Source organism: Pagrus pagrus (assembly GCF_965226575.1).
Source record: "Pagrus pagrus genome assembly, contig: HAP1_SCAFFOLD_52, whole genome shotgun sequence".
NCBI lineage: Eukaryota > Metazoa > Chordata > Actinopteri > Spariformes > Sparidae > Pagrus > Pagrus pagrus.
Window position 1 is genome coordinate 242,501 of NW_028175411.1, and position 56,569 is coordinate 299,069.

At 42.3% G+C, this 56,569-nt stretch overlaps 1 protein-coding gene and 1 long non-coding RNA gene across 2 annotated transcripts; one reads left to right on the forward strand and one right to left on the reverse strand.

The window, feature by feature from the left end:
• Positions 1-8,580: 8,580 nt before the first annotated feature.
• Positions 8,581-52,435, reverse strand: LOC311253844. Its single transcript, XR_014621965.1, has 6 exons — positions 52,349-52,435; positions 50,262-50,424; positions 47,618-47,725; positions 14,125-14,780; positions 13,480-13,608; positions 8,581-10,853 (listed from the first exon to the last, which is right to left on the reverse strand). It is a non-coding gene; the product is annotated as an uncharacterized lncRNA (long non-coding RNA).
• On the forward strand, positions 15,168-24,706 carry LOC311253839 (uncharacterized protein). The gene is made up of 4 exons (XM_084384317.1): positions 15,168-17,604; positions 18,947-19,642; positions 20,016-20,184; positions 21,845-24,706. Exons 2-4 carry the CDS (start codon positions 19,219-19,221, stop codon positions 21,972-21,974), a joined length of 723 nt encoding a protein of 240 aa, XP_084240443.1. The 5' UTR covers positions 15,168-17,604; positions 18,947-19,218; the 3' UTR covers positions 21,975-24,706.
• Positions 52,436-56,569: the final 4,134 nt, after the last annotated feature.

Consider the following 56,569-nt stretch of genomic DNA (forward strand, 5'->3'; position numbering starts at 1 on the left):
ACCGTCATGTGTCGGCGGAATATCAGCGGCATAACAGCGGCACACCACTCCGAGGAACGGTATAAGAGTCTGGGGATCGGTAAAAGCCGCTGAGCAGCAATCGACATAACTTTGGCCACCTCTCCGAGGAACGGCATAAGGCTAGGCATCGGTATAAGCCGCTGAGCAGCAATCTACATAACTTTGGCCACCTCTCCGAGGAACGGCATAGGACTCTAGGCATCGGTATAAGCCGCTTAGCAGCAATCGACATAAATTTGGCCACCTCTCCGAGGAACGGCATAAAGCTAGGCATAGGTATAAGCCGCTGAGCAGCAATAGACATAACTTTGGCCACCTCTCCGTGGAACGGCATAAGACTCTAGGCATCGGTATAAGCCGCTGAGCGGCAATCAACATACCTTTGGCCACTTTTCGATCTCGGCGTCACTCACATGTGATGTGCAAATTTTGTCAAACACAGCTGTCATTTCATGGCAGCACTACAGCCATGCATGAGCACCTGAAACGTAAGCACCCTGGAGCTGTGGTGGCATGTACGCCAGAAGGGTAAATTCACGAGTTGAACCGATAAAAGTTATTTGTCTTCGTTATCAGTGACTTACAGCCGTAGCCTATCTGTTTTGTAGTGGTTTGTAGCATATCGTCGCTGTCAAGCAGAAGCCTCCTATCTTCAATATATGGTATTAAATTTACGTGTCACTGTACAGTGGGTACTAGTTTCATTTGGAGGATTTCACGCATGAGTCACGGGAGAGTCACACAGATTTTTTTTTTGGAGGAGTAATTGTGTTTTCACCAGAAGCTGCAATGTGCCCAAACAACCGCCAGGTGGCATCTGTGAGCAGCAGGACGCCTCCATAAGACAGCAGCACGGGGCAGTGAGCACAAATGGGGAATGCAATATAATAATAATACAGCATGGGCGAGCGGTCTTAATAAGCTATAAATGCAGTGCATGCCCAAGCCCTTCAATAAAAATAATTGAAAATATTAATCTGGCAGTGTGTTCAATTATACAATACCTTAGTTCTACTGTTTTGGTCTTAAATCCGTGCCTAATCTGTCCCGTTTTGCTTGCGAAAAGCTGGAAAGCTGACAGCTTGTTTCGCGCGTGCGCACTGTGACACAGAGTAGTACAGTTACTGCTAGAGGCTGTGTTTACTGTAGATGAGCATTTTGAATGGCAAAAAAGCTGTCAGTGAAGCAGCTTATCTGCCAACGCGCATGCGCAAAACTGACTTGTTTGAATTGTTCAGCGGGAAACTGTCAGTGGTTCATTTCATCGTGTAGCCCGGTCAAAATGAGTGAAAATATTAATTCTATTCAGTCTTTGCGTTCAGTGCCGTTTTCGCGGAGAACTTTTGAGGAAAAGAAAACTATAATTTCAAGTGGACGGCCTACTCCTGAAGTAAATATCACAAAAACTGGCCGACCCCCCCTCCCGTCAAACGATCCGGTCTGACAGTGACATATTGCCTGTTCATTCATGAAAACCATCTCGAAACACTCTGTCAAACAAGTGTCAGATCTGTCAATCTGCGGCGCTACTAGCCTAGTTCGCTCATTTTAAAAACACACCGGCAGCAGCGCCTACTGATCTGAGACGTGTCACGTGAGTTACTGTAAATGCTGTGTGGAAAACCAGCTGTGGTCTGTGATTGAGGTGCAGAAGGGTGAGTTTGGAGCTGACGAGAGGATCGCGCTGACGACCGTTTCATTACATTTTTCTCATTGAAAAACTATACAACTGGCATTTAGATTATGTTCTGCACAAAAAAATAAGTGAAATAATAACAATTCGGTTTTAGCAATCAACCGCTTATAGTGATCAAATGTACTCTGGACCAACGTGATCACTATAAGCGGTTTCCACTGTAGTAGTTAAAAACCATATTATATTTTTTATTAATAAATAAATACCCCCCTTACGGGCGCGCATGGTATTGACACTTCAGCATGACCACAGTAAAAGGTCACCGCTCGCCACTGTAATACAGTATAGTTTTTCAATGAGACAAATGTAACGACGGCAGCTACAGTATACGTCTCACTCTCTTTTTTCGGTCCTCAGTCTCGTCAGCTCGAAACACACCCGTCTGTATTTTTAAAATGAGCGAACTACTGTACAGTAGTGCCGCAGATTTCTCATTCCCCACCTTGTTTGATTGAGTGTGTTGCTGGATGATTTCTCATGAAGGAACGGGCAATAGCCTGTGTCACTTTTTTTAATTTCAAGTCAAGCGGGGAGGGGGGGATCCTTGTACCTGGGTTACTGTTACCAAGTATACGGAAATAAAAGTAGCGAAGCTCCGGACAGAGTTGCGGTGATTGTATCCACTTTATGATAGGCTACTGTAGATTATGAAAACACATGAGTCTATCACAACAAGGGATTTTCCAGATCAAATCCGTTGGATTATCCATACGAGAGGTAGACTGCCGGTTCTCACGGCCCGGACTTCTGCCAATAGTTTTTTTTTTTTTTGGAGGGTGTGTGTGTGCCGAGCGGACCCCTTTAGAGAGACACGCGTCTGTATGGGACAGGCTTTTATTTAATTTAGAACAAACCTTATGCTCAGCAAAAATTTCTTAGGTCGCCGGATCTGAACCCGATCGAGTTAGTCTGGGCTTCAATGAAACGCTACATTCGCTGTGAGGCCAAACCCAAAAACAGAGATGAACTGATCTCCGCAATAGAGTCATTTTGGAAATATAAGCTCACCAAAGAGGCCTGCAACAAATACATAGATCACTTGGACAAAGTCATTGAACAGGTCATAGCATTAAAGGGAGGACCGACTGGCATGTGACTGCATGGCAGACGGCGAAAAATGCCCAGGGCCGAAGGATCTCCTGCTGAAAGACTGATGCGCACACTACGCAGATCTGAGGACACACTCTGCTTTAAATTACCTACTGTATATCATACTGCACTGTTCTGTATACCTGTCGGTTTTTTAAACAAAAATGTTTTATTTGAAGCACGTAGGCTACCATGTATATATCTTATATTTTTGGGAAGTCTGAATTCCAGTCACTACACATCTTATGAACGTGATGTAAAGTAATAACTTTATTTTTTTATATATATTTTTTTTAAATGCAGCCTCTAAAACTAGAATGAAAAATATTTTCCTATGTTCCATCTTCTCGGCTCTATTGAAAGTAATGAGCTTAATAGACATATTAGCGCCTCCATTTATCTCTGACCAATAGGTGTGCTTGTAATAATTGCTGTGACGACAGCTGGACACAATGTAACACATTAGCATCCTCCATTTATCTCTGACTGTAGGAGCCATTTTGTATATTACACATAAGGTGATAAATAATTTAGATTTGTTGGATTTATTCTGATTTTGTATATTTGAGGTTATAAGAGTGCCTATTAGTTAATAACAACTGCGCTCTTCTTATTGGCTGAGATGTGCGTAACGTGATGCGTGCGTACTTTGGTTCAGTGATGATTATGGAGGCGAGGAGAGCACACTAGTTTTTGACCGTGCTAATGATTATTGCCTGATTTTGGATTGCTACAGTTTTATTTTTTGTTGTAACTTGAATAAAGGTTTCAATAAACCCACGTGAGAAAGAACTGTGGAGTTTTTGTGGCCTAAGACACGCGTCAACTACATGCTCACGCTCCATAATTTTAGTGTGTGTTTAAAAAGTAAAAAGAGATGGAGTCACACTTACACTGACCAATGGGTGTGTTTGTGGATACTTCACTCAAGTACATTGTCAGACAAAAGTCCTGCCCCCCACAGTACTTCACACAGCTGTTTGCTTTGAACAGAAAAACCGGTTCCTACAGTAGCTCTCCTCACACTTTTCAGTTCATAAGTGAAGAAATTTCGTCGTGTTTCATGTAATAAATTTCACATGTAAGGGGAGCTGAACATACAGCCTCCATTCAGAACTCCAAGACACATGTGCCAGATGCACAGAGGCATGCGTAAAACACAGATTGAGACCACTTCATGATGTTTAGTTATTTTTTTTAGTTCATTTTCGTTTCTTTTGGATTTTTGTGCGTATTACTGAGCTGTTTTGGTCCATGTTTGTAAGCCTTTTTTCCCCTGGATTATATTTTCTAAAGTTGCAACAATATAGTAATATAATATATATTGTTTTCGTTTCATTTCGTTAAGTATAAATCAATCAATCCATTTTCTTTGAAACTATGAGATTGTAGAGCACCTAAAAACCAAAGCACCAGTTCACTGTAGCGATTTTCATACACACACCCAGTCTCGCTTTCAATAAAACACACTCGCATTCTATTACAATCGGTGAAATATATGAAAACACAATTTAAAAAATGACAGTTGTTGCTCTAGTTTTTTGTTTGGGTAAGCTTCATATTTAAAAGCGCAATGTTCAGCTGTCAGAAATTAAAAGCAGCCTCCTCTTGTTATATTTGCAGCAACACTGTTGCTTCAGGCTGTGATCAGCTTTTTTGTATCGCTCATAGCCTACTTTCCATTAAAACAACCTGCTGCTCTTGGCTGAAATCAGCCCGTTGTGGCTCCATTCTACGATTAAAGTAGTATCAACAAAGTCACTGTTAACAAAATTAACATCTAATCTGTCCCTTCAAATTGTGTGTTTGGAGCAGCTGCAGACAGATGTGCATTAATGCTCCGCTCGTGAGTCCAGCTGCATCGGGTCCAGGCTGCTGGCACGACCGAAGCAGCTTAGAGACTGTTTAAACGAGCGATCGTGGGCTATAAGTGGATTGTTACATTCACGAGAACTTGCAGAAAATAGATATGAGACAATTTGCTAAAACTTGGAGCCAGACCCGGCCAGGCTACAGGAGAGATCAAAAATATGGAGGGGGACAGGACCCCCATGAGAACCACTGATCCTGTTGAACGTAACCACTGTGAAACAATAAAAAACAACATTGATCTGATTTACCGGCGTAGCGCTCCCTCTCTCCATTCACTCTCTAGCTCTCTCGACCACAGCTGCAAATTAAGTAGCCTATGGCCTATGAACAGCGCCACTCTCCATTGCAGCTATGTTGTGGTCAAATGTGGAATTATCCCCAAATCTTTTGAGCTGCATTTCAGTATGATGCTTCCACCTAGTGGCTACAATGTGACCTACAATTTCACGCAACGCGTGAATCACGCTTTCCGTGAGGGAAACCTCTATTTGAAACTAGTACCAACTGTAGGTAGTAAGCTACAAACCTACGAGCAAATAGAACGGAAATGGACATATTCATCCAATAGTGTGCAACCAAAAAGTGATTTATTAAAATTCAAAGTTATTAAAAATGCAACAGATCTCGAATGACAACAACAACTGCGGTTGTTGTGAACCCAAGCTCTGCCGTGCATCATAACATGACAAGAGGCCGGCTGGAGATAAGCTCTTTGAATACATTCATTGGTTAATAATGTATACAGACGTGAAGGGTGGCCAGTAAAATCGATTATAAAAAAATAGTCGAAAAAAGTCAAATTTGCAAATAAGAGGTTTTTGTCTGACAGCAACAATATCAGTAATAATTCATGTGTAGGATATTAAATCAGTACAAAACAGTAATAATATAAATTGGATAAGACACTGAATAGTAAACCTCCACTTAATGCAATGATTTATAACAATAATAATTCATTTGTAAGATATGTAATCAATTAAAAACTGTAATAATTACTATCAGGCATGACAACGTGATGATGCATAGATTTCAGCTTCTTAAATGATACACAATTCTGTTTTGTTCTCTCTTTTAGTAGTTCCAGTGCCAAGAAAAGGCGTGTAGATGACTTTGTTGTCAGAAGAGGCACATGAACCCCTCCAATGGCTCAAGTCTTGACAGAAAGCATCGTCAACATGATAGTCAATGACATCAAATCAAATCAAATTTTATTTGTATAGCCCAAATTCACAAATCACAGTTGCCTCAGAGGGCTTTACAATCTGTACAGAGACGACACCCTCTGTCCTTCGACCCTCGATTCGAGTGAGGAAAAACTTGCCCCAAAAAAAAGGCCCTTTTAACAGGGAAAAAAAAAATGCGGAAGAAACCTCAGGGAGAGCCACAGAGGAGGGATCCCTCTCCCAGGACGGACAGACGTGCAATAGATGTCGCATGTACAGAGCAGATCAACGAGATCACAATGTATTCAATTATAAGCGATGGTTGACAGGAGTGAAAGTACATTAAGATGTATTACAGCAATAATAATGAAATGCACATGGAAATGTGATTACTAGTGATAACAGTAGTAGTGATTAATGGTAAGGATGGTATGTAGTAATGCATTACAATAATAGTAGTGGAACGTATGTAACAGAGATGTGACTAATATTAGAGACAGTAGTGGTGGGTGTCAGGCAGGGTCATGGCAGTAGGCGCATCCACGATCAGGCAGGGCCATAGCAGTGGGCGCATCCACGATCCACGACCCGGGCGCGGCCAGGATCCATGGGAGCCTGTAGGACTAGAAAGCACAAGGACTCCGGGGAAGAAGTAAGTCAGTGACATGCAGAGATGGGGCATGTATACAGGCATAATGTATACAGATGGAGAGGAGAGGAGAGGGGAGGAGAGAGAAGCTCAGTGTGTCATTGTCCCCCAGACTAGGCCTATAGCAGCATAACTAAGAGCTGGTCCAAGACAGGCCTGGGCCTGTCCTGGCCCAGCCCTAACTATAAGCTCTTATCGAAGAGGAAGGTCTTAAGTCTATTCTTAAAGGTAGAGAGGGTGTCCGCCTCCCGGACCAAAACAGGAAGATGGTTCCACAGAAGAGGAGCTTGATAACTGAAGGCTCTGGCTCCCATTCTACTTTTGGAGACTTTAAGAACTACAAGTAATCCTGCGTTCTGGGAGCGTAATGCTCTAGTTGGGTGATAGGGTAGTATGAGCTCCTGGAGATATGATGGTGCCTGACCATTAACAGCTTTGTAAGTGAGGAGAAGGATTTTAAACTCTATTCTTGATTTTACAGGGAGCCAGTGCAGAGAGGCCAATACAGGAGTAATATGATCTCTTTTCTTAGTTCCTGTCAGTACACGTGCTGCAGCATTCTGGACCAGCTGGAGACTCTTTAGAGACTTGTTAGGGCAGCCTGATAATAGAGAATTACAATAGTCCAGCCTGGACGTAACAAATGCATGGACTAGCTTTTCTGCGTCTTTTTGAGACAGGATGGGCCTGATTTTTGCAATGTTACATAGATGAAAAAATGCAGACCTTGAAATTTGTTTTATGTGGGAGTTGAAGGACATATCTTGATCAAAGATAACTCCCAGATTCCTGACGGTGGTGCTGGAGGCCAAGTTAATGCCATCCAAACTCGCTATATCATTAGATAATGCATCTCTAAGGTGTTTAGGACCAAGTACTATAACTTCGGTTTTATCTGAGTAAGCTGATTAGTTTCATTTGGCTTTATTGATAGGTATAACTGTGTATCATCTGCATAACAATGAAAGTTTATGGAGTGTTTCCGAATTATATTTCCTAGAGGGAGCGTATATAAGGTGAATAGTATGGGTCCAAGCACGGAGCCTTGAGGAACACCATGACTAACCTTGGTATACAGGGATGACTCATCATTAACATGTACAAACTGAAATCGATCCGATAAATGGGACATAAACCAGTTTAATGCGGGTCCTTTAATGCCAATTAAGTGTTCCAGTCTCTGTAGTAGAATGTGATGATCAATGGTATCAAATGCAGCACTAAGATCTAGTAAGACCAGGACAGAGACAAGTCATTCGTCAGAAGCGATGAGGAGGTCATTTGTAACTTTCACCAGTGCCGTCTCTGTGCTATGATGTGCTCTAAAACCTGATTGAAAATCCTCATATAAACTATTTTTATGAAGAAAGTCACATAGCTGGTTGGCGACCGCTTTCTCAAGGATCTTGGAGAGGAAAGGGAGGTTGGATATAGGTCTATAGTTGGCTAAAGCTTCTGGGTCAAGATTAGGCTTTTTAAGGAGCGGTCTAATTACAGCTAGTTTAAAGGATTGTGGTACGTATCCTGTTAATAGAGACAGGTTGATCATTTCTAGTAGAGATGTGCTAATTAAAGGTAAAGTTTCTTTCAGCAACCTAGTTGGGATGGGGTCTAGGAGACAAGTTGTTGGTCTAGATGAAGAAACCATCGAAGTTAGTTGGTGGAGGTCGATGGGAGAGAAGCAGTCTAAATATAAGTCAGAATTTACAACTGTTTTTGAGGTTCCTGTGTTTAAAGATACAATAGTGCCAGTTGAGGGCAAGCGATGATGGATTTTGTCTCTAATAGTTAAAATTTTATCATTAAAGAAGCTCATGAAGTCATTACTACTGAGCGTTGTAGGAATACATGGTTCAGTAGAGCTGTGACTTTCTGTCAGCCTGGCTACAGTGCTGAAAAGAAACCTGGTGTTGTTTTTGTTTTCCTCTATTAATGACGAGTAATAGCTTGCTCTGGCATTGCGGAGGGCCTTCCTATATATTTTAAGGCTATCTTTCCAGGCTAAGCGGGATTCTTCCAAGTTGGTGGAACGCCATTTCCTTTAAAATTTCCGTGATGTTTGCTTCAATTTGCGGGTATCCGAGTTATACCAGGGTGCTAACCTCCTGTGCTTTATAGGTTTCCTTTTCAGGGGGGCAATAGAGTCCAGTGTTGTTCGCAATGAGCCTGCAGTGCTATCAACAAGATGATCGATTTGTGAGGAACTGAGGTTAGCGGAGGAGTCCTCTATTATATTAAGACATGGCATTGAATTTAGTGCCAGCAGTATAATTTCCTTAAATTTAGCTACAGCACTATCAGATAGACATCTAGTGAAGGAGTTTTTGCCTAATGGTGTGTAGTCCAGTAATAGAACTTCAAAAGTTATTAAGTGATGGTCTGATAAAAGAGGATTCTGTGGAGAAACTGTTAGATTTTCAATCTCGATACCATAAGCTAGAACAAGGTCAAGGGTGTGGTCAAAACAGTGAGTTGGTTTATGTACACACTGAGAGAAGCCAATGGAGTCTAATAATGAGATAAATGCAGTACTAAGGCTATCATTAACGGCATCCACATGAATATTAAAATCACCTACAATAATTACTTTATCTGATTTGAGGACTATACTTGATAAAAACTCAGAGAATTCAGATAAAAACTCTGAGTAAGGACCAGGTGCTCGATACACTACAACAAATAGAACTGGCTGTAAAGTTTTCCACGTTGGATGTGAAAGACTCAGAACAAGGCTTTCAAATGAGTTATAATTTAATTTAGGTTTAGGAATGATTGACAGACTTAAGTCATAAATAGCTGCAACACCACCTCCTCGGCCGGAGCCTCGAGGAATGTGAGTATTAATATGACTGGGTGGAGTGGATTCATTCAGGCTGACATATTCTTCAGGATGCAGCCAAGTTTCAGTAAGACAGAATAAATCAATATTACAGTCTGAAATTAAGTCATTTACTAGTACAGCTTTCGATGACAGGGATCTGATATTTAGGAGTCCGCATTTAATTCTCTTGTCTTGTTTTGAGATTGCAGAGTTGCTGTTAATTTTTATTAGATTTTCATGCACAACTCCTCTTCTGTGGACTTTTGATTTGATTAATTTAATTAATTTAGGTGGTCGGGGGGCAGACACAGTCTCAATGGAGCAACTGATCTAATGGAAGCTCAGAGAAGCGTGTAAGACTGCAGCTCTGCCTCCTGGTCTCAACTCTGGGTTGTCAGGCTGGTTGTTGGCTAATGAAATGGGTTAAATTTCTAGAGATGAGAGCCGCTCCGTCCAAAGTGGGATGGATGCCGTCTCTCCTAATGAGACCAGGTTTTCCCCAGAAAGTCCGCCAATTATCAACAAAGCCCACATCGTTTGCTGGACACCACCTTGACAGCCAGCGGTTGAATGATGACATGCGGCTGAACATGTCATCACTGGTTAGGTTTGGCAGGGGCCCGGAGAAAACTACGGAGTCCGACATTGTTTTGGCATAGCTACACACCGACTCAACATTAATCTATCTTATAGACGTCCTTAAATCAACTAAGAGCAAGATTGCCCTGACAGCTGATGCCTGGACCAGTATTGCCACAGAGGCATATTTTGGCATCACTTGTCACTTTAAGTGATGACTGGGAACTCACTAGCTTCTGCCTCACCACCATGCCACTGGAAGAACGACACACTGGAGTTAACATTGCTGCATGGATTGAGTATGCCATGGCAAGGTTTGAGGTCCCTGCTAGCAAGATTGTGGCTGTTGTCCATGACAATGGCTCCAATGTTGACACAGTGCTGGCTGCAAACATTTTGAAAGAAAAGCATGGGTGGAATTCAGTCCGCTGTGCAGGCCACACTTGGCCACAATAGGTGATCGGTCATGCTCTGAAACATCCTCAGATCACTAAAACACTAGGAGCAGCGAGGTGTCTTGTAGAGCACTTCAAAAGAAGTGAACTAGCCTCAAGCAAGCTGAAGACCAAATAGAAACAAATGGGAATCCCAGAGAAGAAATTTATCCAAGATGTCTCTACTAGGTGGAATAGCACCTTTTACATGGTGACTCGTCTGCTAGAACAGAGATGGCCGCTGACTGCAACATTGTCTAACCCAAACAGTAACACAGAAAGGGAAACAGCATCTCGACCTGAAACCAGACCAGTCGGCCTTGCTTGAGGAACTGGCAAAAGCTCTTCAGGCCTTTGAAAGTGCCACTGTCTACCTGAGTGGTGAAACCTATGCTACCGCCTCTGCCCTGCCTCCTCTGGTCAGAGGGCTTCAGAAGTCCACTCAGACCACCTATGATACAGCTTCTGTTTCTGGCATTCCAGGCAGCTGCTTCACAGGAGACAACTGCACGCTGGTCCAGAGAAGTCACTGTCAAAGATGACAACACAAACACACAGATCATTGCAGCTGCACTGGACCCGCGTTTTCAGAAACTGAACACTGAACCTGGTGTCAGAAATTTCAAAGTAAAGTCCAATCTCTTGCCTTACAGTCCATGCAAGAAGAAACTGCAAAGAGGCAGTGTGCCAGTGAGAATGAGGAAGCCATTACATGTGCTAAGAGAACTTCAAATGGGTCTCTTGATTCACTGTTTGGATGTGACTCCTCAACAGATACTGACAGTGAGACTGCTGAACAGGATGCTCACAACCAAGCTATCACCAACGAGGCAAGATTTATGTGTTTAAATAAGAACAGTTCTTATTAATTAACATTTAACATCAACTGTAACATGCCATACTTTTTCACAAGCCTAATTTTCATCTGTTGTCCCATTGCAGGTACTGATGTACTTTAATCCCCTATCTTGGTGGAAGTCAAATGAAGCAAAATATCCAAGTCTTGCATCATTAGCCTGGTCATTCTTGTGCATTCCTGCCACTTCTACTCCTTCTGAGCGACTGTTCTCAGCTGCTGGGAACATAACCTCCAAGAAGAGAGCCAGCCTCACACCTGAGTATGTTGATATGCTCACATTCCTGCATTGCAATTTGAAGAATTTGTGAATTATACAGTCATTTGTACTGGATTTTTTTTAATTTTATTTACATTTACTAGTTTTATTTGAAATTTTGGACTTGGCAGCACTATTTCAAAAAGGTATAGTTATAGTATAGTAAAGTTATTTGTACATTATGTTTTTGTAATCACAACTTGCACTTTAATGTATTATTTTGTCAATTTATGTTTCATTAAAATAACAATTTAAAAATGCAGTTGTTTCAAAATATTATGTTTTCAAATACATGTTTCATGGGTTTTTAATTTGCTCTGAGAATATGAGGTAAAGTCGAAAATAATTGTGACTAATCGAAAAAATAATCGTTAGATTAGTCGACAACCAAAATAATCGTTAGTTGCAGCCCTAGTGTTGGCCTTGTATGGCTATTTCCTGGGTTAAAATCCCAGGTGGCGTTGTTGACGACACACACTACACATACACACGCTCACACAAACACACACTCAGACCCGCTCTCGCCACAGTGGCATTAGCATTAGCATCTAGCTGCTCAGGTGATGGCTGGGGCCTGTCGCAGCCTGTTTTAGAAGCATCATTTCTCCCTCGGCCTGCCATCATAGAGTGTCCGCAAGTAAAAAAATAAGTTTACCTATAGTAAAAGGCTGCAGTATTAAGGCTTAAAGCTGGCAGAAAAAATACAAAAGTGTAATATAAAAGTGTAAAAAAAAAAAAATATCATTCCAGCGGAGCCTCTGTGAAACGTGTCTTACATCTTCCTCGTTCCACCAGGGGTCCCCCCCACTGTTGAAATTTAACCGCCGCTGCTAAGGAGAGGAGAGGAGGAGAGGGGAGAGTGCATAGAGGGCTGTGTTTTACCTCAGACATTTATTCTATTAATTATTTTGCATTATGGACGTTTCTGAAGGGGCTATGCCCATAATGAGTCTTAGTGTGATCAGCACTCTACAGAAAATATCAGTTGAACAGGCGGTGCTTCAATCTGGTCCAGGACACATGTGCTTACACAGTGCTAAAAGAATGTGGTCACGTGTGGCCAAGACCACCACTGACTGCGGTCTGAGTCATAAAATCCTAAGGCATTCACACCTGTACTTGGAGCTGTCCACTTATGAACAGGCGCTCACAACAAATAATACCAGGCCTGACCAGCTTGTTTGTTTTAGTGCTGCATCACTAGACTAACAAGAAGCTTCTTTCCACAGGCTGTGAGACTCGATTCATCCTCAGCACTCCACCATGAAAAATAGTTTCCATTTTATGACTAATCTAACCAGATAACAGAAATTCTGACCCGATGACCGGCATTAAGAATGATTACAATAACGTAAAGGTAGGATTTTGTAATATTTTGTTTAGGACAGCAACCGATGGTTATTTTCATGCTGGTTGTTTTCTCCATTAATCCTTTGATCGGTAAAAATATTGAGAACTGTGGTCACAGTAAGCCAGAGGCCCAAGTGACACCTTCACAATGTCCAGTCCAAACCTGAACATTATAAATACAATGAAATGATTTAAAGGAAACGCAGCAAATGTCATACCAGCTGTAAAGCGGCAACCACATGATTTTACTGGAAAAATAACTGAAACCACTATCAAAATTGTTATCAATTAATTTTCTGTCAATCAACTGATTAATCAAATATAAGCAATATATGTAAAAACTGATGAATACTTGAATTTATAACAAACCATATTGTATAAGCCCTTCATTTTTGTGCAAAAAAATAATAATTTCCAGTGTAACTGGTAATAACTATAGCTGTCAGATAAATGTAGTGGAGTAAAAAGTGCAATATTTGCTTCTAAGATGTAGTAAAGTGGAACTTTAAAAGTAATATGAAAAGAAAAGGCTAAATTTAAGTACAAGTATCTCAAATTTGTAATTAAATACATTACTTGACTAAATGTACTAGGGTGCCACCAGACTGAGGCGTGCGTTTTTTAAATTTATTTTACACACCCAGATCTACTTATGTTACTCCAAATAAATGAAAATGTTTCAAAATTCACTTTTGGAAGAAGGTTTCCTGGCACCGACTCCAGATGCTCCATCCTCTGCTGATGGTTGTTTGCGTCTCTTGTGTGTTGGTGGGATGTTATCCCCCTCATCAGCTGCAATAGTTTACTCTGCTGATGGTTCTATGAAATACAAAATATTCAGTCAGACATGTGAGAATGACCACAATTACGGCTGGATGGTACAGCAAAAAATTATCCACAGGCAGGTTTAAGGTGGGTCACAGAGGTGGTTCTTTATTCCTCCACCTCAGCAAACAGCATAACACATCAGTACCACCTCCCCCAGGTTGTTAAAATGGCCCCCATTTATAGGGTGTCACAGCTAATGACCCTGGAAGATTCCATCCACAGGGATCCACTGCCTATCAACATGTTTAACCCACCATTTTTATTCCTATATTTACACCACCTTATCAGTAACAAATACACACCCTCATTTGCCTCCCCTAACAACAAAAATACACATCCCACTTTGTCTTTTTTCCTGGGGGAAGCCTTTTGCCTGCACACCCTGAAGACAAACACTGGTGAGTAAACAATACACTTGACTTCTTCACTGCATGCACTTATTGAGCAACACAATACACATTCTTAGCTTAGCTCCTTGTTGAAGGAATTAACACATTTAATATGCACCTTTAACCCTCTGTCCCGCTGCTCTAGGTGGAGCTGCGTGGCCCACACATCACCCACCTGTAAAACCAAGACCCGACCAAGGACAATAAACGTTCAATAAATACGATAAACATATCCATACAAATGTGCAAAAAACAGTGTTAAAATGTATTGTGCAAATCTCCAATAAAGTGCTGTTGCTCCTCTGCATATGTAGTCACACTCAGTCCATAGTGCGTGGTGCCATGTGTGCAAAGCCTGGTGACGATGTGCTCTTCGTCAGATTTCCTCCTCCCTCTCCCCAAAGAGAACAGTACCTCATTCCTCTGACATTCTGGACAGACAGTCCGCCACCACATTTGACTTCCCTGACCTGTAGTGCACCGTGAAGTCATAGGGCTGCAGGGCCAGGTACCACCTAGCGATGTGCATGTTGGCATCCCTCATGCGATAAAGCCACTGCAAAGACCGATGATCAGTTTCCAGGAAGAAGTGCCGCCCCAGCAGATAATATCTGAGGGTGTCGATGGCCCACTTCATCGCCAAGCACTCCTTTTCCACTGTAGAGTACCTTTGTCTCTCTGTCCAGCAGCTTCCGACTCTCCTTCCACCACCACCTCCTCTCCTTCCACCTCCTGCAGAAACACTGCTCCCAGGCCCACTCCAAAAGTGTCCGTCTGAATGAATGAATGAATGAATGAATGAATGAATGAAATCTTTTATTGTCATTATACTGGGTGTACAATGAAACTTTGTTAGACTATTCTCGGTAAAAGACAATTAGTTAGACAATATAAAACATATATTAAAAAAAATTAAAAAACATAAAAGGCACACATGGAGATCAACAGAACAAGACAAGAGCAGCAGTATATATAAAATACAATGTCTGTGCAGCAGAAAGGTATCAGTGCAGCTTCAAATAATGATAATAATAATAATAATAATAATAATAATAAGTGATAGCAGCAGCATGTATAACATGCGTGTGTACACTGTTAAAAAAGTCGGTGAAAATGACAGTGAAAAACTGTGAAATGGCAACAGAAATAAACTGTAAAACTAGAAAAAGTTTATTGTTGTAGAATAAACACAGAATTACCATAAAGGAAAAAAATGTCAAAGATGTTGTTTTTAATTGTTTTAACATGTGAAATATATGGTGAAAAGCTGAAATGGTGACAGCATTGGACAGTCATATTAAAAATAGCACATTACTGTATTATTCACAGTGTAAATACCTTAACTAAAAAACATGCTGTCAATGATATTTTTTACTATTATAATACGTGAAATACAGGGTGAAAACTGAAACGGAAATGGTAATAGATTGTAATATTAAAGGGGCACAATGTAGGATTAAGTAGTTTGCGTGGTGCCCCTGGCATGCCTGTCTCAAAATCTACACCTTCATGAAAAAATGCTGCTCGCTGTGAGAATGTTTTTCATCACAGAAGGCCAGCAGTTGATACTGCAGCAGTTGAATACGCTATGTAGGCCTAAAGCGATTTTTTTGTATGAAAAGTGTTTCCCACGACACTCGTAGCAGACCGCTCTGTCCAAAGTTAGGCCCTACATGTGGGGTTCTCAGCGGACGGACTGTCAAAGTGGTCGCGAAGATCATCGTTCACTTACTAATCACTCAAATAAGCATCGGCTGACTCGGGACAGATTTATTAAACTTTTAATCATACATAGAGCCCCTTTAAAAACAGCACATTACTATAATTAATTTAGGCACCAGCCTTTCCACAGATAAAAAAATCACCAACAAACAATATACATTCAACCAACAATGTGCATAAGCTTAGTCTGTGTGGATTCTACTGACCAAAATAGTGTCCCATGGTACACAGTGCAAGTGCTGAGAATCAAAAGCTCACACTTCCACCTATAGCCTATGTCAGTCTGGAAAATATGACTTACTGCATTAGGCCTAGTGCAGTCATTACAAATTCATTGACCTTAGATTTAGCTTTGCTTCCTGAGAAATACTAGCCTAATTCATATAATTTGTTTTCCTTATATCTTTAATAATTTCCCTTATTATTGTATCTATTTTCTGCATTATTACCATAGTCAGGCCTAAGGTAGGCTATTTAATCACAGTCTGGACCAGGCCCGTGCAGAGACCTTTGGAGGGGCAGGTGTCATTTCAAAGTAATTAGTTACATTATAATATTACTGTCTTTGAATTGTAAGGCATTACACTACTATTGCATTACTTTTAAGTTACTTTCACCAAAATAACTGGAAATATGGATTTGGCGTTCTAAATATATCTTATTGCGTTCAATAGAGTTGCGTTCAAATAGAGGTCATTCCTCAAAACCAAGTATTCATATCAATGAAAGTGTGTGTGTCATAATAAAAAAAAAAGTCCTGACACCATCATATGAACAAGATAGTCAAATGGCTTTATCATGTTTTCATTAGGACACTTTACTGGTGTTTTCCAATGCAAAAAAGCCAGATTTTTGTGACCTGAAAATGCTCAAGACAACACTTTACACAGCCATTAGAAAACTACAGTAAAAGTAACACACTTACACACAAAGTAAAGTTACACACAAATTATACCTATTAGATAGTTATCCCCTCAGTAAACAATAAATGAATGGAAAGATTACAATAAATTCAATGGTAAATACTGCATATTAAACTTATTATCTCCTATAGGTTTACTTGTATTTTGTGCTAAAATTCAAAGTATCTCAGCCTGATTCATCTCTATTTACAGCTCATCAGGCCACGTGAATGTTTACTGTTGCTATGGCAACAAGAGACCGCTGACGTTAGCATCTGTTAGCTAGCTTAGCTAAATCGTCTGAACAATAATAGCCCATAATATCACAATTCGGCGTATTTGAACAAAATCAACCACAACTACCAACAGTCACAGCCCTTCAGCTCTGAGCTAATATGCTGTCACATGTTAGATTGTCAAAGTTAGAACAATAACGGCTTCAATCCCTGAGAAGCTACGTTAGCATTAGCCGCAGCTGCGTTCATCAGTATGTTACTTAGGTCACATGACATTCAGTGAGACGGTCCTGCAGTCGGCTCAGCACTAACAGGAAGTAAACATCTGCGCGGACTTTTTTTCTCCTCTGCAAATCTCGCACTGTTGGCGAATTTGTATAAAAACAACTAACAACTTAATTTCGGGTTTAAAATGCATTGTAACGCGCGTTACTGACATTTGTACCGAGTAAAATATTACCTTTTTTTCCTTTGTAATGCCTTACATTACCGCGTTACAGCAAAACGTAATGCATTACAGTAATTACATTACTTTTGTAACGCGTTACTCCCAACACTGCTAATAACTGACTAATACTTCCGAGACATACTCCTGGCCAGAAGGTGGCGACCTACCCTCAACTTCCCACCCCTCCCTATATAAAAAAGAAGACGACAGCGAAGAATCCCTTTGCAATCCAACTGAATCAGAAGTCACGTACATTGGAGAGAAGTTCCTCATCGTTGCAGTTTACCAAGGTGAGATTCAGCATGTCCATGTGCCTTTCTTTTGTTTTGTTAATGATGTCGATCTTGTTGATTGTGAAATGCAACACGGGCGCTAAGTAAGATGCATTGGCGTGTACATTGTACAGACTTCGTTTTTTTGTCATTAGAGCGGGCATTTGCCCGGGCATGCCCATGCATACTAGCCTGGGAAACCCCATGCTACTTTTAGTTTGAACGACCTTCATCAGGTGTTAATCAGGCATGCAAACGGTAAGACTGCAAGAAAAAGTGTAATACTCAGCGAGTTTCTTAATGCATTATTAAAATCGATAGCAGGTCTATATCTGCAGTGCACCATTTTTTCTGTTAGTTAGGTAATTTCTTTTATATTCGGCTTCAGCAGTGTGGTGTCCCTGGCTGTGTGTGACCGTGGCTTTGCTCGAGATGTGTTTGCTCACTGCTGGTGTGGTGTTAACCAAGCAAGACACGTGTAATTTTTAGTTTCGAAGCAGCTAGTCGGGTATATTTTGTACAGACTTGATTCCACTTAATTTGTTTTATGTTGGGCTGCAGTAACGTGACATAGTTGTTGCAAGGCAGCCCACGTGGGTGAGTGGCTTTGCTTCAATAGTGTTTGCGCACTGGTGCAGCGTCAATCAACCAAGGCGCACGTGTTATTTTCATTTTCGAAGCATATTTTGTACAGACTCGATTCATTGTTGAAATTGCAGATAATTCCTTTGTACCGCTCTTTCTGTGTTAGGTTAAGGTTATGCAGTATTGGGTTTTATGTTGGGCTGCAGCAGTGTGAAGTTGTTTTTTTGTTGCAAAGTAGTTTGAAAACCATGTATCCTGGGCTACCTGTGAGATTTCGCTGACGTGTATGCACAGGGTCTCACCAAGTCCACATGCATGCATTAAGTGTTGTAAGGATTTGAATGTTGTTTAAGCTGCTGTATGTTGCTGTAAGTGTTCAGTAAGGCCAGGCATTTACTTTGCACAGGCTTAGTTTGTGATGAGAAATAAGTTCATTATACATTGTACTAGTGTGTGTATCCCGTAGTGAATGTTGTGTATGCATAGTGAATGTTTAAGCCCAATGGGTACTAAAGAAAAAATGTAACAGTTTTATATGGTACAACAACTACCTAGAAATGTGGCAGTGTAACTTCTGTGGGAAATCGTTAAAAACACTAAGGGGTTATGTTCTCCATTGCAAACTTCATAGAAATGAGCCACATTGTTTGTTTAAATGTTATGGCTCTGGTTGCTCCAAGACATTTTTCAGATATGGTGCATTTAAAGCACACTTCTACCGCAAACACAATGTGCCTGAATCTGATCATGTTGGTGCTGTCGTTGGTGCTTACAGGTGTCCAGTTGCATTGTGCAGCCACAAATGCCAAACGATCAAGGACCTTTTAGGCCATCTGAAGAAACACCTGGAGGAAGGGCATGAAGTATGCTGTCCGGTGAGTGGATGTCAAAGTGTTTTTAAAATCAAATCTACACTTACATCTCACATTTCACGAAAACATGGAGACATTACAGACAGCAGAATTAATGACATGTACAGGGACTTACCAAGGCGGCCATCAGAGTCAGCGGTAGGCGTAGCTACAACTGAAGTTACCGAGACTGGTAATGTCTACATACTATTCGCAGCGTAAGGCAATTAACGGTGGAACAGCGCTTCAAACGTTGAGAGAAGAGTGGCCTTTTTTGTTTCACGAAATTGGGATTTCTTCCCACTACCGGGAGCTGACTGGACAGCCACTAACAGAGACATTCCTGAGAAGTGTGGGGAAAAAAGGGAAACGACTCCTAAACTTCATGGCAACTGTTTGTGCAAACAAGACCAGACGAGTCTTTGAGACATTGACCAAGCTGAAGTTCCAGAGAGGGCAGTTGGAGGGCTGCTCGGAGGACGTGAAGGATATGCTGCTTTTGCTGCTCTCCTACTTCAATGAAGATGAGGCAACCCTGTTCCACTACACTGAAGAAACCAACCAGGCAGATGACGTTCAGGTGGACTGCTTGCCGGCGACGCCATGCATCATTGTGTGTGGTAAGTGAGGTTTTTTGCTTTCTGTTTTGTTTTTCCCCAGCTGCAGCCTTTAACATTGAGTCCTATGAGACCAGCTGGTGGCTAGCTGGTCTCATAGGACTCAATGTTAACTGCTAGCTTAGAGGTAAAAAATTGCACTGCCATACTCAGAACGGCAGGAAGTACAGGAGAAAGAAAGGTAAAGCTCAACCATGTAACTCAAGGAAAGGTGTACAGTAAGCTTATTTCCAAAAATGGAACAGTATCACTTTAAAGGTGTAGATTCTCTCCTTATACTGTATGTAGAAGTCTCGGGTAAATCCTTCACATTCTCAACAGATGAGTGGTGACCCTACTAACAAACCTGTAATGCCTGATATTTAAATCTTTACAGGAGCCTCCTGCTACAGTGCCAAAAGATTCATGCTGAGCATCGATGGCAAGATCGTCAATGACAACATCACCCAATTCATCGCCGCCATCAACGTAATGTTCGGCAGCTACTACTGCCTGAACATACACTATCCAGTGCAGTTGAGGTCAACGCTGGAGTTCCTTCAGAGGTGTGTGTGCGTGTGTGTGGGGGGAGGGGGGGGGGGGGGTTAACGGTTAACAACCCAGCAGCGGGATCGCCATCCCCTCCTGCTAGATGGCACAGGAAGAGCACTACAAAATGAAATGTTCAGTCCACTAATTTGCATGTTGATGGTCAAGTCATCAGAAACTGACTTCATAAGGAGAGTATGAGAGCCTGGTATCCACATTTAAGGTCTGTTTACAAGGCACCCTCATAACCCTCCTCACAAAGTCCCTTTCTGATCAGGGGACGTTTTACAACCCTGATCAGAAATGAAAATTCAATTTTAACAGTCATAATGAATACTTAAAATTTGATGGTGGTAAGTATTTGTTAAAAAGGTAAAATTCATTAATGGAATGATGAACCACTTCTGGAAATGAACTACTAAAAATATTACACAGTGCACCTTTAAGGAAAGAGATGGTGATCCCACTACTGGGTTGTAAAACGTCCCCTGATGTACTGGCATATCTCCTCGCATGTCCTCCATGCTCTGGACACAGTACGTCACAGAAGTATGCCATTGTTTTAGTGTTCTTTACTTAATGGCCTGTTCTGTGTCATTTCTGCACAATGCAATTCCCCCTTTAAACTGCACTAATTTCAATATTAAGCCCCTTTTTTGATTTGTCTAGAATATAGTGGTCTTCACTTTTTTGATGTTTGCAGCTGTCTGTTATTTAGCCTAACCAAAGCAACCATGCAAGGAACATTAATAAAGTAGTGGTATTAATTTTTTGTTAAGGGCAATTCAGAAAAGGGACTAGATGTTCAAAATAGTGAACTAGCACAGTTCTGTTGCTTCACTCTTTGTTGTTTGGTCAAAGTAGCAGACTGTGCTCAAGGATGGAAACGATTCACATCCCTAAATGTGGTCATTACAGCATTGTCATCTAGTGCTTTGCCCAAATCTTGGAAAAGCATGGTTATAGTTACACCATCTTGAATGGTGTGCTTTAGAAAATAGTTGCTGTACCTCAAGATGTTGGACATCCCGCTTTTCTGTTGCATGCATTGTCCCCGAGTACAGCATGTACTTGTTTTGTTCTTAAGCCACTGTGAGCTTGAAATGCTGGGCACATAACACAGCTTCTGCCCCACTAAGTGATACAGGTGGAGTGGATTCTCAGGGTTCCCCATGCTATAGAGCCAGATGTTTTACCTCTTTCTTGTAGTGGGTTTCATCAGCCTTGATGAAACCCACCAGTTTTGTGTTGTCCGCAAAGTTCACCTGGGGCCTACACTACAAAGCTGGTTCAGCAGTAAAGAGGTAAATAATCTAATAGAAGAGCACGGAGTCCTCAAGAAAATGAGGACTCTGCTCTTCTATTAGATTATTTACCTCAACTAAACCTGGGGTGTGTTTTTCGACAACATCTTTGCTAACTGGTTAGCAACAATGCTTTTGACAAACTGGGTCCTGTTTTTTCTCCTGAACCAGCTTTGTAGTATAGCCCCCAGCTGGTGGAAGCAGACAGTGCCTCTCGAAATACAGTGATTCGATATCAGAATTTAATCAAAAATGGGGCTGAAATTGTAAAATACTGACCTTTTTTCTTTGTTGTCAAAGTTGTCTGAACATGGCACACCATGTGTATTTGGGTGTTTCAACAACTGTGTTTTTGTGTTCTTACTTTACATAGGTGCTTTTTCAACATCAATCCAGAGAAGGGCACAAAGGTCGAGACGAAAAAAAACAAGAAGCAACTGCCGGTAAACCCTAGGGTCCTTACCCTCATCGCTGATCTAGCAGATCATGAGTGGAGAGACTAATTAACACTCTGGATACCCACTCCAGCAATGTGATGGCTTCATAGGTACGCACACTCATGCGCACTCGTGCTCCCAATCTAGTTGTGCCACTCCTTTAGCGGTGCCACATAGGCCCACATACTGCCCTGCACCTGCCTTCAGGTGTATCAATCTCGTGCGTGCGTGCGTGCGCGCGCGCACGCACACACACACACACACCTCTGAAAGAACTCCAGTGTACATACGCACACACATACTCAGCCACAACGCCCCGCAGTCGTACCGAGACTGCTCCTTGGGACTTTTCCCCAAAACAACTTCATTCTTGATGGACATTTGTGATATGCATCAAGTGATATGTGATATGCAAGTGTGGGGGCTGTTAATAACTGAGAATACTTGCCAACTAACTTTTTGGCTGTTATCGCTGGGAAAGTCGTAGGGACCGGATACCAGTCTTAAAGAGCTTCAAGCCCATATAGATAAGGGTTAACATTTTTTGTTTTCTTGGGGTTGCATGTCACTTTTTGTTTGACAAACTCAGGATTTTAAAATCTGTTGCAACAATTCTGGTCATTTCTCTTAACTGACAGAAATGATGATGGCGTGTCCGTCTCCTACGCAGCAGTCTTGTTAAAAAGCTTCAAGCCTGTATAGACGACAAAGGACACAGATTTAATGATCTATTATCAACCTTACTTTGCTATTGTAAACTAAACAGATGTTGTAAACTTACTATATGCACATTTTGGAAAGAATTTGTGCTAATTGAAATATTATACAAAATGTTATTTTTCAAAAGGAGTGTGGTGTGCTCAGGAATGTATATAATGTAGCAGGTCTGCTCCACTTCAGCAATGTGATGGCTTCATAGAAGTGCACACTCACCCATCCAACCTGGCATAACACGCGTAGGCCCACATACTGTCCTGCACCTGCCTTCAGGTACATCCATCTCTCTCGTGCTCATTCACACGCACACACATAATCAGCCACAACGACCCACGCCCTGCACTCGTGCCGAGACAGCTCCTTGGGACTGGTCCAAAAGACAACTTCAGTCTTGATGTACATTTGTGATATGCATAAGTGTGGGGGCTGTTATTGGAATTTATTGTTCTTTTTTTGTTTGTTGTTTCAAAGTCCCTCTTGAATATAAGTCTGTGTTTTACAGGTAATGTTCAAAATATCACCTCACAAGGGGTATAGTCATTATTTCAAGAAGTACATGTGCTATTTGTGCAAAATGTGCATAGAGTAAGGTTAATACATCTGCTGAGTTACAAAAGAAAAGTAAGGTTAATATTAAAATATAACTGACATAGTGTTCCAGACACCTGCTTAATGCTGATTAGGTTGACCACTTTGCATCAGAGCCTCCTGAAAAATTTTCAGTAGTAATTTCGAGGCAGGAGACCCGTCCCGAGTTTAAGAGAAGAGAAATGATCAGAATTGTTGCAACAGAGATGATGGCGTGTCTCTGTAGAAGCTTGCTTCATAGCAGACAAAGAAAAGGCTTGGAGCTGTTGAACAAGACTGTTGTATCTGGACCACCAACTTCCCTTACGATGACATCCTTTAATGACTGACGATACTTGCCAACTTGCTAACTTTTTGGTTACGTTTTAATTGTTTTTGTATTTTGGGGGTTGTACCCTGTGACATAGGAGTTGATTATTTAAAATACCTTTTTAAAATAAGTACACATGGTATCTCCAAAACGTACGTTTAATACGTTTAATAATCTGTTGAGTTACAAAAGAAAAGTAAGGTTAATAGTAAAATATAACTGACAGTGTTCCAGAAACCTGCTTAATAGCGATTGCATCAGAGCCTCCGTAAAGTTCAGTAGGAATTTCAAAGCGGTCGACCCAATGTCTCGAGGCAGGAGACTTATCCCGAGTTTAAGAGAAGTGATCAGAATCGTTGCAACAGAGATGATGGTGTGTCCGTCTCCTATGAAGCAAGCTTCTACAGAAATTGCCAAAAAGGTTGTTGGCAAGGATCCTCATTAAAGGATGTTATCGAAGGGCTAGTTGTGGGGAACAGATGCCACAGTCTTGTCAATAAAGGCTTGAAGCTGTTAGACGAGGGTCTACGTTTTGTTGTCTGACAACTGACACAGATTAAGTTGTATTATTTACCTTACTTTTTTGTAAACTCAGCAGTGTTGCTTTGCTTCTGGATTTTGGTTGGCTATCCACAGTAACTTTTTTTTTACCCCGAGACGTTGGTGGTTCTACTATTCATCCTCAAAGTTTGATTGAGTGTCGAGATGGTTTTAATGCTGTTTTAAGTTCTGCTTGAAGAGCGCCCTACTATGTTATACAATGAACATTTTTGAACAATGTTCCAATAAGTACCTATGTCGTCCACAAAATGTGCATAGTGCAAGTCTAATGCATCTTTTGAGCTTACAAAAGAAAAGTAAGGTTAATAGTATAACATGTGACAGTGTTCCATTTTTGTGCAGTTATAGAGGTGCAAAAGTGAGTGCACTTTTGATTTAACAAAAATCATGGAAAAGGGTCACTTAAGTTATATTATTGACCTTGCTTTTTCTGTTGTACTCAGCAGATGTATTGAACTTAAGCACAAGTTATTTCCAAAATGTACATGGATTATCGAAATGGGTATGATGTGCTCTTCAATGCATGAGGGCTTTGTATTTTGTCTGTTTGGTCCTGGATTTTCGTCATATCCGCCAAAACTGATTATTCAAGGTTTGGATATAATAAAAAAACCTGCTTGAATACCTGGCTACTGTGTTTAATATTGGTAATGAGTGTAATAAATGATTGAATGAATCTTAATTGTCCAGTGGTGCTGCCATCCACAGGTACTGGTATTTCTCAGATTAATCTTATTTCAGATTTTAACAGGACTTTTTGACTCTTAAATGAGGTAATTATGTGAAATTTATGGGAATTCCACTTAAATGCAACATGTATAAACTGTGAATCCTACGCCTGAGCAACACAATTGTGCTGCTGGTTTAGCAGGATTGAACCATAAAATAAGGTTATAAATTCTGTGGAATGAATAGAGATTCACCTTAAAAACAAATGCTTTATACTGTAAATTGAACAGTCATACCGTCAAGGCATAAATAATTTCTGTTGTTTTAACAGAAATTGACTGTAAAATAGGCCAATGAATGCTGTGGAATGGTTAGTATTTCACTTAAAAAACAACAGGGTTGCATTGTGAATTATACAGCTATATACCATGAGCCTACATGAGTGTCACTGTTATTTAAACAGTAACTCCCCTTTATTGTAACATCTTGAAAATGTTGATTCTACAAGTCTTAATATACCTTACCGTAAATCCATATACAAGATCTCTGTGTTTTATACGGTGAAGAAATGGCAACCACAGCTGCCAGTTTTTCACCGTAATTTTGACAAGAATTTTTTTTACAGTGTATAACAGTGACTGTTATGATAGAAGTGGGATGATGTAGGCAACAGCTCTGGGGTAGAAGCTGTTTCTTAGTCTGTTTGTTTTGGTTCTGATTGTCCTGAACCTTCTGCCAGATGGTAACAGCTCAAACATGGAGTGACCGGGTGTGGGGTGTCTCTAAGGATGCTGAGGGCTTTCTTGTTGAGCCTTTTTGTGTAAATGGTGTCCAGTTCGGGGAGCTTCAACCTGATGACGCGCTGAGCCACCTTCACCACACGATAGAGACTGTAGCGTTCCGCGGCTGTACAGCTGGCGTACCACACTGTGGCGCTGGTGGTCAGGATGGACTCGATGGTGCTTCTGTAGAAGTTGAGGAGTAGTTTGGCCCGCTTCAGTTTCCTCAGGAAAAAGTCTCTGTTGAGCTTTATTGACCAGCTGCATGGTGTTGTTCGTCCATGCCAGCTGGTTCGACAGTGTGACTCCCAGAAACTTCAGCTTTTCTACATCCTTCACCGTCTCCCCATTTATGTGGAGGGGTGCGTACGGTTCCACCTTAGTCCTACAGAAGTCAGCGATCATCTCCTTGGTTTTAGAGGTGTTGAGGATGAGGTCGTTTGCTCCGCACCACTGTATGAGATGATCCACCTCATGCCTGTAAGCTGTCTCATCCTCCTCTGAGATCAAGCCAACTACAGTCGTGTCATCGGCAAACTTAATGACAGTGTCTGAGGGGTAGATGGGGGTGCCTCTATTTTCTGCAGCACCTGTTGCAGGTGCACCATATGCTCCTCCCATGATTGGCTGAAAATAACTACATCATCCAAATATGCAGCCACACAGTCAGATAAATCCCTCAAAACATGGTCCATTAGTCTTTAAAACGTGGCTGGCGCCCCCTGGAGACCAAATGGCATGACCTTAAACAGATACATACCAAATGGTGTTCTGAAAGCTGTCATCTCCTTGGCATCTGGTGCTAAGGCAACCTGCCAGTAGCCCTTGCTGAGGTCCAGTGTGGTGATGTACCGAAAGCTGCACACTGTATTCAGGTATCTGAAATCAATACAAAATCTGAGAGTACCATCTTTCTTTGGGATCAATACAATGGGCCTGCCACTCACTGTTATTCCCAGCTCCAACATCAGCCTAATTTCCTTTTGCAGCAGAGGAATCAACCGCTCAGGAATCCTGTAGCTTTTCTACTGCACTGGGGCATCTCCCTTCAGCCGAATCCTGTGCTGCACCAGTCAGGTGAAAGCTGGTGTCTCCCTGAAGAGTTCTGGGTCAAGCAGGGGCTTCGCCTCTGCCTGCTGGGTGAGAGACAGATGTGACAGGTCCACTTCTGGGCCCTCTGCTGTTGTGGTGGTAGCTGGGAAGAACTTGTCAACAGTATCCTCCTCCTGCACCTCACGGACCAAAAGCTGCTGGTGCACAGGCTCTGAACGCACCTGGACCTCCTCAAGCAGGTTAACATGAAAAGTCTGGTATCTTTTAAACCTGTCCGGCATAAAAAGTTCATGTGTGACCTTACCCGCACGTTTGCTGATTTCATATGGTCCATGCCACTTAGTCAGCAACTTGCTTTCACTGGTTGGCAACAACAACAACAGTACTTTTTGGCCTGGATGAAAGACCCGCTCTCTGGCCTTTTGATCATACCACACCTTCTGGTTTTGTTGAGCCGACTCCATGTGTTCATGTACAAGCGCCATCATCTTCTCCAGTCTCTCCCTCATTTTTACCACATATGCTACCACATTTTCTCCTTCTGGCTTCGAACTCTCCCAGTAATCTTTCAGCAGGTCCAGCGGTCCTCTCACCTGGTGCCCATACAACAGTTCAAACGGAGAGAAGCCCGTAGATGCTTATGGGACCTCTCTGTACGCAAACAGCAGGTATGGCAGCCAGCAGTCCCAATCCGAACCTGTGTGAGACACAAACTTGCGCAGCATGTTTTTCAGTGTCTGGTTATAGCGCTCCATCAGCCCATCCGTCCCACAGTCTGTTAAAATCTCCTTGGGTATGCCTACTCTAGAAAAAAGTTGTAAAAGGCAATCTGCTACTTGTCTAGCTTTGAAAGACCTGAGAGGGAAGGCTTCAGGGTGCCGTGTGGCATAGTCGCACATGACCAAAATGTAAAGGTGGCCTGAGGAACTTTTCTCAAATGGGCCTACAATGTCCATGCCTATCCTCTCAAAAGGTGTATCAATGATGGGCAAAGACTGTAATTGGGTACGTGTAACTCCTCTAGCAGAGGTTAGTTGGCAGGTTTCACAGGAAGCACAGCACTGAGAGACTTGAGTGTACATCCCTGGCCAAACAAAGCAGCTTCCAATCCTGTTCAGAGTTTTCTGGAAAGCCAGGTGACCTGCCCATAGAATTGAATGCCCCATCTCCATAACTCTCTGTCTGAACTGTTGTGGCAGTGCTAAAGTCTCATTTTTTTCCCCTTTTCTGATAGAGAAGACCCTCCTTCACCATGTAGGTGTCATCATCTAAACAGCTTGGGTTATTTTGTTGAACACCCTCCACATCTGTCACCTTTTCAAACTACTGCTTCAGTGTCACATCTTGTTTTTGCAGTGAGCTCAAATCTGGGGGAAACTCAAAATCAAGCAGTTCTGGTGGTTAAGGAGAGCTTTGTGCTCCTTGTCTAAGTGAACCCTTTAGCTTCTCCCGTCTTCACTGTGCTTGTGACTTGTGAGGTTTAACTGGCCCTGCTTCCCAGTCTACCTCAAAGAAAGGCAGCTCTCTGAGGACTCCCTCTGCACTCTGGTGGTGACACAGGCAATGTGACTGAATCACTCAATGGCTCACTGAAATCGGCTACTGAACTCTGATCCTCCTCACTGCTCCCGTCAGGTTTGCATATTGGCGGGGTCATAAGGTCATAGAGTGTGGGTACATCATCGCCTAGAGCAGCCATTCCTGACCCCAATTGGGGTCGCGAGATGATTTCTGGGGGTCGCCAAATCATTTTGGAAAAATATAAATGCGCAAAATAATGAGCGTCCAACCGGATGTTACAAGGACGACGAGCGGTTGGTCTCAAACAGGCATTTTATTACTCAAAACCAGTTGCATGTCTGCCCTTCTCATTCACACATACAGACACGGCTCTCTCTCTACCCCGCCTCTCACCGTGGGGGGAAATAAAAAAAGAAAAAGAGAGAGAAAAAAGGCGCGTTGTTGTTTTAGCCACAGCTGCAGCAAGTTTGCTAGCTGGAAAAATGGAGCGATGGCTTAAAAGAAAAAGTGTTCCAGCACAAGACAGTCAGCAGCAGCAGCAGGGGTCCCAAGATCAGCCACCAGAACCACCACCTGAGAAACATATGGCACTGAGAGCTTGAAGCCAGCAAAACTAAAAAGACATTTAGAGACAAAACACAGCAGCTTAACTTATAAGCCAATTGATTTTTTTCAGCGCAGGGAGCAAGAACTAAAAAGGCAAAAAACAGTGGTGAGTGAATATTCTACAGTCCCTGCTAAGGCCCTGGCAGCTTCATATGAGGTCGCATATCTGGTGGCTCAATCGAAAAAGGCTCACACGATTGCGGAGAGTCTCATCCGTCCCGCAGCTGTAGCAATCACAAGAGCAATGCATGGGGAGAAAATATCTAACACTCTTTAACCATTCCCCTGTCAAATGACACCGTGGGGCGCCGCATTCAGGACATAGCAAATGACATTAAAGAGCAACTCATTGACAGAGTGAGGAAGAGCAAATTGATGAATGCACAGATGTGTCAGGAGATGCGCAGCTGCTGGCCTTTGTGAGGTACAGCTACGAGGACATGTTGTTTTGCTCATCAATGGAGGGAACATGCACTGGACGGGACATTTTCAACAAGCTCAACAGTAACATACAAAAAGAGAGACTGAGATGGGAGAGCTGTGTCTCTGTGTGCACAGATGGAGCTGGAGCTATGCAGGGGGCAAGAAAAGGTTTGAGGGCCTGCGTGTTAGAGGTAGCCCCCATGTGAAATTTCTGCACTGTATGATCCACAGGGAAGCACTTGCTGGCAGGTGTCCTCCAAACATCAGTTAAGATTGTCAATTTCATTAAATCACGGCCACTGCAAAGCAGACTCTTTGCCACACTCTGTCATGAAATGGGATCAGACCACGAAGGACTTCTCTTTCACACAGAGGTCAGGTGGCTTTCTCACAGCAAAGTTTTAACGAGGCTCTTTGAACTGCGTGAGGAGGTCCGCATATTTTTATCAGACTGTAGTTCTCCCCTTGCTGACTATCTGACTGACCCAAAGTGGGTCACGAGCCTCGCATATTTAGCCAGCATTTTTGACAAACTAAACAGCTTAAACTTGTCCCTACAAGGCCCAAACACAAATGTCCTTATTCTCTCTGATAAGGTCATGGCATTTAAGAGAAAGCTGAAGTGGTGGGCTGTGCGAGTGCAAGGGGGAAGTGTTGAAATGTTCCCTGAGCTTGATGACTTTATGGAGAGTTACGACATAACCATTCAAACTATGAAAGGAATTATTGCCTCTCACCTCAGAAGCCTGCTTGAAAGTTTCAATAAGTACTTCCCAAATGATGACACGCCGGAAAAGTACGACTGGATATGCCAGCCTTTCACCACCTCCACCGCACATCACCTGCCATCAGAGCTGCAGGACGCCCTGCTAGATCTCTCCTCTGACCGCACGTTACAGACTGCTATCTCGGCATGCGCACTGGAAGAGTCCTGGTTGTCAGTAGCAACAAAGTACGCAGCACTGTCAAAAGCTGCAACCGATGTACTATTTCCATTTGCATCCACATATCTGTGTGAAAAGACCTTTTCTGCACTGACAACAAAATACAGATGAATGACAACAAAATACAGATGAATACTGAAAAACAAATACAGATCACGACTCCTCAGAGTTGAGAGTGATCTTCGCGTGGCCGTGTCTAACATAAAGCCAAGAATGCAGCTGCTCTGTTCAAACAAGAGGCAAACAAAAGGCCCAGCCATCACATTACATAGTGGTTGCAGCTATTTGGCTTTGTGAAGAAAAAAAAAAGAAGACAACGTTTATAGAGTTAGGAGTTTGTTTTAACAAAACTTGTTAAGTTGTTGTTATGACACAATGTTATGACGTTCTTTTTCATGTTTAAGCTCTCAGCAACATAGATGTTTAAAATGAAACATGGGCAGTTTTTCTCCCCAGTGTGTTTTGTTAAGGCTTCCTAATTAGCATGTGCTGGTTATCATTTTATTTCATTAAAAAGAAAAAAAGTTTGCGTTAATTGTTTACATTTTAACCGGCTCAACTACCAGCAATATGATGGGATGTAGCGACCATCGTCGGTCTGTAACTCACGTGAAAAGTCAGACTCTTGTTTGAAAATATTCAAAAGTGTTTCAAAATAAAATGATAAAGAAACTAATAGCTGAAGTGTGATCATAAGTGCTTGTCTGATTTGTAAATTCGACGTAGCCTACGGTGTATTGATTGTGTGTGGGTGGGGTGGGGGGGGGTCAAATCAATTCAAATTTTATTTGTATAGCCCAAATTCACAAATCAGTTTGCCTCAGAGGGCTTTACAATCTGTACAGAGACGACACCCTCTGTCCTTCGACCCTCGATTCGAGTGGGGAAAAACTTGCCCCCAAAAAAAGGCCCTTTTAACAGGGAAAAAAAAATGCGGAAGAAACCTCAGGGAGAGCCACAGAGGAGGGATCCCTCTCCCAGGACGGACAGACGTGCAATAGATGTCGCATGTACAGAGCAGATCAACGAGATCACAATGTATTCAACTGCGGACAGCAGTGCATATTGAATTGGGGGTCGCGACTTAAAAAGGTTGAGAACCACTGGCCTGGAGTGTATGGCAATGTTGGAGCTAATGCCACAGGCAACATTAAAGTCTGCCCCCCCCCACAGTCAGATAAACTTCAGCTGTAGGATAAACATGCTCATCTCCATGAATACAGCTTATCCGTGATCTGTCTTTACTCCATTTATCTCTGGGGACCAAACCGGACAAAACTACAGTCTGAAAACCTGCAGAGTCAAGTAATGCTATTTCACGCTTTCAATTGATCAGAACTGGGGCTGCATGGCCTGCGTCCCTCACTGTACCCACTGTAGCTGGCCTTGGAGCAGAATAAAGGAAAGATGGTTTAGTGTGGCTCAAAGCTGGGCAAAATGGTTTTCTATGCCCTAAACCATTACAGTGGTAACACCTGACATCGACTTTTAGCATAGCTTGTGGCCTGGGGAGTAAACTGCCCATCACTTGAAAACCATCTACCTCGTGACTTGACCAAGCCCCTGTTTACCCCCAGAGGACTTACTTGAATGGACCTGGTGGTTCTCCCAGCCAAAGGTGGCAGCTCAGCTTCCTTTTCTGGCTGATGTGACGATGCCGGCCAGGCGTGCAGCTTCCTCTGCTGTCTTGGGGTCATGCTCTCTGATCCAGATCTCCAGCTCTGCATGGACCATCCTCAGGAACTGTTCAAGAATAATAGTGTCAACTAGTTCTTTAACTGTTGATTTCTCTGGCTTAACCCATTTGCAAAAAAGGTCTTTTAGATGCACATACAGCTCTCTTGGAGTTTCACCAGGCTCAAACTTGAGGGACCGGAATCTTCTGCAGTAAGTATCAGGTGTAATTTAATATTTTGCCAGAATTGCTGCTTTAACTTTGAATAGAATAGAATAGTCTTTATTGTCATTGTCGAGGCAATGACATTTTGTTGGAGTAGCCTTCCAGCTGCCTTGTACATATAAATAAATATAAAAATATAAAGAAAACAATCAACAATATAACAATAATTAAAATGTGTGCAAAGAAGTCCAAGCCTTAAAGGGACCAGTAGTGCAATGTGTGTGTGTAAGTGTGTGTTGATGGGGGGGGGTTTCAGTGTGGGAGGGGGGTGGAGTTCAGTAGTGTAACAGCTCTGTGGTAAAGGCGTTTTTTAGTCTTGTTGTGGGGGCGCTCAGTGTTCTGTAGCGCCTTCCTGAGGGTAGCGGGGCAAAGAAGCAGTGACCAGGGTGTGTGCTGTCTCTGGTAATTCTCTTAGCCTTCCGGATGCAGCGGGTCTGGAAGATGTCCTCTTGTCTGGGGAGCTTTTTCATATCTTTCAGATTCTTTCATGTCCATCAGAACACAAGCATGCGGGCTTTGCCGGTGAGCAGAGGGACCAGACGCACAGCCCATCCATCTTTAGGCCAGTGACAAACCTGGGCCATTCTCTCAAATGTTGTTAAGAAATGCTCAATGTCATCATCTGGACATAATGGCAGTAGCTTGAGTTCCCTCTGTCTGACAACCCAACTTGCCTGGCTCATCATTTCATCTGGGTCATCAAAATCACCATAATTTTCATCATTTATTTGTGGGCGCTGACTCTCATCCATAGTGTCCGGCTCTGTTCTTTGTTCTTCTCTCCTCATGTTAACTTGTTGCTGCATTTGGGAGACTTGATACTGCATGCGTCTCCATCGCTGTTCTTGAAGTGAGGACTCTTTCTCTCTTTGCTGGTCTCTCTCCGTTTGTGCTCGCATGAGTGATTTCACCATACCTGCTAATTCATCCAGCTTGTCTTCTGTTTTAGCATCCGTCATGGTGTCTGGAGCACCTGCTCCGCAGGGCCCCTCATCTGGTTCTTCTTGGACATTTTTCTTCCCCTGCCTTGGCATCCTTTGCTGTAACGTGGGCCCCAGCTTCTGACACCACTTGTGAGAATGACCACAATTACGGCTGGATGGTGCAGCAAAAAATGATCTACAGGCAGGTTTAAGGTGGGTCACAGAGGTGGTTCTTTATTCCTCCATCTCAGCAAACAGCATAAACACATCAGTACGACAGCTGGTGTCACAGCTAATGACCCTGGAAGATTCCATCCACAGGGATCCACTGCCTATCAACATGTTTAATCCACCATTTTTATTCCTATATTTACACTACCTAATCAGTAACCTATATACACACCCTCATTTGCCTCCCCTAACAAAAAAAATACACATCCCACTTCATATTACATTTACTAAAATACAATACACACATCCACCACCCCCACACCAATTTACGCTTGGATACCTTTTTACTGGGGGAAGCCTTTTGACTGCACACCCTGAAGACAAGACTGGTGAGTACACAACACACTTGACTTCTTCACTGCATGCACTTATTGAGCAACACAATACAAATTCTTAGCTTAGCTCCTTGTTGAAGCAATTAACAATTATTATGCACTGTTAACCCTCTGTCCCTCTGCTCTAGGTGGAGCTGCGTGGCACACACAGCACCCACCTGCAATACCAAGACCCGACCAAGGACAATAAACGTTCAATAAATACGATAAACATATCCATACAAATGTGCAAAAAATAGTGTTAAAATGTATTGTGCAAATCTCCAATAAAGTGCTGGTGCTCCTCTTAAAGTGTCTGTGCAATTATTAAACTGTAGTCACACTCAGTCCAAAGTGCGTGGTGCCATGTGTGCAAAGCAAGGTGACGATGTCCTCTTCGTCACAAGACAATACTTCAATTGTGCTGTAACAATGCGGACCATAAAAAAAAAAACTGTGTCAAAACATTTCAGTGCTATGAAAGATTCAAGTTTTAAAATTCTGTATTTGCATTCATCATTTGCAAATGCATTTGAATGTTGTAGAACTGATTTACAATCAACTTCTTCACTGTCACTGAATTACATCCAGTATTTACCTGAAAAAAGGCTCAATTAACCAATCTTTTAAACACTGTTTAATCTATTGAAGCTCACAGGGACTCAAGCTCTTATTTAGTCTGACGTGTTAATGTTGCTTACAAAAGGCATGTACATGTACATGCTGCACTGACTTTGGTTTATTACCGCAATACATCAATTTCGCCACCATATCAGACTGGGCAAGACTGGCCTGTAAATGTATATAAGTAAAGCTTACAGAGCTTTTTATGATTAAAAAGCACTATAACATTTGAATTTCTCAACTAATTTCAATGAGCCATTTTTATATTCAATGGTTTATTACTATTTTTTTACTACTCTCAAAACCAGTTGAGAAATTACAATGCTATAGCACTTTTCACCCAGAAAAACCACAGTTCCCTTGTTTATTTGTATTCGTGCACAGGCGAGTCTTTGCCAGGTCAAATATGGCGGCGACGTTGAGGTACAATCCAGCAGCCAATGCAGTGTCTATATTTCTATATTTTTGGTTGAAGTGGTGGGCGTAGTATTCTGATCTTTTACTTTACCTATACTTAAAGTAAAATAAATAATATCACACTTACAAGGAAATATCTTTCACTGCAAATGTTACTGAAGAATTTAAGCAGAATTGGGATAATGTAATTCAAATATTTTCAGTAAAAGTAATGGTTGCAGTAAACTATACCAGGTTGTGACTGTTTTATTCTACCTGATCAGCAACAATGCCTCTGCACCCCCAAACTCAGGGTTGAAAAGATGGAAGGAATCTTTTGTTTATTTTCAAACGCTTTTCATCTACTGATCTTGTGTAAAAATTCACCTTTGCAAGAAGGTCTTACAGCACCATCTCCAGAATATGCGCCATCCTCTGCTGATGGTTGTTTGCGTCTCTTGCGTGTTAGTGGGATGTTATCCCCCTCATTACCTGCAACATTATTTTCTGCTGAAATACATAATTTAGTCAGATATGTTCTTCAGTTGTGCTGTAACAATGCTGACCATAAAGTGTCAAAACACTTCAGTGCCATAAAAGATTAAAGTTTTAAAATTCTATATTTGTGTTAATTTGCAAATGTATTTGAACGTTGTGAGGAAATGTACCATAAAAGACGTCATCTTGAATATGAGACAAAAATAAATGGTACAACAACCTACTTAAAAACTAAATAAAAAATACCATCAATAGAAGGTGAATGGTTTCCTTCCTCTCTGCACCCATCTTTATCAACACTACCCAGAACTTTGTCTGCAGGAGACATACCAAGCTTATAAATCTGGTCAAACAAAAAGAATGGTAGACAAAGGAGAATGGAAATCAAACATACTATTTGGATCAATTGTGATTTCATTCAAATTCTTGTCATGGAACTCGACCAATCTTTCCTGCTCAAGTGCCATAAAAACTTTGCTGATCTTCGCGAGTTGCAGCGTCTTCTCAGCGAGTCGATAGAACTCACGATGTAGTCTGATGTCGTGGAAAGTTGGCCAGTTGGTCCATCTCCGTGTCTGTCTTGTTCAGGACTGTTGAAAGGGTCGCAGAATGCTTTCACAGTTTGGTTGATGTCAATGCCTTGGGACACTTTGCACCACACGCATTTGCAAAGCCACGAATGCAGTCTGAACCATGGAAGTGTGACATAACTGCAGGTCTCGCAAACATGTAACAATTGTCTTTAAGAACCCCTCAAGCCTCTCAAGGATGTCTAATGCACAGAGCATTTTTTAAGTCAGAAGAATTGGAACTGGTCTGCCTCGCTTTCCTCTGATGATAATCGTTGAGAAATGTCTGAGGTGGAAAAAAGCTCTGCAGACAGTGCCCAGTTCAAATCCTCATGGGGCTCAGATGTGTCCCTTGACAAAAATGCATCCTTCCCTGCATCTGTTGAATAGCAGGGTTTGTTTTAAACAGACCTTTGCCAGATCTATCCAGGCCTTTGTAGAAGGACGTTCGGACAGCGCACCACTGCATTCACCTTGGAAGTCATTTAGAAACCGATGCGTTTTTTGAATTTCTTCAGTAAAGGGAATTACAGTTGGTGCATTCCACTTGGCTTCAACAATGTTCCTCAGTGCTGTTGCAGAAACCATTGCATTCCACTTTTCACTGTGCACTTGCTGGAATTCTGTGGCATGCTTCACAAGTTCCTGATCATTGGATATTAGCGCCTGAGCTTTGATGAGCTTACTGACTTTTACCAGAGAGTTTCCAAGTTTAGTTGCAAGTAACGGAATGGCAAAAGTGTTTGTGCTGCTCTCATAGCCGCATGTCACTTTGACAGCTCTGACCAACTCTAGGTATAATTAATAAAATCCTCCATCTTTGTTATTGTAAATTGTGTAATGTAAATATGTAAATTTCCTGGCATTAGCCAGCAGTCGTCCCAGTTCACACATTTTTTCTCAAGTGCACTGTTGATTTTTTGCTGTCATCCCACCTTTATTGAGCATGTGCTCTCCAAACTCACGCGGCCATTTTTTTGTAATTTCTTTGAAAGGACTGGGATTCATAGCACTGAAAACTTCCCACAAGTGCCTGTTCATATGCAAAAGCACAAGACCTGTGTATGTACACAGAGCCTGAACACGGTTCTTTCCGGGCTTTGGTTTGATTGACCCAGGCTTGAGTTTACAAATTTGCACGTCGCCACAGAACCTCTCTTGTAAAGAGTCCTTGGCAGTACGCACAGCTCATGATATCAGTTGCCTGCACTTCTTTTGGTGGCTGTTTCAATGGGACAAGTTGCCCCTTCCCTGACTCCATGACAGCAGCATTATGAACATAGTTGCCTCTGTGACGAATATATTCTAGCTGTTGTTTTCTCTCTTTGGATCCCTTTGGAAAGCTAAGAGCTCTTGACACATCCATTTTATCTTGGTGTGCACTTTCAAGATGCCTTGCAATTTTGGCATATGGCTTACTGCAATAGACACAGAAGTGTCTCTTATTGTAGACTCTTTTGCCATTTTTTTTTGGAAAGCACCAACAACTACGCTGCCATTGGGGTCCTGACTTGAGCAGGGTTCTTCTTCAATAGTGGTGACAGATGCGATGTAGTTGATGTCCAAGTCAGGTGTTGTGCCGTCACATATGGTGGGACTCTCCATACCGCAGTCATCCAGTAAAACATAAAGAAAGTATTTTCTTTGTTTGGGATCATGGCTTTCATCACTGTCTTAAGGGGGGGGGTGGATACGGTACGGCACAGTGTCGCTGCACACAGTCTGTCAATCCGTGAGAGCGCGCGCACACACACAGCCTTATGGTACATGTATGTATAATGTGTGATGTGGTTAACACGGTTAAGTCCACTTCTGTGTGGCCCTATGAGCCTATCATGCCACTACAGCTGCAGAATGGTTTAAGCTACAGATTCTGTAGAGAACAACATCAGACCTTATAGAGCAGAAGTGTATTTTCTGTTAAGATTGGTTTCATTTCTTATCAGCAGCAATACACATGAGTTAGTTGGCTGACAGGAGGAGCAGGCATAGTGCTGCAGTTATGCAAAAAGATGAAGTCAAATACAGAGATGATCTGTTAATGTGTCATACTGGATTGGATTTAGGTTTCATAATGCAAAGACCTGATGTTTAGACTTGTGAGAAATTAAATAGTTTTCCATTGAGTAAGAAATATACTGTAAACACCATATCAGGATGTGAGAGCAAAAGGGGAGAAACCCCTTTTGCCGTAAGTGTCAGAGTCAGACGAGAGACAATTGCCTCTCGTCTGGGGTGTTACAGGAAGATAGATGGTAGATGAAATTTACATTCTAATGAAGTATCAAAAGGGTCACTGTCCTGGGAAAGAGACGATCCACCAAACATCAAGGGGTCATTGTTCTGGGAAGAAATGTTGTAACCCCCCACTCTGTTTTGTGTTTAAGTCAGAAACATTTGGAAGACGGGAGAGAACACTTCAGGTCTTCGCTCCATGCTGCATGTATTAAAGAGATCCGATTCATCACGCTGAGTCTACAATTCTTCTGAGATTTAGCAACTCTCAACCTCACAAAGGAGAATTTCCCTTACAGACTGTACACTTAATTTTCATATCACTTGCAAGACAGTTGGTTGTGGTTGAATATGAACAGATGTCTTACAGATGTCTCTTTCCCTATTTTGCAGGTACTTGGAGTACAAAGCAGGACCTGCATCACTGGCAATGGCAGACACCACACAGCAGACAATACCTTCCTTTGCACAAAGAATCCACTTATATGCCCATTCATCCAGGCAACAGGCCATTACACAAGCCATCCTCCAGGACCATGTCATTGGATGCTCTCTGCCCCTGTCTCTAGTAGAAAATCCAAATTTTAGACACTTTCTTTCTGTCATAGACTGCAAATACCCTCCTGTGTCTAGGACCAGCTTGACAGAGAAGCAGATACCTTATCTAGTCAGTAAGGTTAAGGATGACATCATCAAAGCGGTGGAAGCTCAGGCAAGTGTTGCGCTTACAACCGACCTCTGGTCTGACAGGAGGCTTCGCTCCTTCCTTGGGGTTACTGCGCATATTGCCTGCGAAGACAAAGACTCCTACAGTTAAAAATCCTTTCTGCTGGATTGTCGGCATTTCACAGGGAAGCACTGTGGTGAACGAATTGTAGTGAGCAGGTTTGGATATGTAATGAGCGCGCATGCGCGAGTGTTCAGATAGGAAGTGATGCTTCAGTAAAGAGTCAACTACACGTCTTGGTCTCTGGTCCGTTTGTTGTATTACGAGGTACAAATAAGTACAAGACATGGTGTCAGAAGTGACCGTCCTCGCCTCTGATAAGAAAGCAACTACCCGACGCAAGTAAACGGAAGGTTCGTTGCAGTTTACCGACGGGAAGAGAACTTTTCGCCAACTCCAGTGAAGTGAGTGAACTAGCAGAGCTAACGTGAAGCTACGTTGACACAACATCGGTCAATGATACAGAGGGGAGCCTTCGGAAAGTAAAACAGAATGGATTCTCTATTTTCGATTAGTCCACCAGAAGCATTTGACTTCGGAGACTTTGGTAGTTGGCCACATTGGAGCCGACGCTTTGAAAGATTCCGCATAGCAGCAGGACTTAATCAAAAAAGTCAAGAGTATCAAGGGAACTCCCTAGTGTACACTATGGGAGATATGGCGGATGATGTTCTGAACACGTTAGCACTGTCGGATGGGGACAAGAAAAACTATGACAAAGTAAAAGAAGCGTTTGACAAGCATTTCATTTGCAAGCATAACGTTATCTACGAGAGAGCTAAATTCAACAAACGTCGCCAGGAGCCCGGAGAAACGGCAGAAGCGTTTATTACAGCTGTGCATAAAATGGCTGAGCATTGCCAGTATGGAGTTCTCAAAGATGAGATGATCAGAGACCGCCTTGTCGTAGGTATCAAAGACCACGCACTTTCAGAGAAATTACAGCTAGATTCTGAGCTAACTCTTGTGAAAGCTACGACGAAAATCCGACAAAGTGAGGAAATTAAAAAGCAACAGCCTGTATTAAGAAGTAGCACTGATGCCACTGAGGCAAACATGGATGCAGTTGGATTCAAGTTCAAACAGAAATTCTCCCCACATGGGAAGAGTGGCTTTAAGCCGAAGGAAAGAACAGTGCAAAATTATGCAAATGATAAATGTGGCAGATGTGGAAGGATACATGAAAACTCATTCAATGCATGTTCCGCCCGCACTGCTGAGTGCAAGAAATGTAAGAAAAAGGGACATTTCGCCGCTGTCTGTAAAACTAAAATGAGAATGGAGGAAATTAAAGAAAGTGACTTGGATGAGAGAGTTGAGTCATTGTTCCTGGGCACAGTGAATTGTACAAAATCCGACACATGTTGGCAGAAGTCAGTTGCAGTGAATGGCCAGCAGATGGTGTTCAAGTTGGACACGGGCGCCGCAGTGACAGCTATCCCAGCACGCTTGTACTCAAAAAAGCTACACGGGGGGCTGTTACCGACAACCAAAAGACTGTGTGGACCAAGCAACGCTCCCATAGAGGTAAACGGACATTTTACTGCAGAGATTAGCCATAATGGAACTGTAGCAAAGCAGCAGGTGTACGTTGTGCCAGGTTTAGTGACTCCTTTGCTGGGATTACCTGCTATACAAGACCTTGACCTGCTCAATCCAGTACAGGCTATCACAACAGCGGAAACAAGCTACAAAGAACAATATCCCAGAGTTTTCACTGGCTTAGGTAAGCTACAGGGAGAATACAAAATTAAACTAAAAGACAATGCCTCTCCCTTTGCCCTCGCTGTGCCACGTCGCGTGCCATTGCCATTAAGGGGAAAAGTCCAAGAAGAGTTAAAAAGGATGGAGGAAATGGGTGTTATTTCTCCCATAGAGGAAGCTACAGAGTGGTGCTCAGGTATGGTTGTAGTACCAAAACCAAATGGAAAAATTAGAATATGCGTTGACCTAACCCGCCTGAATGAAAATGTGTGCAGGGAGCGACATATTCTTCCAGCAGTTGATGAAACACTAGCTAAACTAGCCGGAGCTAGAATTTTTTCCAAACTGGACGCCACTGCTGGTTTTTGGCAGGTGCCTTTGCACAGAGCTTCAGCCCCACTCACCACCTTCATCACGCCCTTTGGTCGTTATTGCTTTAATCGTCTCCCTTTTGGTATATCGTCGGCCCCTGAGCACTTCCAGAAGAGATTGACGCAACTGCTGGACGGCCTGGAGGGAACCTTATGTCATGCAGATGACATCCTGATTTTCGGTGCCACCCCCACAGAACATGATGAGAGAGTGCATAAAGTGTTGCAAAGACTGCAGCAGCATGGCCTCACTCTAAATGACAAATGTCAGTTTGCCGTGAAGCAGGTCAAATTTCTTGGACATGTTGTGAGTGCAGAAGGCACACATGCAGATCCAGAGAAGATCAGAGCGATTAGGGAGATGCCACCACCGACAGACGTGTCCGATGTGAAGCGCTTCATGGGAATGGTCAACTATGTGGGAAAGTTCTCACCTAACATTGCAGAGCTCACAGGACCTATTAGAGAACTCCTGAAAGCAGAAAACATGTGGATGTGGGGAGCAGCGCAGCAGAGTGCATTTGATAGAGTGAAAGACGAGCTCAGTTCATCTGCTGTCCTTGCCCAGTACAGCCCAGACAAACCGACAAGAGTGTCAGCAGACGCCTCTTCGTATGGGTTAGGAGGGGTGCTGTCTCAGCTTCAAGACTCAGGAGATTGGAGGTCAGTGGCTTTCATATCCCGCAGTATGACTGAGACAGAGCGCAGATATGCCCAAATTGAGAAGGAGGCCCTTGCAGTCACCTGGGCTTGCGAAAGATTTCAGACTTACCTCCTGGGTCTGCACTTTGTGATGCGAACAGATCACAAACCGTTGATCAGTCTCCTCAGCTCAAGGCCGCTTGATGACGTCCCACCTCGCATCATGCGATTTAGGTTACGACTTATGCGTTTTTCCTACACGATCATACACGTACCAGGAAAAAACCTAGTGGCAGCCGACGCTTTATCAAGAGCGCCACTACAGTCGACAGCAACAGAGGATGACCTTGTGCTTCAGAATGACGTGAACGCTCATATCCAGGAGGTCATTCAGCAGCTCCCAGCCTCACCTGAGAAGTTGCTACAAATAAGGAGAGCTCAGGAGGAAGACCCCGTGTGTAAGCAGCTGTCCTCCCTGATCCACACAGGGTGGGAAAGAAACAGTTCGGCACCACAGTTAAAGCCCTTCTGGCAATACAGAAATGACCTGCTGATGGTAGATGGCCTGCTAATGAAAGGAAACAGGATACTGATCCCATTAAGCATGCAAAACGACATCTTGGACAAACTACACCAGGGTCATCAAGGCATGGTGAAATGCATGGCCAGGGCGCATGAATCAGTGTGGTGGCCAGGGCTGACCACACAAATCAGAGAGAAAGTACGTCAGTGTGAAATTTGCGCTAAAGAGTGTCAAAATGCCACAGAACCTCTGATAACCACACCCTTGCCTTCACGCCCTTGGGAGCGGCTAGCAGCTGACTTATTTGAGTGGAAGAAGGGTCAGTACTTAGTTGTCATTGATTATTATTCACGTTACATTGAAGTTGTCAATCTTACACGCACTTCAGCAACAGCTGTGATCGAGAAGATGAAAGCCATCTTTAGCCGCCACGGAGTGCCGGATACACTCGTCACAGACAACGGACCACAGTTTGCTGCCACTGAGTTTGCAGATTTTGCTAAGGATTACAACTTTCAACACGTAACCAGTAGCCCCCGTTACCCACAAAGCAACGGGGAAGCTGAACGGGCAGTAAAAACTGTCAAAGCCTTGCTGCAGAAGAGTGAGGACCCTCACAAAGCACTCATGACGTACAGAGCAACTCCTCTTGCTCATGGAGTATCACCTGCACAGCTCCTGATGGGGCGAAACATTCAAACACCCCTTCCGGTGAGTCCAAACACCCTCACACCAGCCTGGCCGGACTTAAGGGCTTTTGAGTTGAAAGACCAGGAGCTGAAAAGACAACAGGCTGAGGGATACAACAGACGACACAGAGCACGGGAGACACCACCTCTCAAGCCAGGTCAGAAGGTTTGGATACGGAACACAACACACACAGGAGTCGTCTCTGGCTCAGCAGGGACACCACGCTCTTATGTGGTTCAAACCTCCACCGGCAGTCTCCGGAGAAACCGTTCTCACCTGAGAGTGGTGCCTTCATCGTCTAAGGACCAGCCAGACTCTGCACAACACACCAGGGCTGGCAGGGAAGTCAAGCCTGTGAAAAGACTGAATTTGTAGTTTAGTGTTGTGTGTATACATGGAGCAGAATAAACTCCATACCACAACAGAGAGGATCAGGCAGTCTACCCTACCTCTCAGTTAGGTTATGTACTTACCTTAATGTTCAAAAAAAAAAAAAAAAAAAAGAGAGAAAATGAGATGTGATAAGTGATGTAACATTGAAATCAACCAGTTAATCTAACCAGTTTACATATATGCTCATGTTTACAGTGATGGTTAACATGTCATCTGTTCCCCTGCGTAGAAGGTAAAATCTGCATTAGGCTTTAATAGCATATGATTTCAGTTTTCTATAAAGAAGTGGAAAGTCTCAGTTTAAAGGGGGAGATGTAGTGAGCAGGTTTGGATATGTAATGAGCGCGCATGCGCAAGTGTTCAGATAGGAAGTGATGCTTCAGTAAAGAGTCAACTACACGTCTTGGTCTCTGGTCCGTTTGTTGTATTACGAGGTACAAATAAGTACAAGACACGAATCACCTCAGAATTTGATGAAATTATTGAGGAGTATGGCATTAGCAACAAAATAAGCTTCATTCTGACGGATAACATATCCAACATGAAGCGGGCCCTTAAAGTGAGATTGCCAGACTCAGAGCAACCTGAAAGTGACAGTGATGACCTTGATGATGAAATGATGTGGGAGGACGTAGAAGACTTTGAACAGCCGTGGTCATCAGGTGAACGCTTGTCTTGCTTCGCACACTCGCTCCAACTGGTCGTCAGTGATGGCATGAAAGAAGTGAAGGTAATTGCAAGAGCCATTGCTAAGGCCACCAAGTTCACAACCCTGCTTCACAGCAGTTCTAAGGTCAGAGACATGTTTGAGACCCACTTTGGGGCTAATAAATCTATCCCGGCAGCTAGCAATACCACAGGGCTGTCACAGAAATGTGCAGCGAATGTGATACAGAAAATATTGCGTTTTCAGTCCGAGAATGGGCCCAAGCTGAAAGACCTTTGTACTGTGCTTGAGCCTTTTTCTGAGGCAACAGACCTCACAGAAGGAGATATTGTGGTTACCATCAGCATGTTGGTCCCCACCGTCCTGGAACTTACCTCAACAAGATGGAAGTGCAGCTGCCGCAGATTGTGACAATAGTTAGAGCACTAAAAAAGTCTTTAGAGAAGAGGTTCTCAGGGATCTTCAGATGGATCAACATGGAGCAGGGGGATCCCGAGGAGCCATTTAATCATCGGATCTACTTCCTTGCCGCCACCGGCATAACTTTTTTAAATGATGATGACCCTTGCTGCTATTGTGTCACGTGATTTGATTGGCTGGTTTCGCACGCAGACGGCACGTTACATTTGACCTTTTGACGTTGCTTGGCGTAGGCTATTAACCGCTAGCTTGCGAGTTAGCATCATGGACCGATTTACTTTCGTTATCCCAAAAAAATGAGTGAGAGTGGACGATGGCGGTTGCGGCGATTCACACACACATTCCAGCGCCAGCATGGAGGATAGAGTGATGGTGCCAAACGTGGAGAATGAGAATGAAGGGGAGGATGAAGACAAGGAAGAGGCATTAACTGGAACGGCGTCAGCGGAATCAGCGGCGACTGCTGCATCCGCAGAGGGTTTATTTCCAACAACAACAGACTCTGACTCTGAGACCAGAGGTAATGCTAACAGACACGAAAATGAGAACGGTGCCGAGATGGAAGGGCGTGCTTCAACGAGCGGTGAAACTGTGGTCACGGGCGGCAGGAATCTTGGTGGCCCTGTGGATTTGAGCCAAGACCCAGCAGAGGGACCGAGGCGGCCTCAACTCCAGTCATACATGCGTCAGAGATTTGGATCCTATTCCCAGCCAACTTTAAGGAGTTTTAACTACTTGTGGTTCAAACAGTATTCGTGGCTGCAATACTCGCTGTCAATTGATGAGGCCATTTGCCATGCCTGTAGGCATTTTTTCCACCACCTTGGCCATGGGCCGAGTCACACAGAAAAGAGCTTCACCCATGCCGGGTTCACAAACTGGAGAAAAGGAGCAGAGAAACTGGCTCAGCACAATGCAAGTGCTTCTCACAGACTAGCCATGGAAGGATGGTGTGAGTTTAAGGAAAAACAGAAAAGCGGGTCGAGGATTTTGACGCACCTTGATACTGGACATAGCAAGATTGTACAAGAAAACAGGCAGTACATGCAAGCAGTGGTGGAGTCACTGCAGTTTACAGCTTGTCAAACGATTGGACAGAGGGGGCACAGAGAGGATGAGCAGTCCACCAACAGAGGTAATTTCCTTGAACTGTTAAATCTGCTGGGGAAATTTGACAGTACTGTGTCAAAGAAATTATCTAGTGGACCCGGTAATGCTAAATATGTGCACCATGATATTCAAAATGAGCTGATTGATATTATGTCCAGCATGGTGAGAGAACAAGTAAGCAACGAGGTTAAGCTAGGAGAGCACTTTGCTCTAATGGTGGATGAAACAAAAGATGTGAGCAAGAAAGAGCAGATATCTGTTGTTCTGCGTTGCCTAAATAATGACAACATTCATGAGGAGTTTCTGGACTTTATCCCTGCAGATGGCTTGGATGCACAGTCTTTACTCAAGTCAGTTAAACAGACATTGGCTAAGTGCAACATAGACAAAAATGCATGCATTGCACAGTGCTATGACGGGGCATCTGTCATGTCCGGGTGCAACAACGGTGTCCAGGAAAAATTTCGCCAAGAAGTGCCACATGCACTTTACATCCATTGCGAAGCGCACAGACTAAACTTAGTTTTAGTTGACTGTGTGCATAATGTGAAACCAGCTGCAGAATGCTTTGCAACAGTCCAGATGCTGTACAACTTTTTTTCTGGGGCAGTGACACACAAGGTGTTCATGGAGAAACAGCAAGAACTCGAGCCCACTAAACGAACAGCAGAACTGAAAAGACTATCAGATACCAGATGGGCCTGCCAATATTCTACACTGTGGGCAATAAAAAGAACAATCCCTTATATCTTAGCAACTCTTGTGGATGTGAGCAACCAGACGAATGCTCATAGAGCTACTGAAGCGAAATCACTGATTGGACTTATTGATGCACAGTTTGTTCTGCACATCTATATGCTGGAGAGCATATTTAGTCTCACAAAAACCTTATCTGATCATCTACAGGCCACAGATTTGGAGCTGGCATCTGCCATTGACCTGGTCTTTGCAGTTGTTGATGCCCTCAATGACAAACGCAATGCTGAAACATGGACAAAAATCTGGGACTGTGCCAGTGACATGTGTGAGTCACTTAGCATTGACATGCAGCGCCCACAAGTGAGGAGAAAAAAACAGCCCCGCCACCTGCTGGAGTTTGTGGTGAACAGCCAAACAGGATCAAAAGAGCCACTGGAAACTTCAGATGACTATTGCAAGCACTGCTTTTTCCCCAGTAATCGACAGATTAATCAGTGAATTGAACAGGCGATTTTCTTCTGAAAGCTGGATGACGTCACATGCCGACATCGGGTTAGCGGACGGTGGAATATACACAGCCACGACAATAGCATGTGAGAATTCATGGGGTACATAGTAGGGACGGAGAGCCACAGCTAACAGTTCAATATCCGAGCTGCAGATGCGGTCTTTGATAGTAATGTGACCAGGATTGCACCACCTGTTGTTCACATAAACAGCAAGCCCCCCTCCTTTGCGCTTACCGCTCATAGTGCAGTCCCTGTCAGCCTGGACAGTGTGGAAACCCTCCATGGAAACATTGTGAAAACATTGTGAAACATTGTGCTTATAATGGCCTTTGAATAAATATATGGCATCATTGGCCTTTGAATAATATTTGCATATCGTTGTGATTGATTAAGCATTAGGCCTATGCCATTTCAGTGATGCTGATATTATACGGTGTAATTTGGCTACTATAATTGGAAATAATGCAATTTCAAGTTGATAATTGTGTGTATCTTTTATATTTAAAATTCACGTTTCATCTACAAATTAAGTACAATTTAAATCATATTTAATTTAAATCATAACATGTTTCCCATAGACTTTTTTTGAGGTGCAGGGTGGTGTTGGAGGCTTGTTATTTTGTTAGATGACTTTGGGACTATAGTCATGTCAGTCCTTAACAGCACTCAAGAAGTCAATCCTCAAATAGTGTAGAAATAGCGGTCATGCAATTGCTACACATATTTGATGCATTATGATACATGCACTGTCTCTGTATTATTGTGCCTGTAGTTGAAATAATACAATCTCATATTTATACTAAGCAGCTGAACCCAATATGGTGCTTATGTTCTACAACTCGTGCAAAATGGCAAAAAAAAATAGTTTTCTTTTGGTCTCGGTCTTGAGCTGAACTAGTCTTGGTCTTGACTTGGTCTGCCTTGGTCTTGGTACTCGATACTCTCTGGTCTTGGTAGTGTCTTGGTCTCGGTTTAGGCAGTCTTGACTAAAAGTCTAGTTGTCACACATCTTGAGAACAAGAAGCTTAGTGGGGACATTTCACACACCCCGTTGTCATCATTTATGGGGACCAGTTGTCTCCAGGTCATCAGAAACCTCACACAAAGTTTGTACTCGTACACCAGAGTAAAAGTGCATTGTGGGGACGTCATGAATTTCCCTGATTAGAGCAATATTTCTGTCCAAGGAAAATGTCTACTAAAGTTCAGATCTATCCTAAATGTCCCTTAAATCATCTGCCTTATGGGTGCAGTAGATCAAACTGTATGGCTCACCTGATTCACAATAGATTTCCCTCATATTGACCTTACTTGTTGCATTTACTTGCTTAAAGATAACAGCACTAAAAGAAGACTCAGAGACTCCAGAAGTTAACATCAACTATGAACGTACCTGTTGATAAGTGTCCTGTGGACAAGAAGCATCAGTTATCTCCATCTCTGTAACGACAGCATGGTTGGAGCCTGTGACAGGAGGAACATCCCTTGTGGTTGTGGTCGTCTGCAATGATTTCATGGAAGAAAAAAAATAAAAAATATGTTAAGCAATTGGTCAATTTGATGTTAACACTAATAATATTCAATTAGAGTAATACATTTCCTTAAGGACTTAGCTCTAAAGATAAAGACATGCCTACACACCAGACTTCAGAGGAAAACAAACACCCAATTCTACTGCATTTTTTCCTACAATTACTTCAGCTATTGTGTGCTGTCACACATCTTGAAAACAAGAAGCTTAGTGGGGACATTTCACACACCACGTTGTCATCATTTATGGGGACCAGTTGTCTCCAGGTCATCAGAAACAAAAAAAGTTTGTACTCGTACACCAGAGTAAAAGTGCACTGTGGGGACGTTGTGAATGTCCCCGATTAGAGTAATATTTCTGCCAAAGGAAAACATGTCTATTAAAGTTCAGATCTGTCCTAAATGTCATAAATTCGTGAAAGTATTCATACACAGATTGATTAGATTTCATTTATTTTTCAAATGACGCTACATTCAACCACCATGTTATTCTGAGACAATAAACCCTACACACTTAAACACTGTGCAGTTGTGACACAAACTTGCATTCGCCATGGGCAGTCATCTCCTCCATAGTCATATGTAATTTCCTCACCTTCCTTTATGTCACATAAGTGTGGTCTTCCTTCCACATCAATTTTTTTCATCTTACAATTTGGATGTCTGTGTTCATTTTTATTTATTTATTTATCTATTTGATTAGGACAATGCATATTAATCAACATATCAGCGAAAAGCATCAATGTAAATATGCCGGAGTTAGCACAGTTGCTAAATTTTATCCGTTGTCCTAAGGCAGGATAAAACATGTAGAAATCTTACAAAAAATAAGTCTTGCTTCACATCAAAGTTAAAAGTCCATACACAAAGTAGAAAAGAAGAAGTGGTTACTAGAGATGCACCGATCCGATATTGGGATCGGATATCGGCTCCGATATTGACTAATTAGCTGGATCGGATATCTGATGAATGAGGCCGATCCAGCATGCCGATCCAGTCATTTCATTTTTATTGATATTGTTACAGCGATCTAGTCACGTCGGTTACGTCGTCACGCAGAGCACGCACAGCAGCTAGTGATAAGCAAACACAGAGCAACATGGCGCAAGCGCCGGACCGAGCTAAGTCTGCTATTTGGAAACATTTCAAACTTGATACGCCAACAAGTCCGACTGCAACATGCAATATCTGCAACGCGAAAGTTGCGAGGGGTGGTGATAAAGTTAGTAAGTTTAACACCACAAACTTAAATAGGCACCTCCAAAAGCACCATGCTAAAGAGCACGCAGAGCTCCGAGCGAAGCCAGCAGAGAGTACAACGACGCAGCTAACTTTGGCGGATGCACTGCAAAGACGGGAGAAACTGCCAGCCGGCAGCGTGAAAGCAACCAACATAACAGAGAAGGTTATGGAGTTTATTGTTTTGGATTCGCAGCCCCTCTCTGTTGTTGATAATGAAGGATTCCGCCGCCTACTTGAACATCTTGAGCCAAGGTACAGTTTACCATCTCGAAAATATTTTTCTGTGACCGCTCTGCCTGAACTGTACAAGAAAGTGTGCAAACACATATCAGAAGAACTAAAGGATGTAACATCAATGAGCTTCACCACAGATATCTGGAGCTCCGACGTGTGCCCCATGTCACTTTTAAGTTTAACTGTGCACTGGTTAGACGCAAGTTATTCACCTCACAGCGCAATGCTCCAGGCGAAAAACTTCCACGGATCACACACCGGAGACGTGATTTCGGCAGCTATAAAGGAAATGCTTGATCAGTGGCATATTCCGTTGACAAAAGTGCATGTCATTTTGAGGGACAATGCGAGTTTTGAAGTTAATTAAGCCATTGTTTGTTGGGTTTCAGGCAGCTGCTATATTTTATATTACATTTTAAAATATCTGTTTGCAGTGCACTTTAAATGGAAGTGTTATTTATTTCTTTTTGCTGCTAATGTACACTGTTATTGTTGTTATTTGTTAATAAATAATAAGTTGATTTATATCTGTGTTAATTTGTTACCTTTTTTAACAAGGCTAAATGTTTATGCCAAGCCTTATGCCTTCACTCACATGGCAAGGTATACAGTTCATTCATTCAACAGTAGTATCGGATCGGTATCGGGTATCGGCCGATAACTCAGCCCAGGTATCGGTATCGGGATTGGATCGGAAAAAACTGGATCGGTGCATCTCTAGTGGTTACCCATGAGAGCATCATCATTAACTAAACACCCAAATAAACCGTCTTCTCTGGAGGCATCAATACTTAAAAAGGATAAAAAAAACAAGTAAAGGGAGGGGGAAAATATTACAGAAATGAAAATAGTCTCCTACAGGTCCTATACAATTATTTGTTTTAACTTTGATACATTTCGAAATGTATTTCATTTACATTGCAGGATCATATTAGCAGATGGCAAAATGGCGATCACTGATTGTGCAAGCCTGTATGTCAAATTTAACAATGTATATAACTATAAAGCAGTATAGTAACTGAAAATCTTACCACCATGTTTTCCCTCTCCACTTGAATGCAAACAAAAGTGCAGAGCATGAGGAGTGGTAAGAGCTTCTTCTCCTCTGGGCTTTGTCATCATCAATCAAATCTCCCCTGTATTCAACTACAAAGTCTCCTTTGCAGAATGAACCTTGGGTGAATAAACCACGTCCTGTAAGAAAAAAATAAGACAAAAAAAAAAATTATGTCCACTACAATTGTTTTTTGATCTGTTGCTTAATGTATTAAAAAATACACACTGTAGATAAAGAGCGAGAATAATGACTAATTTGAATTTATGAAAAAGTGGTAGTGGTGTGCTCATGCCCTGTCTTTATACTGTCAAACTCAAGAAAATGCTGGGGCTCTTAAAGGGTCAACATGAGAAAAAAATGTTTTCAGCCACGAAGCTGCTGCTGAGGTGATACATGCAGGCAGTGCATCACCTCAGCAGAGGGAGGAGGACAGGGTGAATGGCTGTTACTGACTGACGTCTGTATTCTTTATCCTTTCTAAACTTCACTCAATATTATGATTTTAAGGAATATGTATTTATGTTTACCTACATTTTGACTCATTTCCAGTGATATATTAGTTTATATAGTGATGTTCCTGCTGTTAGCTTTACTGTTGCTGCTCTAGAAACAATAAATAATAATAGATAAAAAATTCTTATTATCTGTTTAGCACATAAACAAAAACATGAGTTCACTCAAGCAATACAGGCAAAGGCACCGAAGCAACAAACACTCGTGGATACTTTCCAAAGGAAAAAGAAATATCCTCGAGTCAGCGACATGGCAACAAATATTACAGAGGTCATTGAATTCATCGCTCCGGATAACCAGCCCACCTCTGTGGTAGAGGATCAGGGTTTACTTACTGACTTTGTTTACTTGTTGTTTTTGTTAAACTAATGAAAACCAATGTTGCAATAGGGTATGCAGAATAAGAAAGAGCCATATGAAAGTATTTACTTTGTTTCAACAAAATAAAAAAAAGCTATTAAGAACAGCTTGGATGCAGGTGTTTTTTTTCGTAATGCAGCTGTATTATCTAAGAAAATATTGGGCTAAGTATCGGATCGGGACTTGATATCGGCAGATACTAAATATTAAATGACTCAGATCGGGATCAAACTGCAAAGAAATTAATAAAAAATGAGATAGCTTAGGCATCAGTTCTAGTAAAATAAGGTTACAGGGTTTTAAACAATATGTTACCCAAGTAGCATATGGACTCTTCCCCTTAGCAAACTGAAAAACAGCAAGCGTAAACATTCCATTTTTACCATCTCTTTTTTTTTTTATTGTGCTATTCCAGCTCAATTTCTGTTAAATCCAGCTTGAATTTAGTTGTGAAATATTGAGTTTATTGTGTAATGAAATCAATCAGTACAGTGGGGCCCCCAAATCCTTCATTTAACATATTGTTCATTTATTATTTTCTTCTATGATATATATATATACACATATATTCTCTGAATTTGATTTCCACTGGCATGATTTAGGTTACACATCCACTACATTCTTAATTAATATTCTAAGCAAAACCTGGCTTGCTACACTGTTTAATGACTATAACCAACCAACACTAAATCTTCGATATTAACTGCGCCTCGTCTGAAAAGCATGGCTCTAAAAACTTTGCCCACTTCAATATGGTTGGATTATCGTAGCCCACATAAGCATGACTTCCGGTCAAATTGTGATCAAGTCAAGTGCATTGTGCTGCGAAACCAACCACCCATCCCCCCACACCAGGTGTGATGGACTCAGTGAATATAGCCGCTACATTCCTACCGTGGCAAACATAAAATATAAAAAATAAATAAAATAACTGACACCCGAACATACAAATGACCTTAATTTTAACGAGTCAGTCCACCCTGGTGACCGAAAACTCTGATAACTGTCTTAAGCTGACTGTGACTGTTAGCAAGTGCTAATTTATGATACACCTGTGTTCGGCAAGCGACCTTTAAACAAGAAAGCCGACAGTTTTAGTAAATAAAAAATGGCTACACAACGCATCAAACTGTCATGGCTTGTCATGGTTACGCTACTGTATATTTTAATGAAATACTTAGTACTTACTGAACACGCTGCTTGTTATACCCTGTTTCATCGACTTCAGCGGTGGCACGGCGCTGTAACGCCGGCGGTTGTATGATAGTCCACTTCCTGTTAGATTTCACATTAAAAGCCTACCGGCGGAAGTGACAATGTAATGGCGATTTAATGAAGGGAAGGTAACGTGCTACTCAGCGAATTAAACGGGTTTCCTAGTCTGGTCTGCAGGGGCTTTGTCACAAATCATTTTGCTTGCCATAAGAGCAGATATTGAGATCTCATATCTCCCATTAACATATATAAATATATATTTGTTTTCCCCTTTTCATTGCTTTTAGAAATGGAATCATGGACAATATAGAAAATATATACAAAACAAAAATATATAACAAAAAAAACCTCTTCAGTGTCAAAGTGAAAACAGATTTCTACAAATTGATGTAAATTAACTGAATATATATAATGTAAAATAAGTGACTGCATAAGTATTTGCCCCTTAAAGTCAGTATTTAGTAGATGCACCTTTGCCCTCAATACAATCACTGAATCTGTGTGTGTGTGGATAGATCTTAATCAGGCCTGCACATCTGGACACTGCAATTTTACTCCATTCTTCTTTGCAAAACTGCTCAAGCTCTGTGAGGTTGAATGGGGGTCGGGTGTGAACAGCCCTTTTCAAGTCCAGCCACAAATTCTCTATTGGACTGAGGTCTAGGCTTTGACTGGGCCACTCCAGAACATTCACCTTGTTGTCTTTAAACCATTTCTGTGTTGCATTAGCTGTTTGCTTCAGGTCATTGTCCTTCTGGAAAATAAATCTTCTCCCAAGTAGTAGTTGCAGACTGCATCAGGATGTCCTCCAGGATTTCCCTATATTTTGCTTCATTCATTAAACCCTCTCCCCACAGCATGATGCTGCCACCACCATGCTTCACAGGGGGGATGGTATGTTTGTGGTGATGTTCAGTGTTTGGTGTCTGCAAAACATAGCATCTAGTATGATTCATTTTGGTCTCATCAGACCAAAGAAACTTCTTCCAGTTGACCTTGGAGTCTCCCGCATGCCTTTGGGTGAACACTAGTTGAGGTTTAATGGAGGATGTAACTACAGGTGTGTATCTATCGCGAGTCTCGTTGATTTTGTTTGGCACGGCTTCCGTAGTGCAAACGCTGTGAGGGAGACTAGCGTGAACGCGGGAGCATGCCTCCAAACAAATATAGTATAGTGACTCTTTAGGCTAGAAAAATTTACTAAATGACGTTGTTTCGAGTAAACTCTGGATGTCACCACTTCAGGACACTTGGATTGCAGCGGAAGAGCAGTATGGAGGAGCGTTAATGGCGTTTCGGACGCCATTAACGCTCGTTATATGGATTATTGCTGCCGGAGGGTACCCCCGCGGGTCTCCAGCTGCACTTTGAGGAATAAGAAACTACACCGGACTTAGAGTGAACTTTTCCTTTAAAGGTTTCAGTAAAAGGAGAGGAAAGAAAGGAATATTTTTATCATCTCCCTAGTTTGTCAATGGACACACCATAATTAATAACTCATTAAACTGCTAGTATGGATGTACGTTTGATTGTGTGATTTTCTCCCTAAATCTAAATAACCGCAGAGTCTGACACTTAATTGCTCGACAATCTGCTCTAGGATTGTTGGACAAATGAAGACAAGCATACTGTGTATTTAACACTGAAACCATGCTTAACTGTAGCCATCATCCTGGTGTTGTTGTGCTCACATCACACGAGGCACCATAATGTAGTGCTTCATGCAAGAGTTTTGGGTTAAATTTGGCTATCAATAATAATTAATGATTATCAGGGACAATTATTAATTATGATTACTAATAAGATCCAATTTACATTAGATCACCTTGGGGCACCACCCTTGAAGAAGGGAAAATAAAGCCAATTCACCAAATCAGTCTCAGGAAAGGTACTAAACTGTTTGTAACTCTGATTAATAATTAATTTAATAACTACAACCAATATCACCATAACAGCTAGTAATATTCGAAGGATTTTGGAGCTCTTGACAGAGTAGAGGTTGGCAACATTCACTCTTGTACAATATTAAATAGACAACATGTGGGTTAAAAAGTCTTTTATTCAACACAAAGATGAAAACACACTAACTAACATGTACTATATACAGGTGTGTGTGTGTGTATGTGTATGTGTGTGTGTGAGTGTGTGTCTGGCAGAACAAAGAAACAATGGTGGTCACTGATATCACATGTGGGTGTGATGTGCTCCAGGCTTAAGGAATGTGTGTGTGTGTGTGTGTGTGTGTGTGTGTGTGTGTGTGTGTGTGTGTGTGTGTGTGTGTGTGTGTGTGTGTGTGTGTGTGACGTGATGCCAGGTTATAGAAGATGGTTTGTTGCATGCAAAGACCCTGAGTCTGTGTGAAGCATCATTCGACTAATGTCAAATTAGCCGTCTAGGAAAGCAAACTACCAATAACCTGACCTGAGATCACAATAACACTCAAACAGTGGACACACATAAATTGAACACATTTGCATTACATCAACCAGAGTTTAAAGTCCTGTGCTTAGCCGTGCTATGCTATGCTATCTAAGCCCAGTTCAACGTTACCAGTCTTTGAAGAAAAGGTGCTGGTGGTTGCAGGAGAACGTTGAGATTCCATTGTTGAATGTTGTTCTTGCTGTGCAAGGACTGATGAAAGTCGGCAGAGGAGGAAACGGTTCGCTCCTTTCCTTTGCAGGGATAGCGGCTCAGTGCTAACTTGCTTGATGTTCCTCAGATTGTGAAGTTAGCTGGCAAGCTTTGCGTCGCAGCTGCTGGTGCTAACTGATCAGGAATACTGGCAGGACCTCGTGTCGCTGCAGTGAGGAGAAGTTCTTTGGGCCTGCTGCAAATGAAGCTTGCAGCTCTCCGCAGCTGTTAGGCCCAGAAGAGATCTTGAGGGCAGGCAGCCCCGTGGGGGGGGGGGAGATGGAGAGGAGCCCTTGAGGATAAGAAGTTGGAGGAGAAGAGAGGCGCGAGGAGAAGAGAGCTTGTGGAGAAGAGAGAGAACAAAGGAAGGCGCTGGAGTTTTGACTCTCTGATCAGAGGGGGGTCTGTCACCCTGACCAATAGTAGCTCAAAGCTGAATTTTGCACCTAGGTGTGAAGAATGGGGAATTCTGGGACACTGAGTTCAGTTCAGAGTCCATTTTGAAATCCACAATGAATGACTTCATCTGTGGGTCCCAACAGTGTTTATGCAAGTATCTGTGCATTCTTAACTAAATTTGTTATTGCTGTTAAACATAAACATAGCATAAACATATAATTGTTCATGTAATGGGTCATATAGTCTTACTACGCCTCCTGCCCCTCTCTCTCTCTTCATAATACCTAACACCCTGTTGATGATACTGCACAAACTAACAAAGTCAAGCCTGTGCTTAATATGCTTAATACGAAGTGACAATAGAGAGGATTTCTTTTCCTCCTTATTCATCCTATCTCACCACCTCTCTCTCCAGAGCTTCCTGAAAATCCGTCTCTCTCCGCTCCTGGTACAGCTGCTTTCTGAACAGGCGTCACAGCCCTGACTGCTGCCAGGAAGAGCAAAGTCTCCAGGCAAGGGCTGACCACTGGAATAAAAAAGATTCTAATCAAACATAATGTCATGTTTCTAATGTATGATTGTAAATATTGCTATAAAACTCCTTAAACTAAATTAAAAAAATACATAATTCTACTTAAATGTTAACATGGAAATGTTTTTTTTCTCTTTCGCCTTGATGAGGAAGCAAAGCCATAAGTAACCAGTTTCTTCCTGTTCATCTCAAACTGGGCTATTTAAGTCTGGACCATCTGCATGGACAAAGTGGACAGACTTTACAATAATAACAGCAAGACAAACAAACTCATGTCACTCATTTGTTTTCTTCTTTGTTTGACATGTGAAACAAATGTGCTGGGAGAAAAGTTTGTTAAACTTTAGTCAAATTAATCAATTTAGAGGGCCATCAGTTGGAATTCCAATTACATCCTGACAGAGAAAGTGACTCAGAAACAAAATCCCCTCTGTGAACAATGACAGGTGTTGAGCAATAACAAACTTGAACTTCTGCTTGCCTAGATTTAAGGTCCATTTTCAGTGAGCATTAGCCTACAAAACACCGTATATCTCATCCTGTCATCAAGGCAAAAAATATAAACGATCAATATTTAATGTGGATCACACCTGAGCTTCTTGTGCTAAGCGTTGCTTCTGATGGTGACGCCT

What these genes read in the sequence shown, in the direction of transcription:
- LOC311253839 (XM_084384317.1), top strand. Translation starts at nt 19,219, where the DNA reads ATGTCTACATACTATTCGCAGCGTAAGGCAATTAACGGTGGAACAGCG. An exon ending in GCCATGCATCATTGTGTGTG is followed by an intron (nt 19,643 to 20,015) that starts GTAAGTGAGGTT and finishes AAATCTTTACAG; the next exon opens with GAGCCTCCTGCTACAGTGCC. An exon ending in ACGCTGGAGTTCCTTCAGAG is followed by an intron (nt 20,185 to 21,844) that starts GTGTGTGTGCGT and finishes TACTTTACATAG; the next exon opens with GTGCTTTTTCAACATCAATC.